Raw genomic sequence first — 72,089 nt, 5'->3', positions numbered from 1 at the left:
CTCCAGAGCATTCTGCTGTCGAGAATATCTCTGATGGGATATAGGTATAAGTGTCCCTTAGACTTGAGATCGCCTTAGTGACTTGCAAGCAACTCACTGTGCTTTGGTACTGGACTAACTGAATTTCTAATTCAGGGACGGAAGGCTTCTGGGCACAGTCAAGTACTTGTGAAGTCAGAGTGTGATCGAGATGGGATTGACCACTCCAAGAGTTGGAGAAGAATGAGTCGCTGTATTTCAATTTAGCAAAACCTTGGCCAGGGTAATCCATTAGATGGATTTGATATTTTGAAATACAATGTGGACAACCTGATCAGAGTTGACAATTGAACTCTGAGGTGTCCTATGATCATTTTGGTCAAGGGGATGAATTATATGAAAACTATATCCGCATGGGTTCTAAGGATGTTGTTCTATACATTCGACCTATCCGATCGTCGGGTACCATTGCTAGATGGTCACTTCGATTGGTATAGAAATTTATTTCTATACTACTGGCTTAGGTTTGGACCTATGAGGTCACACACATTAGAGTTCATGATCCGATCGGATGGTTGATCAACGATTAAGAATCGTTCTAGGGTTAAATGATCAATACGATTGACATTTAACCCAGTGCAAGTGTTGCAGGAGGATCGATTAGCAATTCGATTGCTAATTGACTTAATTTGATTAAGCCAATGGGCTGAGATTAAGTCTAATTGAATATGATTTAATTAAATTTGGTTTTGGCTTGATTGGATCAAGTCCAATTGGTTTATTCGATAAGCCAAGTGCAAGGAAAAACTAGTCCTAGTTCAACTAGGACTTGGGTCAATCTACTTCCTAATTTGATTAGAAAATTAAATCAGATTTAAATCTAATTTAATCTGATTAAATTAGATTCTTAATTGGGTTAAGACCTATTTTAATTGGGTTGATCTAATTTTGATTTTATTTGATTTGAGAAACCAAATTAAAACAAGTCATGAGATAGAATCCTAGTAAGACTAGGATTCCACCTTGCGCCACATAAGCCTTCCCCACGCCCTCTCTCTTATTCAATGCCAATCTCTACTTATTTTGTGTGACAAAAGCCCTCTTCTAGGTCTCTCCCACATTCACAAAAGGTCTCCTCTCTTTTTTCTTACATGGAAGGTGGTTTGGATCAATTCAAAAAGGAATAAGTTTGGATTTCGAATTCTATGAGATAGAGTTTTAGAAATCCAAAACTCTTTCAATTTTGCACCAAATTTATCCAATTTTTTTTTAAAATTTTTGTGGCTTTTAGGGTACATATTGTGCACCCTTTTTTGGTAATCCATGTATGAAAATAAGGAGGAGGTGCTCAAGAGTTGGGCGCCCCTTAACTTGCCATGTTTGGATAAGCCTTGACTAGGTATTTGACCTAGACAAGGACTCTATCATATCTTTCTATATAAAATGAGTTTCTTCATAAAATTTTTGAAGAAGATAGAAATTTGAGAGTCATTTGGGCCATCCAAAAATCAGAGGGAAACACCTTTGGGTCGTGGAGATATAAAAAACACAAGTTAGGGTGTCTAGAGAGAGAAACAAGAAGAAGAAGAAGAGGGTCTTCTTCTAGGGTTATTTGTTTTCATATCTTTCCTCCCTCCATCTTGAGTTTCCTAAGAGCATATCAGATCTAAAACTCCTCCTTCTACTTTTCAACTTTGGAAGAGTCCAAATCAAGAAGAAGGAGGCACCTGATCAACCATCAAAGAAGGATCAGCGCAGTACTAGCATACTGTGCTGATTTCCTGAAGCAGGACTTTTGATCGAGATTCGTGGGCTCGTGTGGATGAATCCTAGAGGCCGGACACATGTGCGGCTTGCAACATCATCCTTAAACTCGGATCAGTGAGGTTAGAATATCTAACTTGCAAGGTAATAGATCTGATCTATTGTTTAATACATACATTAGATGTAGTATAGAAACATGTTGATATGATCAACATGTAGTTCATGCTATATTTATATATTTTAATTTTTGATTTAATGATATGTAATAATCATGTAATAAGATCTTAGATCTAGGGATTCTCTAATTTTAAAAAATAAATTTTGATTTATTTTAGTCTTCCGCTGTATGATCTTGAAAAAATTTCAAGATCTAACCCTGAAACCCTAGATATGGTTCTTACAATTGGTATCAGAGCCTAGGTTCTTTATTACATGATTATTTATACATGCTTAGATTATTTCTTATATTAGATCTAATTTATAATCTGATTATTAAATCTGAAATTAAAATTTTAGATCAATCACAAACTGTAAGGTTGTCCTGCTGTAAGGTTTACCCCTTACAGTGCAAAGGTTGTCCTAGTTTGTGTAGATCTATCTTTAATCATAAATTTATTAGATATGATCTAGATTAAATTTATAATTTATTAGATTTAAAAGATATTTAAATCTGAAATAAAATCTCTTTGTTAATAATTTTTGTGCAAAGAAATTATTTAAAGTTAAAATTATTTCAATTACATGAACCTGTTTAGATTAGATCTAAAGTAGTTTCATGTTTATTTCACTTGTATCTTGATTATGAATCAAACATGCAATATGGTTGGTAGAATCATATTGTAAAATTATTTTACAAATATGAAAATTATTTTTTGAAAAGTCGAACCCAACCCTCAGCCCAAAACTTAATTAAGAATTAAGAAGTTGTTTGATTAGGTTCTAGGATTGTGAATTGAAGAACCTAAGACACAAACCATAACACATTGGGTTAATGAGTTAGTAGGAATTAGGTTCATTAATTGGGTTAGACCTATGGTTAGATTGAAGATGGACTTAATTAGAGAATTGACTAAATCTAATCAATTGTTGTCTTAGATTAGGTCAAGGATTCTCTAAATCAATTACAATAGTTGTAGTTGGTCAAGTCCATGTCTTTAACGAGAACCAAATGGACTTGATTCTTGGCTAAGCGATTTAGCACGAACTGTTAGGTTGATCTAATCGAAACTAATTAAACCAGTTGGTGTCTAAGATAAACCAGACCGGTGGTTTTTAACTGGAAGCCCACTTACCTGGTCATTTCTGATGGTGTCTAGGGCAAGCTTTGGCAGACCCTCCCACTGATCGAACTTACCTGACCTCTTGGTGAGATTATATTTTGATCGGATCACTTGACTATTCGAGTTGACCCATGTCAGCTAGGTAAATCAGTGTGACTGATTTAGGTGCTCCTAGACCAGCCCTTTTAATGATCTCCCTTAAGCTGACTTGGTGAAGCCAGTGGGAGGATCATGATAAGCTGGTTCATCTGACCTCATCCTCTATATTATTTAAATCCTCTAAAATTATTAGGTCCTTAAAATGATAAAGTTATAGAGATAACTGAGTCATAGCCTCCTATTAAGGTGTTTGATAATGAGTCCATTAACTCAATAATCATTGCAGACCCAAAGGCCTGGTGCTTGTTGACTAATAGAATTATCACTCATCATATGATGACTTGAAAGTGTCTCTCTAACGGTGGTTAAGTGAGCCAACCAAAGTTGGGCTTAATCATTCGTTGGTTAGATACACCAAGTATGATCATGTTAATGGTTGGACCTAATCGAATCCTTACAGTGGAGGCCAAAGCCTACTGATTAGGTTTCTGGGGCAAAATTAAAATTACTAGAAATTGTTTAGAGAAACAATTGGTTATGAACCTACCCATAGATGTACATGGGTTGGCCAACCAAAGTTGGGCTTGTGTGCAGTCTAAGTAGATTCTAGTACCCACTAAGGAATTAGGGTAATTCCACGAATTGGAGGTAGAGGCTACCAATTCGAATAAAATAGTGGGAGAAACCTTTTGGTTAAAATCCAAATCTTTAGGTTTAATGAATCAATTACTAATTAGGTTATGGTTCTCCTTTGTGCAAATATGGCCACTTCCCTATCGCTCCGATCATTGTTGGACAATGATAAGTTGGTGGGATCCAACTTCGATAGCTGGTACCGAAAGTTGAAGATAGTCCTGGAGCATGAACGGATCCTATATGTGATAATGGATCCTGCACCTGAGGAGCCAGCTGTCAATGCACGTGGAATAGTCATTGACACTCACCAGAAGTGGCTCAGTGACCGGACCACGGTGCGCTGTATCATGCTGGCTGCCATGAGCGACAAGTTCAGTCACAGATTCGAGACGGCTCAACCAAAAGACATGCTTCAAGTGTTGGAGGATGCCTTTGGCACACCCGATGACGTAGAGAGGCACAAGACTAGTTGTGCCATCTTTAACGCCAAAATGCGGGATGGTGCCTCTGTCACTGATCATGTATTGTACATGATCGAGCTGATGGAATGATTGAGCAAGCTCAGCTTTCCTTTGCATGAGCAGCTTGGGAAAGATGCAATACTGAACTCGCTGCCCAAGTCTTATCTCCCATTCCTCACTCATTATAGAATGACAAAGCCTAAAGTAAACTACCACGGATTACTGGGGTTGCTTCAGAACTTTGAGAAGGATCACCAACTCCTCAAGGAGTCGGTGAACTTAGTGGGAGGTTCGTCTTCTGGTTCTTGACCCTTTGAGAAAGGAAAGAAGAACAAGAAGAAGAAAGTGAAGAAGGTGCAAGTTCAGACTGGGACATCAGTGCAGAGCGAGACCAAAAAGATCAAGCCTGATAAGAGTCTATTCTACTGGCAAGCACCCTAGATTAGATAGTGTGTCAGATATCTACTTATGGCACTGTAGGCTAGGTCATATAAGCAAGAACAGAATAAACAGGTTGACTCAAGTGAGAATCCTCGAAGTCAGTGATTGTGAATCACTTCCAACCTGTGAGTTCTATCTTCTTGATAAAATGACCAAGTCACCTTTTACTGGAAAAGGTGAGAGAGCTACTGAGCTCTTGGGCCTAGTACATACTGATGTATGCGGGCCCATGAGCACCAGTGCTAGAGGTGGATATTTCTACTTCATAACTTTCACGGATGACCTATCCTGATATGGATATGTCTATCTGATGAAACATAAGTCGGATTCATTTGAAATGTTCAAACGATTCCAAAGTGAAGTAGAAAAATAAACTGGGAAGAGTATTAAAACTCTTCGATCTGATCGAGGAGGAGAATACCTTTCTAGTGAATTTCTCACATATCTAGGAGAGAATGGGATTCTCTCCCAATGGACTCCTTCAGGAACACCACAGCATAATGGTGTGTCTGAAAGGAGGAATCGGACTCTGTTAGACATGGTCCGATCCATGATGGGTTTTGCTAGCTTGCTGATATCCTTCTGGGGATATGCACTCGAATCAGCCTGTTATTTGTTAAATAGGGTTCCAAGTAAGTCTGTAATTAAGACTCCATATGAGATATGGACGGGACGTAAGCCAGCACTTTCACACCTTAGGGTCTGGGGGTGCCCGACCTATGTCAAACGATTAGTCACAGATAAACTTGGACCTAGGTCTGACAAATGCTCATTCATAGGGTACCCCAAAGAGATAAAAAGATATTTTTTCTACCATGCTGATGAACAAAAGGTGTTTGTCAGCCTTAAGACAATCTTTTTAGAAAAGGAGTTCCTTGGTGAAGGAACCGTTGCCTCTAAGATTGAACTTGATGAAGTTCAACAGGTAGAAGGACCGACACCAATAGCTGAACCTGAGTCTGATATAATTAGATCATATCCGGAGCCCAATGTACCTACACCATTAAGGCGATCCGATAGAGTACCGCATCAACTGGACAGATACTATGGTTTCTTGGTCTGGGATGGTGATCCCATTGAACTTGATGAGAATAATGAGGATCCGATCACCTATATGGATGCAATGCAGAGATCTGATTTCGAGAAATGGCTTGAAGCCATGAAATCCGAAATGGAGTCCATGAAGGTCAACGATGTATGGACATTGGTTGACCCACCTGAAGGGGTTAAACCCATTGGGTGTAAATGGGTCTTCAAAAGGAAGAGGGGTGCAGACGGAAAGGTGGAGACCTATAAAGCCCATCTGGTTGCCAAGGGGTATCGTCAACGTTATGGTATTGACTATGATGAGATATTTTCCCCTGTGGCAATGCTCAAATCCATTCGGATAATGCTTGCAATAGCTGCCCATCTGGATTATGAGATCTGACAGATGGATGTAAAGACAGCCTTCCTGAATGGAGAGCTGACCGAAGAGGTGTATATGACACAACCTGAGGGGTTTACATCCACAGATGAGTCCAAGGTGTGCAAGCTTCAGAGATCCATTTATGGACTGAAGCAAGCTTCTCGGAGTTGGAACATGCGTTTTGATAAGGTGATCAAAACGTATGGCTTCATTAAGAATGGAGAAGAGCCCTGCATCTATAAATGGGCAAATGGTCCAGTTGTGGTATTCCTTGTCTTGTATGTGGATGACATTCTCTTAATCGGAAATTGTAGGAACCAGATCTAGGGTTTCAGGGTTAGATCTTGAAACTTTTTCAAGATCATACAGCGGAAGACTATAATAAATCAAAATTTATTTTCTAAAACTAGAGAATTCCTAGATCTAAGATCCTATTACATGATTATTACATAGCATTAAATCAAAAATTAAAATATATAAATATAGTATGAACTACATGTTGATCATATCAACATGTTTCTATACTAGCTACATCTAATGTATGTATTAAACAATAGATCAGATCTATTACCTTGCAAGTTAGACGCTCTAACCTCGCTGATCCGGGCTTAAGGATGATGTTGCAAGCCGCACATGCATCCGGCCTCTAGGAGTCATCCACACGAGCCCACGAATCTCGATCAGAAGTCCTGCTTCAGGAAATCAGCACAGTATGCTAGCACTGCGCTGATCCTTCTTTGATGGTTGATCAGGTGCCTCCTTCTTCTTGATTTGGACTCTTCCAAAGATAGAAAGTAAAAGGAGGAGTTTCAGATCTGAGACGCTCTCAGAAAACTCAAGATGGAGGGAGGAAAGATATGAAAACAAAAACCCTAGAAGAAAATCCTCTTCTTCTTCACATTTTTCTCTCTAGACACCCAAACTTGCATCTTTTATATCTCCACGACCCAAAGATATTTCTCTTTTATTTTTGGGTGGCACAAAGTTCTCTCAAATCTCTATCTTTTCCTAAAATTTCACGAAGAAACTCATCTTATATAGAGAGATATGATAGAGTCCTTGTCTAGGTCAAACACCTAGTCAAGGCTTATCCAAACATGGCAAGTTAAGGGACGCCCAACTCTTGAGCACCTTCTCCATATTTTTGTGCATGGATTACTAGAAAAGGGTGTATAATATAAACCCTAAAAGCCATGAAAATTCCAAAAAAAATTTGGATAAATTTGGTGCAAAATTGAAAGAGTTTTGGATTTCTAAAACTCTATCTCATAGAATTCGAAATCCAAACTTATTCCTTTTAGATTTGATCCAAACCACCTTCCATGTAAGAAAGAAGAGAAGAGACCTTTTGTGAACATGGGAGAGATCTGGGAGAGGGCTTTTGTCGCACAAAATAAGTGGAGATTGGTGTTGAATAAGAGAGAGGGCGTGGAGAAGGCTTATGTGGCGCAAGGTGGAATCCTAGTCTTACTAGGATTCTGTCTTATGACTTGTTTTAATTTGGTTTCCCAAATCAAATCAAATCAAAATTAGATCAACTCAATTAAAATAGGTCTTAATCCAATTAATAACCTAATTTAATCAGATTACATTAGATTTAAATCTGATTTAATTTTCTAATCAAATTAGAAATTAGATTGACCCAAGTCCTAGTTGAACTAGGACTAGTTTTTCCTTGCACTTGGCTTATCCAATAAACCAATTGGACTTGATCCAATCAAGCCCAAACTAAATCTAATTAAATTATATTTAATTAGACTTAATCTCATCCCATTGGCTTAATCAAATTAAGCCAATTAGCAATCGAATTGCCAATCGATCCTCCTGCAACACTGGCACTGGGTTAAATGTCAATCGTATTGATCATTTAACCCTAGAACGATTCTTAATCGTTGATCAACCATCTGATCGGATCATGAACTCTAATGTGTGTGACCTCATAGGTCCGAACCTAAGCGGGTAGCATAGGAATAAATTTCTATACCAATCGAAGTGACCATCTCGCAATGGTACCCGACGACCGGATAGGTCGAATGTGTAGAACAACATCCTTAGAATCCATGCGGATATAGTTTTCATATAATTCATCCCCTTGACCAAAATGATCATAGGATACCCCAGAGCTCAACTATCAACTCTGATCAGGTTGTCCACATTGTATTTCAAAATATCAAATCCATCTGATGGATTACCCTGGCCAAAGTTTTGTTAAATTGAAATATAGCGACTCATTCTTCTCCAACTCTTGGAGTGGTCAATCCCATCTCGATCACACTCTGACTTCGCAAGTACTTGACTGTGCCCAGAAGCCTTCCGTCTCTGAATTAGAAATTCAGTTAGTCCAGTACCAAAGCACAGTGAGTTGCTTGCAAGTCACTGAGGCGATCTCAGGTCTAAGGGATACTTATACCTATATCCCATCAGAGACATTCTCGACAGCAGAATACTCTGGAGTTGGTCACGTTCAATGATGATGTACCCTTACATCTCACCTGTATGCTATACCAGTGTCTCCACACTCCTTGGTTAAGAGGACAACCAACCCATATGGCCTACAGCGACCTATGCTCGATAGAAGCTGTTGTCCTTATTAACAGCCTATCATTTGGTCGCGAACTGTTTTAAGGACTAATCGATAAATCCTCTCTTTATCGAATCTAAATAGTCCTAAGGACTTCATCATAACAACGGAGTTCATTAGAAGATGAAAGCTTATGATGAAAATGCCAAATATATTTTATTTATTAACAAATCAATTATAATACTTGGTTGCTCAACCGTCAACAGCTTGACGATTGGCTTTTTGGGACACATTTTCCAACAACTCCCACTTGTCCTAAAGCCACTCGGCACAGTATCTAATACCCATCTTCGACTTGTGGTTGTCGAACTCCTTTATTGCTAGGGCTTTAGTGAAGGGGTCGGCTAGGTTCTCCTTTTCGTCGATCTTCTGAAGGTCGACATCACCTCGATCCACGATCTCTCGGACTAGGTGGAAGCGGTGCAAGATGTGCTTCGTCCGTTGATGTGCTTTGGGTTCCTTCACCTGAGCTATGGCACCAGTGCTGTCGCAGTAGAGCAAGACTGGACCATTGAGGGAGGGTGCTACTCCGAGCTCGTTGATGAATTTCCTCAGCCACACAGCTTCCTTCGCGGCATCTGATGCTGCGATATACTCCGCTTCACAAACAGAGTCTGCCACAGTATGTTGCTTGGAACTCTTCCAGCAGATGGCTCCACCATTCAGAGTAAAGATATAACCCGACACACTCCTGCTGTTATCATGGTCAGATTGGAAGCCGGAGTCTGTGAACCCCACAAGTTTCAGATCTGACTCGCCATAAACCAACCTTTGGTCCTTAGTATTTCTCAAATACTTAAGGATGGCTTTAACCACCTTTCAGTAATTTTCTCCAGGATCAGATTGGTATCTACTCACTACTCCTAGTGAGTATGCCACATCTGGTCTTGTACATGTCATGGCGTACATGATAGATCCCATGGCTGAAGCATATGGGACTCTACTCATACGCTCTCTCTCTTCAGGAGTTGTCGGACAATCCTTCTTAGAGAGAGAAATTCCTTAGCCTATCGGTAGATAGCCCTTCTTGGAATTCTCCATGCTGAACCTCTTCAGCACAGTGTCTATGTACATGGACTGGGATAACCTAAGTATCCTTTTAGATCTATCCCTATAGATCTTCATCCCTAGGATGTAGGATGCTTCACCCAAGTCCTTCATGGAGAACTGTGATGACAACCAAACTTTTATTCCCTGTAGTGCGGGGATATCATTCTCGATTAAGAGAATGTCATCCACGTACAAGACAAGAAATACCACAACTGGACCATTTGCCCATTTATAGATGCAGGGCTCTTCTCCATTCTTAATGAAGCCATACGTTTTGATCACCTTATCAAAATGCATATTCCAACTCCGAGAAGCTTGCTTCAATCCATAAATAGATCTCTGAAGCTTGCACACCTTGGACTCATCTGTGGATGTAAATCCCTCAGGTTGTATCATATACACCTCTTCGGTCAGCTCTCCATTTAGGAAGGCTATCTTTACATCCATCTATCAGATCTCATAATCCAGATGGACAGCTATTGCAAGCATTATCCGAATGGATTTGAGCATTGCCACAGGGGAAAACGTCTCGTCATAGTCAATACCATAACGTTGACGATACCCCTTGGCGACCAGACGGGCTTTATAGATCTCCACCTTTCCGTCTGCGCCCCTCTTCCTTTTGAAGACCCATTTACACCCAATGGGTTTAACCCCTTCAGGTGGGTCAACCAATGTCCATACATCATTGACCTTCATGGACTCCATTTCGGATTTCATGGCTTCAAGCCATTTCTCGAAATCAGGTCTCTGCATAGCATCCATATAGGTGATCGGATCCTCATTATTCTCATCAAGTTTGATGGGATCACCGTCCCGGACCAAGAAATCGTAGTATCTATCTGGCTGACGCGGTACTCTACCGGATCGCCTTAATGGTGCAAGGTACATTGGGCTCTGGATCTGATCTAATCATATCCGACTCAGGTTCAGCTATTGGTGTCGGTCCTTCTACCTGTTGAACTTCATCAAGTTCAACCTTAGAGGCAACGGTTCCTTCACCAAGGAACTCCTTTTCTAAAAAGATTGCCTTAAGGCTGACGAACACCTTTTGTTCATCAGCCTGATAGAAAAAATATCTTTTTGTCTCTTTGGGGTACCCTATGGATGAGCATTTGTCAGACCTAGGTCCAAGTTTGTCTGTGACTAATCGTTTGACATAGGCCGGGCACCCCCAGACCCTAAGGTGTGAAAGTGCTGGCTTACGTCCCGTCCATATCTCATATGGAGTTTTAATTACAGACTTACTTGGAACCCTATTTAACAGATAACAGGTCGATTCGAGTGCATATCCCCAGAAGGATATCGGCAAGCTAGCAAAACCCATCATGGATCGGACCATGTCTAACAGAGTCTGATTCCTCCTTTCAGACACACCATTATGCTGTGGTGTTCCTGGAGGAGTCCATTGGGAGAGAATCCCATTCTCTCCTAGATATGTGAGAAATTCACTAGAAAGGTATTCTCCTCCTCGATCAAATCGAAGAGTTTTAATACTCTTCCCAGTTTGTTTTTCTACTTCACTTCGGAATCATTTGAACATTTCAAATGAATCCGATTTATGTTTCATCAGATAGACATATCCATATCGGGATAGGTCATCCGTGAAAGTTATGAAGTAGAAATATCCACCTCTAGCACTGGTGCTCATGGGCCCGCATACATCAGTATGTACAAGAGCTCAGTAGCTCTCTCTCACCTTTTCCAGTAAAAGGTGACTTGGTCATTTTATCAAGAAGACAGGACTCACAGGTTGGAAGTGATTCACAATCACTGACTTCGAGGATTCCCTCTTGAGTCAACCTGTTTATTCTGTTCTTGTTTATATGACCTAGCCTACAGTGCCATAAGTAGATATCTGACACACTATCTAATCTAGGGTGCTTGCCAGTAGAATAGACTCTTATCAGGCTTGATCTTTTTGGTCTGGCTCTACACTGATGTCCCAGTCTGAACTTGCACCTTCTTCACTTTCTTCTTCTTGTTCTTCTTCCCTTTTTTAAAAGGTCGAGAACCAGAAGATGAACCTCCCACTAAGTTCACTGACTCCTTGTGAAGTTGGTGATCCTTCTCAAAGTTCTGAAGCAACCCCAGTAACCCATGGTAGTTTACTTCAGGCTTTGTCATTCTATAATGAGTGAGGAATGGGAGATAAGACATGGGCAGCAAGTTCAGTATTGCATCTTTCTCAAGCTGCTCATGCAAGGAAAAGCCGAGCTTGCTCAATCATTCCATCAGCTCGATCATGTACAATACATGATCAGTGACAGAGGCACCATCCCGCATTTTAGTGTTGAAGATAGCACAACTAGTCTTGTGCCTCTCCATGTCATCGGGTGTGCCAAAGGCATCCTCCAACACTTGAAGCATGTCCTTTGGCTGAACCATCTCGAATCTGTGACTGAACTCGTCGCTCATGGCAGCCAGCATGATATAGCGCACTATGGTCCGGTCACTGAGCCACTTCTGGTAAGTGTCTCTGACTGTTCCACGTGCATTGACAGCTGGCTCCTCAGGTGCAGGATCCATTATCACATATAGGATCCGTTCATACTCCAGGACTCTTCAACTTTCGATACCAGCTACCGAAGTTGGGTCCCACCAACTTATCATTGTCCAACAATGATTGAAGCGATAGGGAAGTGGCCATATTTGCATAAAGGAGAACCATAACCTAATTAGTAATTGATTCATTAAACCTAAAGATTTGGACTTTAATCAAAAGGTTTCTCCCACTATTTTATTCGAATTGGTAGCCTCTACCTCCAATTCGAGGAATTACCCTAATTCCTTAGTGGGTACTAGAATCCACTTAGACTGCACACAAGCCCAACTTTGGTTGGCCAACCCATGTACATCTAAGGGTAGGTTCATAACCAATTATTTTTCTAAATAATTTTTAGTAATTTTAATTTTGCCCCAGAAACCTAATCAGTAGACTTTGGCCTCCACTGTAAGGATCCAGTTAGGTCCAACCATTAACATGATCATACATGGTGTATCTAACCAACGAATGATTAAGCCCAACTTTGGTTGGCTCACCTAACCACCATTAGAGAGACACTTCCAAGTCGTCATATGATGAGTGATAATTTCATTAGTCAACAAGCACCAGGCCTTTGGGTCTGCAATGATTATTGAGTTAATGGACTCATTATCAAACACCTTAATGGGAGGCTATGACTCAGTTATCTCCATAACTTTATCATTTTAAGGACCTAATAATTTTAGAGGATTTAAATAATATAGAGGATGAGGTCAGATGAACCAGCTTATCATGATCCTCCCACTGGCTTCACCAAGTCAGCTTAAGGGAGACCATTAAAAGGGCTGGTCTAGGAGCACCTAAATCAGTCACACTGATTTACCTAGTTGACATGGGTCAGCTCGAATAGTCAAGTGATCCGATCAAAACATAATTTCACCAAGAGGCCAGGTAAGTTCGATCAGTGGGAGGGTCTGCCAAAGCTTGCCTTAGGCACCATCATGAATGGCCAGGTAAGCGGGCTCCCAATTAAAAACCACCGGTCTGGTTTACCTTAGACACCAACTAGTTTAATTAGTTTCGATTAGATCAACTTAACAGTTCGTGCTAGACCGCTTAGCCAAAAATCAAGTCCCTTTGGTTCTCGTTAAAGACATGGACTTGACCAACTACAACTATTGTAATTGATCTAGAGAATCCTTGACCTAATCTAAGACAATAATTGATTAGATTTAGTCAATTCTCTAATTAAGTCCATCTTTAATCTAACCATAGGTCTAACCCAATTAATGGACCTAATTCCCACTAACCCATTAACCCAATGTGTTATGATTTGTGTCTTAGGTTCTTCAATTCACAATCCTAGAACCTAATCAAACAACTTCTTAATTCTTAATTAAGTTTTGGGCTGAAGGTTGGGTTTGGCTTTTCAAAAAATAATTTTTATATTTGTAAAATAATTTTACAATATGATTCTACCAATCATATTGCATGTTTGATTCATAATCAAGATGCAAGTGAAATAAACATGAAACTACTTTAGATCTAATCTAAACAGGTTCATGTAATTGAAATAATTTCAACTTTAAATAATTTCTTTGCATAAAAATTATTAACAAAAAGATTTTATTTTAGATTTAAACATCTTTTAAATCTAATAAATCATAAATTTAATCTAGATCATATCTAACAAATTTATGATTAAAGATAGATCTACACAAACTAGGACAACCTTTGCACTGTAAGGGGTAAACCTTACAGCAGGACAACCTTGCAGTTTGTGATTGATCTAAAATTTTAATTTTAGATTTAATAATTAGATTATAAATTAGATCTAATCTAAAAAATAATCTAAGCATGTATAAATAATCATGTAATAAAGAACCTGGGCTCTGATACCAATTGTAGGAACCAGATCTAGGGTTTCAGGGTTAGATCTTGAAACTTTTTCAAGATCATACAGCGGAAGACTATAATAAATCAAAATTTATTTTTTAAAACCAGAGAATCTCTAGATCTAAGATCCTATTACATGATTATTATATAGCATTAAATCAGAAATTAAAATATATATATATAGTATGAACTACATGTTGATCATATCAACATGTTTCTATACTAGCTACATCTAATGTATGTATTAAACAATAGATTAGATCTATTACCTTGCAAGTTAGATGCTCTAACCTCACTGATTCGGGCTTAAGGATGATGTTGCAATTCGCACACGCATCCGACCTCTAGGAGTCATCCACACGAGCCCACGAATCTCGATCAGAAGTCCTGCTTCAGGAAATCAGCACAGTATGCTAGTACTGCGCTGATCCTTCTTTGATGGTTGATCAGGTACCTTCTTCTTCTTGATTTGGACTCTTCCAAAGATAGAAAGTAAAAGGAGGAGTTTCAGATCTGAGACGCTCTCAGAAAACTCAAGAAGAAGACCCTCTTCTTCTTCACGTTTTTCTCTCTAGACACCCAAACTTGCATCTTTTATATCTCCACAACCCAAAGGTATTTCTCTTATATTTTTGGATGGCACAAAGGTCTCTCAAATCTCTATCTTTTCCTAAAATTTCACAAAGCAACTCATCCTATATAGAGAGATATGATAGAGTCCTTGTCTAGGTCAAACACCTAGTCAAGGCTTATCCAAACATGGCAAGTTAAGGGACGCCCAACTCTTGAGCACCTTCTCCATATTTTCGTGCATGGATCACCAGCAAAGGGTGTACAATGTAAACCCTAAAATACATAAAAATTCTAAAAAAAAATTAGATAAATTTGATGCAAAATTGAAAGAGTTTTGGATTTTTAAAACTCTATCTCATAGAATTCGAAATCCAAACTTATTCCTTTTAGATTTGATCCAAACCACCTTCCATGTAAGAAAGAAGAGAAGAGACCTTTTGTAAATATGGGAGAGATCTGGGAGAGGGCTTTTATTGCACAAAATAAGTAGAGATTGGCGTTGAATAAGAGAGAGGGCATGGAGAAGGCTTATGTGGCGCAAGGTGGAATCCTAGTCTTACTAGGATTCTGTCTTATGACTTGTTTTAATTTGGTTTCCCAAACCAAATCAAATCAAAATTAGATCAACCCAATTAAAATAGATTTTAATATAATTAATAACCTAATTTAATCATATTAAATTAGATTTAAATCTGATTTAATTTTCTAATCAAATTAGAAATTAGATTGACCCAAGTCCTAGTTGAACTAGGACTAGTTTTTCCTTGCACTTGGCTTATCCAATAAACCAATTGGACTTGATCCAATCAAGCCCAAACTAAATTTAATTAAATTATATTTAATTAGACTTAATCTCAGTCCATTGGCTTAATCAAATTAAGCCAATTAGCAATTGAATTGCTAATCGATCCTCCTGCAACACTTGCACTGGGTTAAATGTCAATCGTATTGATCATTTAACCCTAGAACGATTCTTAATCGTTGATCAACCATCTGATCGGATCATGAACTCTAATGTGTGTGACCTCATAGGTCCGAACCTAAGCGGGTAGTATAGGAACAAATTTCTATACCAATCGAAGTGACCATCTCGCAATGGTACCCGACGATCGGATAGGTCGAATGTGTAGAACAACATCCTTAGAATCCATGCGGATATAATTTTCATATAATTCATCCCCTTGACCAAAATGATCATAGGACACCCCAGAGCTCAACTGTCAACTCTGATCAGGTTGTCCACATTGTATTTCAAAATATCAAATCCATCTGATGGATTACCCTGGCCAAAGTTTTGTTAAATTGAAATACAGCGACTAATTCTTCTCCAACTCTTGGAGTGGTCAATCCCATCTCGATCACACTCTGACTTTGCAAGTACTTGACTGTGCCCAGAAGCCTTCCGTCCCTGAATTAGAAATTCAGTTAGTCCAGTACCAAAGCACAGTGAGTTGCTTGCAAGTCACTGAGGCGATCTCAGGTCTAAGGGACACTTATACCTATATCCCATCAGAGACATTCTCGACAGCAGAATACTCTGGAGTTGGTCACATTCAATGATGATGTACCCTTACATCTCACCTGTATGCCATACCAGTGTCTCCACACTCCTTGGTTAAGAGGACAACCAACCCATATGGCCTACAGCGACCTATGCTCGATAGAAGCTGTTGTCCTTATTAACAGCCTATCATTTGGTCGCGAACTGTTTTAAGGACTAATCGATAAATCCTCTCTTTATCGAATCTAAATAGTCCTAAGGACTTCATCATAACAACGGAGTTCATTAGAAGATGAAAGCTTATGATGAAAATGCCAAATATATTTTATTTATTAACAAATCAATTACAATACTTGGTTGCTCAACCGTCAACAGCTTGACGATTGGATTTTTGGGATACATTTCCCAACAGGAATGACATCCCCGCACTACAGGGAATAAAAGTTTGGTTGTCATCATAGTTCTCCATGAAGGACTTGGGTGAAGCATCCTACATCCTAGGGATGAAGATCTATAGGGATAGATCTAAAAGGATGCTTGGGTTATCCTAGTCCATGTACATAGACACTGTGCTGAAGAGGTTCAGCATGAAGAATTCCAAGAAGGGCTATCTACCGATAGGCCAAGGAATTTCTCTATCTAAGAAGGATTGTTCGACAACTCCTGAAGAGAGAAAGCATATAAGTAGAGTCCCATATGCTTCAGCTGTGGGATCTATCATGTACACCATGACATATACAAGACCAGATGTGGCATACTCACTAGGAGTAGTGAGTAGATACCAATCTGATCCTGGAGAAAATCACTGGAAAGTGGTTAAAGCCATCCTTAAGTATTTGAGAAATATTAAGGACCAATGGTTGGTTTATGGCGAGTCAGATCTGAAACTTATGGGGTTCACAGACTCTAGATTTCAATCTGACCATGATGACAGCAGGAGCTTATCGGGTTATATCTTCTCTGAATGGTGGAGCCATCTGCTGGAAGAGTTCCAAGTAGCATACTGTGGCAGACTCTGTTTGTGAAGCGGACTACATCGCAGCATTGGATGCCGCGAAGAAAGCTGTGTGGCTAAGGAAATTCATCACCGAGCTCGAAGTAGCACCCTCCCTCGATGGTCCAGTCCTGCTCTACTGCGACAGCACTGGTGCCACAGCTCAGGCAAAGGAATCCAAAGCACACCAGCGGATGAAGCACATTTTACACTGCTTCCACCTGGTCTGAGAGATCGTGGATTGAGGTGACGTCGACCTTCAAAAGATCGACAGAAAGGAGAATCTGACCGACCCCTTCACTAAAGCCCTGGCGATAAAGGAGTTCGACAACCACAAGTCGAAGATGGGTATTAAATACTATGCCGAGTGGCTTTAGGACAAGTGGGAGTTGTTGGAAAATATGTCCCAAAAAGTCAATCGTCAAGCTGTTGACGGTTGAGCAACCAAGTATTATAATTGATTTGTTAATAAATAAAATATATTTGGTATTTTCATCATAAGCTTTCATCTTCTAATGAACTCTGTTGTTATGATGAAGTCCTTAGGACTATTTAAGTTCGATAAAGAGAAGATTTATCGATTAGTCTTTAAAACTGTTCATGACCAAATGATAAGCTGTTAATAAGGACGACAGCTTCTATCGAGCATAGGTCACTGTAGGCCATATGGGTTGGTTGTCCTCTTAACCAAGAAGTGTGGAGACACTGGTATGGCATACAGGTGAGATGTAAGGGTACATCATCATTGAACGTGACCAACTCCAAAGCATTCTGCTGTAAAGAATGTCTCTGATGGGATATAGGTATAAGTGTCCCTTAGACTTGAGATCGCCTCAGTGACTTGCAAGCAACTCACTGTGCTTTGGTACTGGACTAGCTGAATTTCTAATTCAGGGATAGAAAGCTTCTGGGCACAGTCAAGTACTTGCGAAGTCAGAGTGTGATCGAGATGGGATTGACCACTCTAAGAGTTGGAGAAGAATGAGTCGCTGTATTTCAATTTAGCAAAACCTTGGCCAGGGTAATCCATTAGATGGATTTGATATTTTGAAATACAATATGGACAACCTAATCAGAGTTGACAGTTGAACTCTGGGGTGTCCTATGATCATTTTGGTCAAGGGGATGAATTATATGTAAACTATATCCGCATGGGTTCTAAGGATGTTGTTCTATACATTCGACCTATCCGTTCGTCGGGTACCATTGCTAGATGGTCACTTTGATTGGTACAAAAATTTATTCCTGTACTATCGACTTAGGTTTGGATCTATGAGGTCACACACATTAGAGTTTGTGATCCGATCGGATGGTTGATCAACGATTAAGAATCATTCTAGGGTTAAATGATCAATACGATTGACATTTAACCCAGTGCAAGTGTTGCAGAAAGATCGATTAGCAATTCGATTGCTAATTGGCTTAATTTGATTAAGCCAATGGGCTGAGATTAAGTCTAATTAAATATGATTTAATTAGATTTAGTTTGAGCTTGATTGGATCAAGTCCAATTAGTTTATTGGATAAGCCAAGTGCAAGGAAAAACTAGTCCTAGTTCAACTAGGACTTGGGTCAATCTAATTTCTAATTTGATTAGAAAATTAAATCAGATTTAAATCTAATTTAATCTGATTAAATTAGGTTTTTAATTGGGTTAAGACCTATTTTAATTAGGTTGATCTAATTTTGATTTGATTTGGTTTGAGAAACCAAATTAAAACAAGTCATGAGATAGAATCCTAGTAAGACTAAGATTCCACCTTGCGCCACATGAGCCTTCCCCATGCCCTCTCTCTTATTCAACGCCAATCTTCACTTATTTTATGCAAAAAAAGCCCTCTTCTAGGTCTCTCCCACGTTCACAAAAGGTCTCCTCTCTTCTTTCTTACATGGAAGGTGGTTTGGATCAAATCAAAAAGGAATAAGTTTGGATTTCGAATTCTATGAGATAGAGTTTTAGAAATCCAAATCTCTTTCAATTTTGCACCGAATTTATCCAAATTTTTTTTGAAATTTTTGTGGCTTTTAGGGTACATATTGTGCACCCTTTTCTAATAATCCGTGCATGAAAATAAGGAGGAGGTGCTCAAGAGTTGGGCGCCCCTTAACTTGCCATGTTTGGATAAGCCTTGACTAGGTATTTGACCTAGACAAGGACTCTATCATATCTCTCTATATAAAATGAGTTTCTTCATGAAAGTTTTGGAGAAGATATAAATTTGAGAGTCCTTTGGGCCATCAAAAAATCAGAGGGAAACACCTTTGGGTCGTGAAGATATAAAAGACACAAGTTAGGGTATCTAGAGAGAGAAATGAGAAGAAGAAGAGGGTCTTCTTCTAGGGTTATTTGTTTTCATATCTTTCCTCCCTCCATCTTGAGTTTCCTGAGAGTGTCTCAGATCTGAAACTCCTCCTTCTACTTTTCATCTTTGAAAGAGTCTAAATCAAGAAGAAGGAGGCACCTGATCAACCATCAAAGAAGGATCAGTGCAGTACTAGCATACTGTACTGATTTCCTAAAGCAGGACTTCTGATCGAGATTCGTGGACTCATGTGGATGACTCCTAGAGGCCGAACACGTGTGCAGCTTGCAACATCATCCTTAAGCCCGGATCAGTGAGGTTAGAATATCTAACTTGCAAGGTAATAGATCTGATCTATTGTTTAATACATACATTAGATGTAGTATAGAAACATGTTGATATGATCAACATGTAGTTCATGCTATATTTATATATTTTAATTTTTGATTTAATGCTATGTAATAATCATGTAATAGGATCTTAGATCTAGGGATTCTCTGATTTTAGAAAATAAATTTTGATTTATTTTAGTCTTCCGCTGTATGATCTTGAAAAAGTTTCAAGATCTAATCCTGAAACCCTAGATCTGGTTCCTACAAGGTTCTCCTCCTGTCCCTAACAAGGCTGTGCATGTGGGTGCTGTTTGGCCTTTCCTCCCATCCGATCTAAGAGGAATCGGACCTTCGACTTTGCTCACATTAGGGCGAGGTCCTCCTCCTGTCCCTAACGCGGCTGTGGGGGCGCATAAGGGCGTTGTAGGGCCTCTCCCCCCATCTGGTCTAAAAGAATCGGGCCTTTGACTTTGCTCATGTTAGGGCGAGGTTCTCCTCCTGTCCCTAACATAACTGTGAGGGTGCGTAAGGGCGTTGTAGGGCCTCTCCCCCCATCCGATCTAAAAGAATCGGGCCTTTGACTCTGCTCATGTTAGGATGAGGTTCTCCTCCTGTCCCTAACATGGTTGTAGAGGCATCCAAGGGCCGTTATATGGGCCTCTCCCCCGATTCGATCTTAAAATAATCGAACTTTCATTTTGCTCATGTTAGGATGAGGTTCTCCTCCTGTTCCTAACATGACCATGGGGGCACTCAAGGGCCGTTATATGGACCTCTCCCCCGATCCGATCTTAAAATAATCAGACTTTCATTTTGCTAATGTTAGGACGAGGTTCTCCTCCTGTTCCTAACATGACCATGGGGGCACTCAAGGGCCGTTATATGGGCCTCTCCCCCGATCCGATCTTAAAATAATCGAACTTTCATTTTGCTCATGTTAGGACGAGGTTCTCCTCCTGTTCCTAACATGACCATGGGGGCACTCAAGGGCCGTTATATGGGCCTCTCCCCCGATCCGATCTTAAAATAATCAGACTTTCATTTTGCTCATGTTAGGACGAGGTTCTCCTCCTGTTCCTAACATAACTTTGTTTTAATTATTTGAAGGGGTTGTCCCCAATCATAACAAATCCATGCTAAAAGGGAAAGACATGCAAAGTCGAAAGGAATTTTGATTTAAAGCAAAGTCATGAGCAGTACATTTACAGGTTTCTCGAGTTCCATGATCATGGAAGGTCTACTCCTCCTTGAGGCCCTCCGGTGATAGAATCGATGGTCCCGATTGGAGGCCAATCTCCGGGCTGCTCCTCCCTCCTTGGCGGTTCAGGTTGCGGCAGGGCCCTTGGCCGATCTTCTCTACCCTCAGGCCGGCGTCGAATGAACCTATCGAGTCGACCTCACCGGATGAGCTCCTCGATCTCATCTCGGAGCTGGATGCATTCCTCCGTGTCATGGCCGTGGTCGCGATGGTAGAGATAGAACTTGTTGGGATTGCACTTCCCAGGGTGTGTGTGCATCCTCTCTGGCCTAGGGAGCTGCTCCCTGACCTCCATCAGCACTTGGGTCTTCGAGGCATTAAGGGGGGCGTAGTTGCGGAATCTTTTCGGTGGAGAACCCCGTCGAACCCCACGGTCCGAACTTCTCTGTCTACGTACCCGGGGAGGAGTATGGACACGCTTGTGCCCAGGAGGGGTTCGAGAACGTGGCCGAGCTTCTCTTGGCCCTTTTTCGACTGCGGGCTTACTCGAGTCTCCCGCCTACCACTCTCTCGCAGTCTCCTCATCCTTCATTTTGAAGGCTTCTTCCGCTCGGGCGTACCCTTCAGCCCGAGCCAATAAATCAGCAAAATCCCTGGGGTACTTCTTCTTCAGGGAGAATAAAAGGTCATTCTTTTGAAGGCCGCCCTTCAGAGTGGCCATTGCTATCGATTGGTCCAAATTTCGGACCTCCAATGCTGCGACATTGAAATGGTTGATGTAGGCCCGAATGGACTCCCCCTCCCTCTGCTTGATATTGATGAGGGACTCCGAACCCTTCCGAGGGCGCCGGCTACTGACAAAATGGGCCACAAATTGGTGGCTCATCTGGTCGAAGGAAAAGATGGTACCCTGCTTCAGTGCCGAGTACCAGTTTCTCGCCGCTCCCTTCAAGGTGGATGGGAAGGCTCAGCATAGAATGGCGTCAGGTGCGCCATGAAGCAGCATCATCATCCGGAAGGCCTCCAGATGATCAATCGGGTCCGAAGTCCTATCGTAGCTTTCGAACTGGGGGAGTTTGAAGTTTGGCAGGATCGGTTCCTGCATGATCATTTGAGAAAAGGGAGGGTCAGTGCAAATATCCTCACCATAAGCGGGAGGAGCATGGCGGAGTTCTTCAATCCGTCGGTTCATCTCCTGGAGTCTCCGATCTAGAAAATCCTCTCGACTTCGGGTCTCGAGGGTCCTCTGGCAGAATGGGGGTAGAGATCTTCCAGGGGTGGAGTCATGATCCGATTGAGGGCTCTCCACCCTCGGGTTCGTCTTCCCAGGAAAGATGGGGTGGCTGGCCCAAGTGGCCCACCCTACCACCAGATTCTGGGGTTCCGGTGACGCTCTTTCCAGGCGCACTGATGCCTGCGGCTGCTGCTGCTGCTGCATGGCCTGCACAGCTTCAGTGAGGCCTCTGACCAGCTGTGCCAGCAGATCAAATTGCTCCGCACCGACCGCCATTGCCGGAGGAGGAGAAGGAGGCTGGGAAACTGGAGGTGAGGTTGGAGCCTGAGATCTGGCCGCGGAGGTCGTGGATCGCCGTGTGGATGCCTTGCAGGGAGGCATCGGGCAAAGACCAAGTGGAAGAAGAAGGAGAGGGCACCAGAAAAGATGCCCGGAGGCAGTCCCATTGAGCGCTCCTTCAAGAACAAGGGTACTGCGAAGGCACACCCCTTCCTCTAGCGCCAATCCTGTTGGTGCAAAAATTCGCCTGCACCGGAGAAGCTGGAGTTGTGGGGGTCGCGGTCGCCATCGGGACCTGCAAAAGAAGTCTAAACCGGAGGTGGGGTTGCTCCGACAAGACCCTCCGATGCTCAAGTCAGTTCTCTGCCTCAACAAGAATGGAGTGCTCGAACGAAAATTTTAGCAGAGTTTCTAGGTAAAAATGAGAGCTTAGAGAATAACGTATCTGGGGTCCCCCTTTTATAGGCGGAGGGAGCAACAGACTGATAGCGATGTTTGTAACCATCTGGCAGTGTGCTACCCATGGTCAGAAGGAGTTTGTTGCGAAGAGTAGTCGAGTGGACCCGTGGCTATCACCAGGGCGTGCCACGTGGAGTCTGCCGTGGGGAGTGGAGCGGCGTCCGTTGTCGCGACTTGCCAGAGGATGGAAGAATCACGCGGTATCCATCGCAAAAAGTGGAGCAGGATCGTGGCCATTATTGTGGCCTGCCAGGGAGCGATGGAGCCACGTGGAATCCATTGCAGGAGGTGGAGCAGTGCTGTGGCCGTTACCGCGGCCTGCCAGGGAGTGATGGAGCCGCACGGAATCTGTTGCAGGAGGTGGAGCAGAGTCGTGGCTGTTGCTGCGGCCTGCCAGGGGGTCCAGGCCTGTTGATCGAAGTTCGGCTGGAGTGTCTGGTGGAGAGAGATGGCTAGCCACCCATCTGAGAGGAGCTCAGAGTCTGGCTCTCGTAGGAGTCCGGTTGGGGTCTTCCTTCAGTCAAGGTCGGGGTTGAAGCCCAGCTCCCGTAGCAGTCCGGACGGAGCCTTCTTGCGGTTGAAGTCGGGGGTGAAGTCCGGCTCCCGTAGGAGTCCGGATGAAGTTTACCATCAGTCGAGGTCAGGGATGAAGCCCAGCTCCCATAGGAGTCTGGGCAAAGCCTTCTTGTGGTTGAAGTCGGGGGCGAAGTCCAGCTCACGTAGGAGTCCGGATGAAGTCCACCTGCAATTAAAGTCAGGGGCGAAGTCCGGCTCCCGTAGGAGTCCGGATGAAGTTTACCATCAGTCGAGGTCGGGGATGAAGCCCAACTCCTGTAGGAGTCCAGGCGGAGCCTTCTTGCGGTTGATGTCGGGGGTGAAGCCCGGCTCCCGTAGGAGTCCGGCTGAAGTCCACCTGCAATTAAAGTCAGGGGCGAAGTCTGGCTCCCGTAGGAGTTCGGATGAAGTTTACCATCAGTCGAGGTCGGGGATGAAGCCCAGCTCCCGTAGGAGTCCGGGCGGAGCCTTCTTGCGGTTGAAGTCGGGGGCGAAGCCCGGCTCCCGTAGGAGTCCGGCTGAAGTCCACCTGCAATTAAAGTCAGGGGCAAAGTCCAGCTCCCGTAGGAGTCCGGATGAAGTTTACTATCAGTCAAGGTCGGGGATGAAGCCCAGCTCCCGTAGGAGTCCGGGCGGAGCCTTCTTGCGGTTGATGTCGGGGGTGAAGCCCGGCTCCCGTAGGAGTCCGACTGAAGTCCACCTACAATTAAAGTCAGGGGCAAAGTCTGGCTCCCGTAGGAGTCCGGATGAAGTTTACCATCAGTTGAGGTCGGGGATGAAGCGCAGCTCCCGTAGGAGTCCGGGCGAAGCCTTCTTGCGGTTGAAGTCAGGGGCGAAGCCCGGCTCCCGTAGGAGTCCGACTGAAGTCCACCTGCAATTAAAGTCAGGGGCGAAGTCTGGCTCCCGTAGGAGTCCGGATGAAGTTTACCATCAGTCGAGGTCGGGGATGAAGCCCAGCTCCCGTAGGAGTCCGAGCGGAGCCTTCTTGCGGTTGATGTCGGGGGCAAAGCCCGGCTCCCGTAGGAGTCCGGCTGAAGTCCACCTGCAATTAAAGTCAAATGCGAAGTCCGGCTCCCGTAGGTGTCCGGATGAAGTTTACCATCAGTCGAGGTCGGGGATGAAGCCCATCTCCCGTAGGAGTCTGGGTGGAGCCTTCTTGCGGTTGAAGTCGGGGGTGAAGTCCGGCTCCCATAGGAGTCCAGATGAAGTCCACCTGCAATTAAAGTCAGCGGCGATGTCCGGCTCCCTTAGGAGTCCGGACGAAGTTTGCCAGCAATCGGGGTCGAAGACGGAGCCCGGCTCTCGTAGGAGTCCGGGCGAAGCCTTTCCACAGTCGAGGTCAGGGACGAGATCCGGCTCCCGTAGGAGTCCGGGCTGAAATCTGGTAGTTGTAGGAATCTACCTTTGGAGAAGTTCAGCCGTTGGCGAAGTCCGGGGTAGTTTGGATTGGAGTTGAACCTAGCTGGAAGAAGTTCGAAAGGGATTCGGGGAGCAGCTGATAGTCGTAGAAAGTCGGCTGGCGGCGGAGCTTAGTGAGCGCTTAGGGCGGTTTAATAGATAACTGGGGGAACTCATGTTGAAGGAGCTTGGGTGGTGTAGTGGGAGTTCGTCTGTCGGGGGAATCAGTCAGCACTGTGGGAATCCGACTGTTGGAGAAGTCCGGGGAGATACCGTCTGCGGTCGAAAGCCGGAGGAGTCTTGGGAGGATCAATCCTGTTAAGAACTTCAGCTGAGGGTATTTTATACCCAACACTCTTAATATCTAAATTTGCCCCAAAATGAACATATAATATCCATGGAGACATCTTTTACCTTCTTATTTTTGTAAATATTTTTGTTGATCGATCCAGGGTCAGAAATATCCAGAACATCAGAGTTCTTCTTCGGTATGAACCTATTTTGCAAGTTCCTCAACCAATCCATATAGTTTGGATTGGTTAACAGATTTTTATTTATGATTTCATGTAGTGAAAATAAAGAAGTTATAATGTAGATTTAAATCTATATAAATAAAAAATAATAGTATAAGCAGACCACTCATGTTTGACATGCGTAACTAGATGAGATCTTTTAACCAGTTATGTCTCCCACTATTTTGTCAGATACCATAGCCCTCTCCTATAGTAAATGAGAAATTCTAATCTGATTTCTTAATGGGATTGAGACCCTAATCACTCAATGAAGCCTTGTGGATATCACAACAAACCTCAATGAGTTTAAAAGTAAGAAAATCTATCCAATTACATCTTACATAATTCTCAATATAATCCTTGCCTCTAAAAATACTCATAGCCTTATGGATATCACAACAAGCTATAATAATTTTTAGTTAAGTTAGATCCTTCATTTTCATATAGCCATATCTAAAAAATACTGTCCTTGTGGATATCACAATAAAGTAATATATCCAAATATGCCATAAAGCATATAAATGCACCAAGACAACTTCACATCAATTTCCATAGCAAGTCTTGTGGATATCACAACAAACCTACTATGATCTTTAATAGGATATTGACTAGGCATGAAGGAAGGCATATGTAGTGTTCAAAATACTAAGCAATATTTATTCAAGATTTGAACTAATCCAATTGGCTATGAAAGTGTTAAAATTGATGGGGCCCTCCCCATTATTTTTCTTAGACATCAATAAATTGGCTAGGCCAGCAAACGGAACCAATTAAAGAACCACCGCACTTGAAATATTCCTTAGATATCAGTTGATTAATCGATTCAAAAAAATAGGTCAGCTACTAGTCCACAACACTATGACTTAATATGATTTTTATGAGGACTTTAATGGTCTCATGCACATCCTAATTCCACCAATTATAATGATGCACTATTATAGTTGTATCTTTATAAACATAACAACTAATCATGGTATCTAATCATATCTCCAAGATATGAAATCATAATCATATAACATGATTATAACATAGCAACTTAAGCATATCATATGCATGAAGTACTAATAACATGCATCAATATAAAATACTTTTTTCGTAGTTCTTCTTCTTAGGACATCATAATAGCACCCCCATATGCCATAAGAGTACCCATGGAATGGGAAGAGAGGATCTTTGAACCCTACTTGCTCTTATGATCGGATGGCCTAGTGATAAACTCTAATTCGAGTACTAGACTACTAAAAAAAATTTTATACATACATCATGCATTTAATATTATGTATGTAAAACATATTTCTAAGACATGCTAGGGTTTGGATGTTCAATTGGGTTCAACCATTAACCCGACTTGAACCAAACCAAAAACCCATACTTGATCATAATCAAGATAATATTCTAACATTTGATTATATAAATCAAGATAGGCTTTGATACCATTGTTGGGTTTCGATGGCACAGTGGAAGGGCTAGTTATTTAAAATTTTTATTCAAAACACCTGATGCATCAAAAAATCTTAATGCCCAAAAACCCTTGACTATAACAATCAAAGTATAATTAATATAAACTTAGATAAGAAAAATACCTATAGTGCTAATATCAATTTTCACAAGATATCTGTTGGGTATAAAATACCCCCTGTCGAAGTTCGTAAAAGGCCGACCCTCCCTGGGCTCTTCCGGCTTCCGACCTTGCGCGATGTCTTTCTGAACTCCCCCGACCGTCTGAGCTTCCACAATGCCATCCGGACTTCTCCGATAATGAGCTCCTCCATTCATCTACCAGACTGCTCCAAACGCTCTCTAAGCTTCACTATCAGTCAATTTTCTACAGTGATCGACTATTCTCTGAATCTCTTTCAGACTTCCTCCTGCCATGAGCGACTTTACTCTAAACTTCTCCCAGACTTCATCAATGTTTGAGCTTCTCTAACAGCAGGACTTTTACAGTAACCAGACTCCATCCAAGTTTCTACGATGGTCGACCACCTTTCGAATTTCATCCGAGCTCCTACAAGAGCCGGATCCCAGTCGAACTTCTATAGGGATGGATCCCGAACAAATTTCTACAACGGACGGGCTCCACTAGTCGGATCTCTACTCTGAACTTCTATTGCAAGTGGGCTTCATCCGAACTTCTACAATAAGAAGTCTCCATCCGAGCTTCCACGACAACTGGTCTTTGTCCGAGCTTCTACAATAAGCGAACTTCATCCAGACTCCAACAAAAGTCGGACTCCATCCAAACTTCTACAGCAGAATTGAATCCCGGACTCCTCCAACGTTCGACCTTCCACAGTGTCCTCAAGACTCCTCCAGCGGACAAACCTCCACTATGCCATCTGAGATCCACTGTCGGACGACCCCCTGTCGGATTTTTCATGAAACTGGACCTCTCCGATGGACAATCTTCAGATGAGCTTCTACATTAGGCAAATCCCAGACGGACTTCTCTGGCAATCAGACTTCTACCAGACTTCACCAACAGAAAGTCTCCATCTGAGCTTCTACAGCAGATGACTCCCACCTATAGCATTAGCGCCCAAGGCATCCGACAATAGTAGACTCGTCAGCAACCTTGGAAACATCCGAGCTTCTCTTGGATTACTGAGCCAGAGAGCCATTTCGCTCAATCATATGTCCCAGCTGAGCTTCAGCCGTCGGGCCCAAACTCTCTGGCAAGTCACGATAATGGCCACTACCCTACTCCACTTCCTGTAATGAATTCCACGTGGCCCCACCACTCTCTGGCAAGTCATGACAATGGACACCACTCCACTCTCCATAACAAACTCCACATGGCCTTAAACGTCCCCCTGACGCCACTACTCTCCGTAACAAACTTCGCATGGCCCCGAACGGCCCATTACCAGGCAGTCACAGACATCGCTGTCAATCAGTTATGCTCTCCGTCTATAAAAAGGGACCCCCAGATACGTTCTTCTCTAAGCTCTAAACTCTATCTCAAAACTCTGCTAAAATCCTATTCGAGTGTTCCATTTCTGTTGAGGTAGAGTACTGACTTGAGCGTCGGAGGGTCTTGCCGGAGAACCCCCAACTCCGGTTTAGACTTTCCTTGCAAGTCCCGATGGCGGATGCGATCTCCTCGACTCCAGTTTCTCTGGCGTCGATAGAATTCTGCACCAACAAAATTGGTGCTAGAAGGAGGGCTGTGTCTTCGCAAGACTCTTGTTCTTAAAGGAGTACTCAATGGAACTGTCTCCGGTCATCTTCTTCAACATCTTCTTCTTCTTCTCCTGCCAGATCTCCACCTGATGCCTCCCTGAAAGGCATCCACCAGGCGATCAACGGCCTCCACAGCCAGATCTCAGTGAGATCCGCAAGCTCCGGCCTCGTCTCCAATTTTTCAGGCTCCTCCTCCTCCGACAACAGCAGTCGGCATGGAGCAGTTTGACTTACTGGTTCAGCAGGTCAGGGGCCTCACCGAAGCAGTGCAGGCCATGCAGCAGTAGCCGCAGCTTTCGCATGCATCAGTGCGACTGGAAAGTGCATCGTCGAAGTTCCAAAATCCGGCGATCGAGCAGGCCACTTGGGCCAGTCACCCTGTCTTCCCCGAAAAAGGGAAGCAGAGGGCAAAGAGCCCTCTGTCTGATCACGATTCCACCCCTGGAGGGTCCCTACCTCCGTTCTACCAGAAGATCCTCGAGACTCGCAGTCGAGAGGATCTCCTAGGTCAAAGGTTCCAAGAGATGAACCGGTGGATCGAAGAGCTCCACCATGCTCCCCCTGCTTACGGTGAAGATATTTGCACTGACCCTCCTTTCTCTCAAATGATTATGCAGGAACCAATCCCGCCAAACTTCAAGTTCCCCCAATTCGAGAGCTACGACAGGACCTCGGATCTGATTGACCACCTGGAGGCCTTCCGGATAATGATGCTGCTCCATGGCATGCCAGACGCCATCCTGTGTCGAGCTTTCCCATCTACCTTGAAGGGAGCAGCAAGAAATTGATACTCAACACTGAAATCAGGTACTATCTTCTCTTTTGATCAAATGAGCCATCAATTTGTGGCTCATTTCGTCAGCAGTCGGTGCCCCCAAAGAGGTTCGAAGTTTCTCATCAACATCAAGTATAAGGAGGGAGAATCCATCCGAACTTACATCAACCATTTTAACGCCGCCGCGTTAGAGGTCCGAAACTTGGACCAGTCAATTGCAATGGCCGCCCTGAAGGGCGGTCTTCAAAAGAACGGTCTTTTGTTTTCCCTGGAAAAGAAGTATCCTAGGGACTTCGCTGATCTACTGGCTCGGGCTGAAGGATATGCCCAAGCAGAGGAAGCCTTCAAGCTGAAGGATGAGGAGGCCACGAAGGAGCGGCAGGCGAGTGACTCCAGCAAGCCCGCAGTTAGAAAAGGGCCGAGTGAAGCTCGGGCACATTCTCGAACTCCCCCCAGACACAAGCGTGTCCGAACTCCTCCCTAGGCTCGTAGGCAGAGAATCCCAGACCACAGAGGTCGGCGGAGCTCTCCCCCAGGAAGGTTCCACAGCTACGCCCCTCTCAATGCTCCAAAAGCCCAAGTGTTGATGGAGGTCAGGGAGTAGCTGCAAAGGTCAGAAAGGATGCGCACACACCTCGAAAAGCGCAACCCTAACTAGTTCTGCCACTATCATCGTGACCATGGCCATGACACGGAGGAGTGCATTTAGCTCTGAGACAAGATCGAGGAGCTCATCAGACGAGGTCAGCTCGACAGATTCATCCGATGTCAACCTGAGGGTAGGGAAGATCGGCCGAGGGCCCTACCACAACCAGAGCCACCAAGGAGGGAAGAACAGCCTGAAGATTGACCTCCAATCAGGATCATCAACACCATCTCTGGAGGACCCCAACAGGGAGCAGACCTTCTGCGACCATGGGACTCAAAAAATCTACGAGTGTATTACCAATAACTTTGCCTTAAATAAAAGTTTCATATTTACATATCTTTTTTTTTGGCATGAGCTTGTAACGATAGGGAGTAGCTCTTTTAGACAATCAAAATTAAGCGTGACAGGAATAAGAGGAGGACCTCATCCCGACACAAATGAAGGCCCAATTATTTAGAGATCGGATGGGGGGAGAGGCCCTCACAACGGCCCTTATGCGCCCCCACAGCCTTATTAGGAACAGGAGGAGAACCTCGTCCTAACATGAGCAAAGTCGAAGGCCTGATTATTTAGAGACCGGATTGGAGGAGAGGCCCTTGCAATAGCCCTTATGTGCCCCCACAGTCATATTAGGAACAGGAGAACCTCATCCTAACATGAGCAAAGTCGAAGGCCCGATTATTTAGAGACCGGATGGGGGGAGAGGCCCTTGCAACGGCCCTTATGTGCCCCCACAGCCATGTTAGGAACAGGAGGAGAACCTCATCCTAACATGAGCAAAGTCGAAGGCCCAATTATTTAGAGACCGGATGGGGAGAGAGGCCCTTGGAATGGCCCTTATGCACCCCCACAGCCCTGTTAGGAACAGGAGAAAAACCTCATCCTAACATGAGCTGAAATTGACTGTATCGGGAATAGGAGGAGGATCTCATCCTGATACAAACGAAGATATGATTGTTTAAGACTGGATGAGGGGAAGAGCCCCCTCAACGACTCTTCTACACCCCTACAATCCAGTTAGGAGCAGAGGAAAAATCGCCCAAATATAAAAAAAAAAAAGAAGAGAAAAAGGGAAAGCGACGAGCCATGCCAGAGATAAGAAAAAAATGAACTACACCAATGATGCAAGGGACCTCGTCTCAACGAGGAAGGAGACTCTTGTCAAAAACCCTCAATCTCTAAGGGGGAACCCAACACTAGTCGGAGAAAACAGACTTCCTTAAGGTAACGAGAAGTTCGAGCCCCCAAGCTCGAGCACTGAAAAGAAGCATCAAACTCAAATGGCCTCGAAAAGACCTTCGATCATGAACAAAAAGGATAAATCAATGTGACGATGATCAGGAACCTTCAAGCAACATCGACATCGAATAAGGCAAAAGACAAAAGAAGCTCGGTAAACAATAACTCGAAGTAAGAATAGATAAGGTAATAAAAAAATTCCTTTTCATTTCATTAGTAAAGTGTGCATTACAAAGCCTTTGAAGGCAACAAAAAAAAACAACGAGAAAAGAAAAGAATACATGGAAGAACGAAAGGTAAAAGAGGCTCTAGAGAAGCTCAGCTTCTTCCGACTTCGAACTCTCGGTTCCAGCCATCATCAGGGATTGTTTTAAGTTCCCAACTTTTTCTTCTAGTTCTTTCTTTCTTAACAGCATCTCCCGACACATTTGGTGGAACCGCCGACTCTCGCCCTCCGACTCCCGAAGCTTTTTCCTCAGAACTTCAGACTCCGTCTCGGCATCCTTGACCGCTTGCTGCTCATAGGCCAGCTGAATCTTCAGCCGCTGCAGTTCAGCCTTCTCCTGTCCAAGGGCCATGGATAGTTCTTCCATGGTCGCCTTCAAGGGAGCTGATCTTGGAAGCCTAAGTCCAAGATCGATCGCTGGTGTATTTTTTGAGTTCCTCAAGCTCCTTCATGAAGTCAGCCTTCCTCCGGGTGTAGTCCATGAAGCCCTTTTTGTGGAGGTCCCGAAAGCAAGTAGCCTCCGCAGTGACTTCCGAATGGCTCTTCCTCAGCCAGTGAAGTTCGCCATCCAACTTCTTTGATTTCTTCGTCAAGTGACAAACTTTCCTTCTGAGGTCCCAGATCATCGACTTCAGAAGAATCCCCTGTGGTAGGGGAAGAGCTTCGGCAGGGCACTGTCACTGGGAGACAAGAGCGCCACAACACAAATCAGTGCAAGAAAATAAAAGAGAAGAAAAAGAATGCAGAGTAAAAAAGAGGAGCTTTCTGTAAAGAAGAATTTAATTTCATTGATTGGATAGTTCTAAGTACAAGAGAATGAGGAAAAGTCACAACAAAGAAAAAAATATAAAATTAGAGGTTTCAGATCTCTGGGATAGAAGTAGAGGAGCTCGATGCTCCCGGAAGGTCGGTCGCGACAGCCACGGCAGTCAAAGAAGTTTCGACTGGAGGAAGATCGATAGTGGCTTCAGAAGGTCTGGCTTCATCATTGGACGCCTCATCCAGGAAGTCGAGGTCCAGTTCGGGAAACTTCCTGACCACCTTCTCCTGACAGAGCTCGAAGCCCTTGATGTAGGCGGCCTGGCCGAACTGGACCTTCAGATCCCTCATCTCGGAGGAGGTTTTGAGCTCCTCCACTACCCAGACCATTGCAGTCATTATTGCACCATACCTAAAGCAACTATCCAGCGAGAATTTTGAAAAAATCTTTTCAGATCGCCTCGATTTGAAAAGACTCCAGCACCAGCGTATCAAACGCTAAAATATCTGGAAACAATCGAGTACGAAAATCGAGGAAGGCAACTTCATTTGTGAAAGTTTTTCTGTACTTCCTTCATTCGGAACCCAAACTCGAAAGTGGGAGGACTGGTGTTGGGTATAAAATACCTCCAGCTGAAGTTCATAAAAGGCCAACCCTCCCTGGGCTCTTCCGACTTCGGACCTTGTGCGATGTCTTTCTGAACTCCCTCGACCGTCTGAGCTTCCATAATGCCATCCGGACTTCTTCGATAATGAGCTCCTCCATTCATCTACCGGACTGCTCCAAATGCTCTCTGAGCTTCACTATCAGCCAATTTTCTACGATGATCGACTATTCTCCGAATCTCTTTCAGACTTTCTCCTACCATGAGCGACTTTACTCTGAACTTCTTTCGAACTTCGTCAATATTCGAACTTCTCCAACAGAAGGACTTCTACAGTAACCAGACTCTATCCAAGTTTCTACGATGATCGACCACCTTCCAGATTTCATCCGAGCTCCTACAAGAGCTGGATCCCAGCCAGACTTCTATAGCGGATGGATCCCGGATGAATTTCTACAATGGATGGGCTCCACCAGCCGGATCTCTACTCCAAACTTCTATTGCAAGCGGACTTCATCTAAACTTTTACAATAAGAAGTCTCCATCTGAGCTTCCATGACAACTGATCTTCATCTGAGCTTCTAAAATAAGCGGACTTCATCCAGACACCAACAAAAGCCGGACTCCATCCGAACTTCTATAGCAGAATTAAATCCCAAACTCCTCCAACATTTGACCTTCCACAGTGTCCTTAAGACTCCTCTAGCAGACAAACCTCCACTACACCATCCGAACTCCACTGTCGGATGACCCCCTGCCGGATTTCTCATGAAACTAGACCTCTCCGACGGACAATCTTCAGACGAGCTTCCACATCAGGCAAATTCCAGACAGACTTCTCTGGCAATCGGACTTCTATCGGACTTCACCAACAGAAAGTCTCCATCCTAGTTTGTACAACAGATGACTCCCGCCTGTAGCATCAGCGCCCAAGGCATCTGACAACAGTAGACTCATCAGCAACCTTGGAAACATCCGAGCTTCTCTTGGATTGCTAAGTCAAAGAGCCATTCTGCTCCATCAAACATCCCAGCCGAGCTTCAGCCATCAGACCCGAACTCTCTAGCAAATCATGATAATGGCCACTACCCTACTTCACTCTCTGTAATAGATTTTATGTGGCCCCAACACTCTCTGGCAAGTCGCGACAACGGACACCACTCCACTCTCCATAACAAACTCCACGTGGCCCTGAACGGCTCCCTAACGCCACTACTCTCCGTAACAAACTCCGCATGGCCCCGAACGGCCCACTACCAAGCAGTCACAGATGTCGCTTTCAATTAGTTACGCTCTTCGTCTATAAAAAGAGACCCCCAGATACGTTCTTCTCTAAGCTCTAAACTCTATCTCGAAACTCTGCTAAAATTCTATTTGAGTGCTCCATTTCTGTTGAGGCAGAGTACTGACTTGAGCATCGGAGGATCTTGCCGGAGCACCCCCAACTCCGGTTTAGACTTTCCTTGCAGGTCCCGATGGTGGATGCGATCTCCTCGACTCCAGCTTCTCCAACATCGGTGAAATTCTGCACCAACAACATCCAAGTGTTTACTCTCCAATGGTGATCCACACAGAAATTTGATCAAAGACAGTGTTCTTTCTTCACCTTGCTTTAAGAGTTCTAGCCCCAGAAATCGACTAGCCTCATATCGTTCAGATTTCTTCAAGAATCTGATTCGACCCTCTTAGAACCTCCTTTGAACTTTTGAATCCTCTTCTTTAGGATCTTTCCAACCCTTATCTAGATCTGATTAGGCTTTGTCTTAAATCCCAAAGTCTTGTCCTAAAACTAAGATGGGTTGTAAGAAAGAAGGGAAAGCAATAGAGACAAAATTGGAAAGCAGATTGAATTGCACTGAACACTCGATGTGCTACCCAATTTGTAGCCATTAGAGGGATGTCCAAATGTAAGGACATGCCCCATCTAAAAGGCCTATCTAATTTGAATATCAAAGATAAGAGATCCTTCAAGTAGAAGGACTTTATTTGAAGGATCTCTTATTAATGATACATTGATCAGCACATCCACCCGCACTATGACCAGGGAAGGGATGTTTTCACATCCCTTCTAAAATCAAAAAAATCTAGAACTTGCCACATGGTAAGAGGATTCAATTCTAATTTTAGATCGCTTAATAAGGAGTCAAAAATCCCATGAAAGGATGTGTTCCTCATGTCTCTTCATGCGAATGCTTATCACCACGCGCGCGCACGTGAGGAGGCGCTTCTGGTGTCCATTTTTCTTTTGATAAATCTAAAAAAAATTCAGATAAATCTCCATAAAAGAACTGATTAAAAGATGAACATTATTTGATAGGTGGCATTCTTTTTAAACTCATTTGATCTATAGAAGGACTCTTCAAAATGTGAAGAGTTGTGAGACTTCACCATGCACGTGCGAGAGCCCTTCTTCTTTCTAATTTTTCTCTACCCTATAAAATCTAGAAAAAATACATCTCATGCTTTGAGATGTATATTAGAGGATGGAGGGTGATATGGGCTATCACATGCATCTGAATCCCAAGCCAGAAACACTCTTCCTTCTGATCACGCCAACACGCACACGAGTCCCTTGTCTTTGCACCAAGAGTCCTCATCCAAGAGGACTCTTCATTTTTGGCATTAACTTGAGATGTCTCACCTTTTTTTGTGTTGCTTCTAGGTGGCACAACCTGACCCAATTGTTCACCAAATTGGGTTAGCAAATTAGCAAGGTATGAGACTAAGTTAATCTCCCAAGTAGCTAGGGTTTCCACACGTGCTAGCATGCTTATCGAAAATCTTGATTGGATCTAAAATTAGAGACGATAGATGAAAAGAATTAGTTGTGCTTAAGTATTAATTGCAATCAAGTTAGCAAGCAATTTAAACCTAGGACACTTACGGATTTTTTAGACCTAACAGTTCGATGTAGAGTGGCTTAGCCTAGATGCAAGTTGGGTCTATTCACACTTCTCTCAACTAGCTAAGTAAGATGTGGGGTCGTGGAGGTCTCCCCATTGCTTGCCTTAGACCCTAATTGAATTGGCCAAGTAAGCTAACAGAATCAATTAAATAATCATGAGTCTACTTAGGCTTAGCCTTTGTAACCTCTTACCTTAGACACTAATTTCAGGGTGAGTCCAAACATATATTGTACTTGACTTCACCATAATACTCAAACTAAACTCAATTGGTCCTAAGAGATAATGCCTACTTAATTTTAATTTGGCATGGGTTTATGCGGGATGCTGGTTGGTTATTTTTGGGTTAAGAAAGGATGATGAAATCTTTACCTTATCTTATTAATGAATGTTGCCCTTAAGTTGATTTGAGATGAATATGCACAACTAGTTTCAAATAAGGGGTTCTATGTAACTAAAGTAGACATGAAACTGATTAAACTTGAGAGGCTTATCTTGTCTTGATAGAGATCATAATATATCTCACTACCAAATAGAATAAAACCTAAGGGGTTACACATAAAAGAAGCTTTTGACTGATCAGATGGTTCAATTACAATTATGAATCATAACAGGATTTGATTATCAATTTGATTGATAATTGATCCAATGTAAATATTGCACTATGTAACTTACTAAAGAGTTAGTAAGTTATAAAAGAATTAATTAGCAATAGAATTGCTAATTAGCTCAATTTGATTGAGTAATGGGACTTGTATTAAGTCTAATTTGATTGAATTTAATTTAACTTATTTTGGGATTGATTTGATCAACCCTATAGGGTTATAGGATAACCCCAAAAAGATTGGATGATTAGTCTCAGTTGAATTAAGATTTGGATTTGACCCAATTTCTAATTAGATTAGGATGTATGTATTCTTAATTAAACTAGAAATCTTTATTTTTATGCTGCACCAAATTTTAATTGGATTAGGATTAAAATTGAGCACCAAGAAAGAATCAAATAGAACTAGGATTTCTCCTCCAATTAGGAGACATCCAATCTAAATTAATTGAGCTCCAAATTTGTCTAATTAAGTCTTAATATGATTAAGATTTATTGGTGTTTTATTGAGATTAAAATAGTAATTTAATCAAGAGTCCCATGTCCTTAAACTTCCTTGATTCCATGCGCCCACGCCACCTTGTATTTGTGCGCCAAAAGCCCGCACCCCCTACCAAGTTTTAATGCCCACTTTTTCCTCCCTTTATCATGTAAGAAAGAAGGTTTTCCTACTTTAATCTCGTAAGAAAGTGGGTGTGGATCTGGGTATGGCCGGCATCCAAAAAATTGCAAGAGTCCATGAATTCTTGGACTCTATTTCTTAACCAAACTCTAACTCATCCTATGCTTATAAATTCACCATCTCTTAAGATGTTGAAGTAGAAATTTTAGATCAGGTTGTTGATGCCCAAAAGAGAGTATTTGGCATGGAGAAAAATAAAGAAAAAGGGACGGTGTGATGAGTCCAAGGTGTGAGGTTTGTTATGGCTTTTATCCCTTCTTTCTTGCAACAACCAAAGGTTGCTTGTTTAGACATCTCTATCTCCTCCCTCTTATCCATGTTTAGACATGGATGTCTCCTCCTCCTTTTATTCAAAAGTTGGATAAAATTTTTACATCTCTATTATAGAGATTTGATGCATGGATTTTAGGAAGAAAAGAGAAGAGAGGGTTCTTCTTATGATCTCTAGCGTAGAGATCAAGATCCTCCTATATCTTATTTTCTAAGAGTGTCTTAGGAGAAAAGAAGATTTTCAACCATTAAGATACAATCTCTACAAGGGAGCTAGCACCCCGATGAGATCAAAAAGCTTCTAATCAGATCAGAATCTCATATGGATACCCATAGAGGTCGGACGCTTGTGCGGCTAGAAGGGACCTTCGAAGGACATCCATGATCATCTGTTCACGTTGAAGATTGATCCATATCTAGATATTTTTTTATTTTTTTATTTTTATTTAATTTTTATATCTAAATCTTATCTCACATATGATGATTCTAATTATGGTTTGAAGATATGATCTTATGCATGCTTAGATTAAATTAGATTTAATCTAAAAAAATTTTAAATTTTGCTACGTACTCTTTTTGTAAAATCATGCATGCATAAAATCATAAAACTCCAACAGTGATATCAGAGCCACATCATATGCATGAGATTTAGATTTAGATTTAAAATCTATAGAGAAAAATTTTAGATCTGAAAGGTTTTGATGTCGTTCTGAAATAAGGTTGCCATGTCATAACTTGTTATGCTGTATAGTTGTCCTAGAATGATGTTAAAATTTTTAATTAGATTAGATTTTTAGATCTAATTTTTTTAACATATATGTGATATATGTTTTGTTATTTAGATCTGAAAAGAGTTTCAAGATCTATTTTGATTCATATATATGATATATGAAAGTATGTTTAGGGCTAAAATTTGTTTATATGACCTGAACTTATTTATGTATATGATACATATTTGTATGCATGATCTAAAATTATTTTGAGATTAAAATTTACTCTTCATGTAAATAATTTAGATCTAAAAATTTTATTTTAAGATCTGAAATTAATGTTTGTGCATGAGAGATTGGTCATGGACAGATCAAATAAGGTCATGTAATTGGATGATATCAAAAGATTTTTGATTCGATCATATTGGGCTTAAATCAATTTAGTAGTTGATCTTGAGTCAAGTGTTGATTAGGATGAGGTTAATAGAGCCGTAGATCATACAATTATCATTGATCGAATCGATTGACACCCATATATAGAATCAATTAACCGAAGAACCTAATTTGACTCTGTGGCTCGAGTCTGATTCACCTAAGCTAACCTATTTAGATCAATTTATTGATTGGTGTCTAAGGCAAGTAAGTAAAAGGTGGTTATTTAATTGGTTCTGCTCGCTTACCTGATTAATTTATTGGTGTCTAAGAAAAGCAAGGGGGGACCCCCACCAATTTCCACTTATTTGGCCAATTTGGAAGATTGATTATCAATTTGGTTGCTTGGTGGTTTGATTAAGCCCATGCCAATTATATCAGTCATGTGATGACTGATTAGATAAGGCCTAAACCAAAATCTCTCCATAAAATATTAAGTTCAAGGTCTTCCACCATTGTAGATGTGCGGGCATGCTACAAACGTTGATTATTCTCGACTGGTTACAGTAGTTCAGTTGCATCAGAAACACGTAACCACTCTATTAGCAAAGAGTTACTATAGGATAAAGATGGGGTTTGGTTTCAATAACTGTTAGGTGAGGGATTCAATGATGACTTTACATCGGCTTGTGAATGGTAGGTCTGGCTTAACTAAGGAGTGTGGGTAATAACTGTTAGGTGAGTTCATATGACTTAGAGATCAAGTGGCTGCAACATGTTTAGAGAAATATCTGGACAAAGAGTTATCCATGCATTGGTGTTTATTCGTGTTACCAATAATTGTTAGGTGAGGTGCACGACATTGGTGGGACCGCAACACTCACTAGAAATCTAATTATCACATTAAGATTTTTATTTCTCCACCTGGAGAGTGTGGGAGATCTAATAAAATAGTGAGAGTCTCTTATTACATCTAAAAATCTCTAGAGCAAATCATAAAATAAGTACAAATATCCAATTAAAATCTTTGCTCTCTACTGTTCATTGTGTCAGCTTTCAATCCTCTAGCTTGAATCCTAGATATCAACCGATTCATCGAAATCAATTACATAGACTGGCTTATAAACTTAAGAATTATTTTTAATATTAAAAAATTAAGCAATGCACTCTACCAAGTTATCAACCCGTCCAACCCATAGCCAACCCATAGTCAATGAGTTATACTTGATGAGTGGTGGACAACGATAATTAAGATAGGTGCTATGTATGAGCACATATTCACTGCTAGCGATATGTTGATTCATCTACAAGTATTGTGAGATGATCAGAGTCACACAACGCATATGATGTATGATGGGCAGTCAGTCTATGATCATTATTTGATAATGATCAAGGACATTAAGGAGCTCAAATGGTTTAATATGATCATGCACAAAGAATTGCTTATGGATTTGATCCTGCGATCCCTGATTAGTTTATATGGATAATTTGTGATAAGCTACCATATAAAAGATCATCATGGCACCATATCTGAATTGATCAAAGTATTGATAATAAAGAAATCTTGAAAGAGTTCAGAGGTAAATATCTGGAGAGCCTAAAGAAACAAAAACACACCTAGAGTAGGCATGTCAAGATTACTCAATGTTATCCTTACGATTTTTTCTTCTTCCAATTGATCTATGGACTATAGTGTAGAGTCCATGGCTAAGAAAGTAACCTTTGAATTGGCTATAGGGCAACAGTTGCTGTTGTGGCCATGGATAACTATTCATTGTGATCATCGTTTGGATTAAGTTCTAAGAGATAGTTTTTATCATTTGCATGATGATGCATATGTGAACTTAATTGAGTAATCAGTGAATGTCATTGGATCTAAGAGATCCAGAATTGAGATAAGCTTAAAGTATATATAGACCCTTAAGCTAGATCGTATTGGAGAAGAAATGATTAACAAACTGGAGAAATATGAGTTTGGGCTCATTGATTGTTAAGTCAAATCTAGCTTGTGTATCATCTCTTTGATGAAATATGATCAAGCTACTCTTATAGGACAAGAAAAAAAGGACCACTGAGATACTTATCTTTGTACACATTTGATGTATGTAGCCTATGTGATGTGCTAACCAAGGAGTTGTCTCTACTTTGCATATAAGATATGGCATGTTTTCATATTGGACTGCTCTTAGTACATCTCAGCTCAACGAGATAAGAAGAGTCATGACACTATATGAGATATAGTCTGGTCCATAATAGACTTTACTGATTTTTATTTCTTTAGGGATATATTTTATTTCTATGAAATTGGGTTCTCTCTAAACCTGTTCCTACCACACCATATGAGATATGATATAGTGAGAATTGAATCTTGATTATTTTGAGATTCAAGGATATCCAGCCTGTATCTAGGACAGCAGGTGGATATGTTAGAGAATAGGTCTATAAAGCTCATCCTAAAAAAGTTTGAGATATTATTTTCTGAAAATATTGCAATATGATTATGATCTGACATGCTATCTTCTTGAAAAATTGTTTAACCAAGATAAAGCAGTGGGAAGAAAGTTAAGCTCAAAGAGTGTCTCTGAAGTGCAATGAGTCTTGAGACCTTAAGAACCTATTCATCATGAGCTAGTAGACATATATTCCTCTTCCACCTCATACACATAGTAGGATCTCTAATTCTCTCGAAAGGTATTCAAGTATGCTTAACAGAGGATGTAGAGAAAGTCATTTCTCATGGGAGATGAAAAACATAGAATGATCCTAAAGCCTATAATGAGGTGATGTATAACATCAACTCTAAGAAAGGGATATGAAATAGCTTTCCTGAGAAGAGATCTTTTGAAGATTTCTATATGGGATAGCCTATGAATTTCACTTCTTGTGATAAGTAATCACAAAGACCAAAATAATCTTGGAGTTGGAATAAGTTATTTTGATGATATGATCAAATTGTTTGATAAAAAAAAATTTATGGATTTCAAAAGGGTCAGTGGGAGTGTCCAAATCTGACTTCGATTAAAATATGGTTGAATATAGATTTCTCTATGAAAGATATAATGTGAGCATCCTAAAGATCTATAGAGATAGATATAATTGGATGCTTATGTTTTCACAAATAAAGTGTAGAGACTGGATACTGAAAGTGTTCAGCATAAAAATCTCAGAGAGAGGTCTGCTACCCTCTCAGGCATAGTCATATACCATAATGTACTTGAACTGATATAAATAATATCATGAATATCATGAGTAGATATCAGTTGTATCCAGGCTGTCAGTGCTGGATTGCTGTAAAAATGACCTGAATCTCTTAAGAAGAACTGAGGATATGTTCTTAATTTGGAGAAGGATCAAAGCTAGGAGTGGGAGGATATACCAATTCAGATTTTATATTTGATATTGATCATAGAATGTCTACATTATGGGTGTGTTCCTATGTCGATATTTTTGAAAGGGTTTTGTTGGTGCGAAAATCCACTTGCGCCGGAGAAGCTGGAGTCGGGGAAGCCGCGGTCGCCGCCGGGACCTGCAAGGGAAGTCTAAACCGGAGGTGGGGTTGCTCCGGCAAGAACCTCCGATGCTCAAGTTAGTTCTCTGCCTCAACAAGAATGGAGTGCTCGAATGGAGAATTTAGCAGAGTTTTGAGAGAAGGAAAATGAGCTTAAAGAATAACGTATCTGGATCCCCCTTTTATAGACGGAGGAGGCAACAGTTTGATGGCGACGTTTGTAACCGCCTGGTAGTGGGCCGCCCATGGTCAGGGGAATTGATTGCGAAAGATAATGGACCAGACACGTGGCCATCACCTCGGCCCGCCGCGTGGGATTTGTTATGAGGGGTGGAGCAGCGTCCGTTGTCAGCGGATAGGAGAATCGCATGGTATCCATCGCAGGAGGTGGAGCAGGTTCGTGGCCGTTACTGTGGCCTGCCAGGGGATAGTGGAACTGTGCGGAGTCCGCCACAGGAAGTGGAGCAGGGTGGCTATGGTTACTGTGGCCTGTCAGGGAATGATGGTATTGCGCGGAGTCCGCCACAGGAAGTGGAGCAGGGTCGTGGCCGTTTTGAGGGCCTGTCAGGAAGCGTGGATCTGTCGATTGAAGCTCGGCAACGATCGGAGCCCGGTTTCCGTTGAGGTCCGAGAGAGGTCCTCCTGGCGGTAGGGGTCGTGAGCGGAGCCCAGCTCCCGTAGGAGTCCGGGTGGAGCTGTTCTGATGTTGGCGGTGGAGCCCGGCTCCCGTAGGAGCCCGGGCGGAGCTGTTCTGATGTTGGCGGCGGAGCCCGGCTCCCGTAGGAGTCCGGGTGGAGCTGCACCGCAATCAAAGTTAAGGGTGAAGTCCGGCTCTGGTAGGAGTCCGGATGGAGCTTACCAGCAGTTGATACTGAGAGCGGAGCCCGGCTCCCGTAGGAGTCCGGGCGGAGCTGTTCTGATGTTGGCGGCGGAGCCCGACTCCCGTAGGAGTCCGGGGGGAGCTGCACTTGCTGTCGGCGGTGGAGCCCGGCTCCCGTAGGAGTCCGGGCGGAGCTGCACTACAATCAAAGTTAAGGGTGAAGTCCAGCTCTGGTAGGAGTCCGGATGGAGCTTACCAGCAGTTGATACTGGCGGTGGAGCCCGGCTCCCGTAGGAGTCCGGGCGGAGCTATTCTGATGTTGGCGGCGGAGCCTGACTCCCGTAGGAGTCCGGGCGGAGCTGCACTTGCTGTCGGCGGTGGAGCCCGGCTCCTGTAGGAGTCCGGGTGGAGCTGCACTACAATCAAAGTTAAGGATGAAGTCCGGCTCTGGTAGGAGTCCGGATGGAGCTTACCAGCAGTTGATACTGGCGGTGGAGCCCAGCTCCCGTAGGAGTCCGGGCGGAGCTGTTCTGATGTTGGCGGCGGGGCCCGGCTCCCGTAGGAGTCCGGGCGGAGCTGCACTTGCTGTCGGCGGTGGAGCCCGGCTCCCGTAGGAGTCCGGGCGGAGCTGTTCTGATGTTGGCGGCGGAGCCCGGCTCCCGTAGGAGTCCGGGCGGAGCTGCACTTGCTGTCGGCGGTGGAGCCCGACTCCCGTAGGAGTCTGGGCGGAGCTGTTCTGATGTTGGCGGCGGGGCCCGGCTCCCGTAGGAGTCCGGGTGGAGTTGCACTTGCTGTCGGCGGTGAAGCCCGGCTCCCGTAGGAGTCCGGGCGGAGCTGTACTGATGCCGATTCCGTTGAGGGTTTCGGCTGTGGGTATTTTATACCCAACACCAGTCCCCCTACATCCGAGTTTGAATTTCAAACGAAGGAAGTACACAGAGGTACAGCCGAAACCGTCCCTTCAAATTCGGCGCCCTGCCGCTCCCAGATATTTTGGCATTAAATGAGCGCGTGCCGGAGTCTTTTCGAATTGGGGCGGTATGAGGGGACGCTTCGAAAACCCCACAGGTACGCTGGCCTAGGTACGGTGCAATTATGACCCTGCCAACCGCCAGCCGCCTCTAGCCGTCTGCAACGGGGAGTGGGACACGCGTTGGATGCGGACTGGCCTGGGGGGATTCGCGATCATTATGGCGCCGGATCCCAGGGTCTATTTAAACCCGTTCTCCCCCCTTCAGGCGTCCTACTCCATTTCTGATTTCTTGCTGGCATCTGTCTTCTCTCCGAGAGCCTGCTCTAGTGAACGCCCTCTTGAGCCGTAGGCGCCTCCCGTTTCTCGCTCCCCAGGTCCTCAGAGCAAGATAGGTTAGTGCCAACCTTCTTCTTCTTACCGCCTAGGGGCTTCTCCTCTTTTCATTTCTTTTGTGTCTTCTTCTGAGTTGACCTTCGGCGTCTCATTCCCTTCTCGGTTTGCCTTTCTAGGATCCTTTAGGTTCTCCCCCCGAAAAATGTCTTCCGACTCTTCTGCCCCCGTCAGTTCTGGGAGTTCTTCTGCTTCGAACCCCCAGGCCCCTGTCTCCACGGACGAACCCACGTCCGGGGCAGGGGCTCGCCCGATTTTCGCACCGGGCATCATTCCATGTTCGTCGACTCCGGACGAACTCCTCCTGATAAGGGCTCGGTACGGGGTTCCTTCGGAGTACGACCTGGAGCTTCCTGGCCCCTCCGACCGGGCCAGCGCTCCCCCTCCTGGTCGCTTTTGTTTGTACCAGAAGGCATTTCGTGCTGGACTCCGGCTTTCGCTTCCTGTCTTTGTTGCCGCCTTTTTTCGCTTCTTAGACATTTCTCTCGCCTCTGTGGCCCCGAATTCCTTTAGGTTTTTGATAGGGTTTCTCTCTCTCTGTCATATAGCTGAGGTCCAGCCATCCCTCTCCTTGTTCAGGCACTTCTACACCTTCAAACGTCATCCTTCAGCGAAGGACTGGTGGTACTTCTCTCCCCAGTTCGGTAAGAAGGGGTTGCTGAAGGGTGCCCCTTCTTCGATTCACAACTGGAAGGGAAAATTTATCTTTGTCTACTGCCCGACCCTAGAACTAGGTCTGCCCCCTTGGGGGTCTCTGAGGGATTCCGTCCGCCGGGCTCCCAGCCTGGGAGAGGATGACCTCCAGGCTGCCCAAAAGCTTCTGAGTTATCCCGCTCCTTCCCTTCCTAACCTTCTGAGGGAGCAGCTTCTTTTCAACATCGGCCTGAGCCCTCAGGATCCAGCAAGTATTTATCTTTTCTTCTCTCTCTCTTTTCTCTTTTTCTTTTTTTTTTTTCGCTCTTTTCTTCCTCTTTCTTTCTCTCTTCTTTTTTCTCTTTTTCTTTTTTTTTTTTTTTTTAACTCTGGACTAATCGGTGCCGCTTCTTCTTTCTTCTTTTCTTTTCCTATTTTTCTTTTATTTTTTTTATTTTTTTTTTTTAGCAATGGACGCCGAAGCCACGCGGATGCTTGCCAAGGCTATGAGAGCTCAGAAGAGGAAGGGCGCGACGACCTCTGGTTCGGCGAAGAGGGCCAGGGTGGAGGAGACGAGCTTGGCCGCGCCCGTCCAGGCGACTCCGGCCATCGACATTCCTTCGGACGCCGAGCCAGCGGCCCCCCGGGCCTTCTCAAGGAGCCCACCGACTGGGGTCCCCATTCCGGGGGTTCACCCCAAGGAGGCGCCCGCCGCGGGGAGGAGGAGGAAATTGGTGGCCCGCAGGGTGAGCAGCCACCGAGCCGCTGTAGACAAGTCCGTCTGCTCCGAGGGGGGATCGGAGAACCCCTTCAACGACAAGGCTCTGATCAGGCGGCTGCTCGATGGCTGCATTCTGTCCGATGTCGTGGAGAGGATCGACCGCGCTGATCCCGAGCAGCGGGCCTGGGACACTTTGGGGTCCTTTCTTGAGGTAAGCGAATGTTTATTTGCATGGTCGCTCGGTCTTTGTTATAATTCTCTATCCGTCCCTGCAGATCGGGCACTAGCTCTTCGCCTATGTCGAGGCATCGAGCCGCATGAGAAGGGACCTCCTTCAGGCAGAGGAGCACTGCCAGGACGAGATTGCTCGTCTTCAAGCGAAGACGGCCGAGGTGGCCGCCCTCCGGGAGGCCCTGGAGAGAGAGAGGCAAGATCGGGAAGAGGAAAGACAAGCCCGGGAGGAGGAGAGACGAAGCTTGGAGGAGTCGGCGAGGAAGGTGAAGGCCGAGGTCGCCCATTTGGCCGAGCAGACTCCGGTTCTAGTTTCGGAGGCCAGGACCCTTGCGGTGGAGGAGTTCAAGGCCTCCGCGGAGATGAGGGAACTGAACATCCAGTTCGGCCTGGAGGCATTCACCAAGGGGTTCGAGCTCTGCCGAGAGAGGGTGGCCAGTAGATACCCCGACCTTGATCTCGGCTTTCTGGAGGAGTCTGAAGACGAGGCCGGCCCTTCATCCGCCGCTACCGCAGTCGCACCCCCCGCGCCGAGCTCTCCACCCCCTGCCCCCGAGGTTTGAGACCTCCGATCTTGTATCTTTCTTTTGCCGCCATACTTTCTTTCTGTTTGTCTTCAAAATTAATCAATAAAGTCGAATTTCTTGTTGTGGATGGCCTTTCCTTCCCCCTGCTCCTCCTTTTCTGCCTTTCTTCTTGTAATGAGTCGGTCTTTGACATTTGCATCTTCCGATGGCAGTGCCCTGCCGAAGCACTCCCCTTGCCCCTGGGGGTCCTGCTGAAGTCAACTATCCAACGGCTGAAAAAGGAGGTCCTCCACCTGACGAAAAAGTTAAAGAAGTCGGAGGGCGAGCTCCGCCAGTCGAAGAAATGCTATTCCGAGGCCGCCGCTGAGGCTGCCCACTTCAGGAGTCTCCAAGTGAAGGCAATCATGGACTATAGCCGGAGGAAGGCGAATTTCACAAAGGAGCTCGAGGAATGTACGAAGAGCGCCAGCGACCGAACTTGGGCTCAAGAAGCCAGGATCAGCGCCCTTAAGGTGGAGCTGTCAGCTGCGAAGAGGAGGATCGGCCAGCTGGAAGGGAACTCATCCCGGCTCACAGTGCAGGATGAGCAGAAATGGTCGCAGAAGGTCTCCGACCTCCAGAAGCAGCTTCAAGATGCTGAGATGAGCCACGATGTGCAGCGGGCCAGCTGGCGCCGGCAGGTAGAAGAGTACAAAGGGAGATTCCGTCAAGCGGCGGACGAGGTCATTCGTCTCCAGAGGCAGTTGGTTACTAGGGCGCAGCTTGCTAACGCCCAAGATACCGAAGAGCTCCTAGCCCTGAGGGGCACTGTCGAGGGGATTTTCGTCTCCCTTGGGGAGAAGACAGCCGAACTTCAGCAAGTGAAAATCCAACTGGCGCTCGAGCGGAAGGCCATCGCGGACGCAGAAGCGGAGTCTGAAGTTCTGCGGAAGCGACGTCGAGAAGCAGAGGTGGAGAGCCGACATCTTCATCAGACGCTCCAGGATACGCTGCAGAAGAAGGAAGAACTAGAAGAAGTAGTGGAGAACCTGAGGCAGTCCTGGTTGAGGGATGGAGGTGATAACCCTAGGTCGGAGGGAGCAGGACCTCCTTAGAGTTCTTTTGTAGTCATCTCTTTTTTGTAGCTGCTTTCTTCTTATCGTTTTGTCCCTCTTTCCCTGGCCGTCCTGGCCCTGTAGTACGTATATCGGGAATGAAGAAAAAGTGCTTTGTGTTACCTTGTCCACGCGTAGCATCGATATTGTCGTCCGTTGACCCTTTCTCGTCGTTTGGCTTGTTTGGCTTAGATGTCGTCGTGGGAAGGAGCTCTTCCCTTCCCTCCGATCTCATCATGTGGCCAAGTCTTGCCACCATTTTTAACCCTTGCTGGCGAAGTAGCGGATGGAGCCCGGCTTCCTTAGGAGTCCGGGCGAAGTCTTTCTTGGCGGCGGAACCCGACTCTCGTAGGAGTCTGGGTGAAGCTTTCCTGGGCGGCGGAACCCGGCTCCCGTAGGAGTCCGGGTGAAGCTTTCCTTGGCGGCGGAACCCGGCTCCCGTAGGAGTCCGGGTGAAGCTTTCCTGGGCGGCGGAACTCGGCTCCCGTAGGAGTCCGGGTGAAGCTTTCCTTGGCGGTGGAACCCGGCTCCCGTAGGAGTCTGGGTGAAGCTTTCCTTGGCGGCGGAACCCGGCTCCCGTAGGAGTCCGGGCGAAGCTTTCCTTGGCGGCAGAACCTGGCTCCCGTAGGAGTCCGGGTGAAGCTTTCTTGGGCGACGGAACCCGGCTCCCGTAGGAGTTTGGGTGAAGCTTTCCTTGGCGGCGGAACCCGGCTCCCGTAGGAGTCTGGGTGAAGCTTTCCTTGGCAGTGGAACCCGGCTCCCGTAGGAGTCCGGGCGAAGCTTTCCTTGGCGGCGGAACCCGGCTCCCGTAGGAGTCCGGGTGAAGCTTTCCTGGACGGCGGAACCTGGCTCCCGTAGGAGTCCGAGTGAAGCTTTCCTTGGCGGTGGAACCCGGCTCCCGTAGGAGTCCGGGTGAAGCTTTCCTTGGCGGCGGAACCCGGCTCCCGTAGGAGTCCGGGTGAAGCTTTCCTTGGCGGCGGAACCCGGCTCCCGCAGGAGTCCGGGTCTTCCATTTTGCTTGAGCCGGCGCGAGGTTCTCGTTATCAGCCTGGCTTGTGGGGGCACGTTAGGGCGCTGTAAGGCCTCTCCCCCCTTCGATCTAAAAGAACCGGGCCTTCAACTTTGCTCATGTCAGGATGAGGTTCTCCTCCTGTTCCTGACATGGCTGTTGGGGCACATTAGGGCGTTGCAAGGCCTCTCCCCCCATCCGGTCTAAAAGAACCGGGCCTTTGACTTTGCTCAAGTTAGGGCAAGGTTTTCCTCCTGTCCCTAACAGGGCTGTGGGGGCACATTAGGGCGTTGTAAGGCCTCTCCCCCCATCCGGTCTAAAAGAATCGGGCCTTTGACTTTGCTCAAGTTAGGGTGAGGTTTTTCTCCTGTCCCTAATAGGGCTGTGGGGGCACATTAGGGCGTTGTAAGGCCTCTCCCCCCATCCGGTCTAAAAGAACCGGGCCTTTGACTTTGCTCATGTTAGGGCGAGGTTTACCTCCTGTCCCTAACAAGGCTGTGGGGGCACATTAGGACGTTGTGAGGCCTCTCCCCCCATCCGGTCTAAAAGAACCGGGCCTTTGACCTTGCTCATGTCAGGACGAGGTCCTCCTCCTGTTCCTGATGTGGCCGTGTTCTTGGAGGGATCATATACAGTCATAATACATCCACGCTAGGTGGGAGGAACATGTTAGCTAAAAAGAAAAGTAGATTCAAAGCGAAATAATAAGCGATACATTTACAGTATTCCCGCTCCTCTTTGAAGCCCTCCGGTGATGGAGTCGATGGTCCCGATGGGCGATCGGTCCCCGGGCTGCTCCTCCCTTTTCTGCGGTTCAGGCGGCGGGAGGGCTCTTGGCCGGTCTCTTCTATCCTCAGGCCTGCGGCGAATGAATCTGTCAAGTCGACCTCGCCGAATGAGCTCCTCTATCTCGTCCTGGAGCTGGATGCATTCCTCCGTGTCGTGGCCGTGGTCACGGTGGTAGAGGCAGAACTTGTTGGGGTTGCGCTTCCCGGGGTGCGTGCGCATCCTCTCCGGCCTAGGGAGCTGCTCCCTGACCTCCATCAGCACCTGGACCTTCGAGGCGTTGAGGGGGGCGTAGTTGCGGAATTTCCCTGGCGGGGAACCCCGCCGAAACTTGTTGTCCAGGCTTCTCTGCCTGCATGCCCGGGGGGGAGTATGGGCGCGCTTATGTCCAGGAGGGGATCGGGAGCGAGGCCGGGCTTCCTTTGTCCTCTTCTCAACTATGGGCTTACCAGAATCTCCCGCCTGACGCTCCCTCGCAGTCTCTTCGTCCTTCATTTTGAAGGCCTCTTCCGCTCGGGTGTATCCTTCAGCCCGAGCCAGCAGATCAGCAAAATCCCTGGGGTACTTCTTCTCCAGGGAGTATAGGAGATCATTCTTCTGAAGGCCGCCTTTCAGGGCGGCCATGGCAACTGACTGGTCCAAGTTCCGGACCTCCAACGCCGCGAGGTTGAAGTGGTTGACGTAGGCCCGTATGGACTCCCCTTCTCTCTGCTTGATGTTGATGAGGGACTCCGAACCTTTTCGGGGACGTCGGCTGCTGACAAAATGGGCCACGAATTGGTGGCTCATTTGATCGAAGGAGAATATGGTACCCAACTTCAGAGCCGAGTACCAGTTCCTTGTTGGTCCCTTCAAAGTAGACGGAAAAGCCCGGCACAAGATGGCGTCGGGGGCACCGTGAAGCAGCATCATCGTTCGGAAGGCCTCCAGATGATCAATCGGATCCGACGTCCCGTCGTAGCTTTCGAATTGGGGAAGCTTGAAATTCGGCGGGATCGGTTCCTGCATAATCATTTGGGAGAAGGGAGGGTCAGTCCAAATATCCTCACCATAAGCGGGAGGCACGTGGCGGAGTTCTTCGATCCGCCGGTTCATCTCCTGGAGCCTCCGGTCCAGGAAGTCCTCTCGACTTCGCGTCTCGAGGGTCCTTTGGCAGAATGGGGGTAGGGATCTTCCAGGGGTGGAGTTGTGGTCCGATTGAGGGCTCTCTACCCTCGGATTCACCTTCCCAGGAAGGACGGGGTGGCTGGCCCAGGTGGCCCGCCCCACCGTCGGGTTCTGGCATTCCGGAGATGCCCCCTCCGGAAGCGCCGACGCCTGTGGCTGCTGCTGCTGCATTGCTTGTACGGCTTCGACGAGGCCTTTGACCTGCTGCGCCAGCAAGTCAAACTGCTCCGCGCCGACGGCCACCGCCGGAGGGGGAGGAGGAGGAGGCTGAGAAACGGGAGGGGAGGCTGGAGCCTGGGATCTGGCTGCGAAGGCCGTGGACCGCCGGGTGGACGCCTTGCACGGAGGCATCGAGTGTCGACCTCGCAGGGGAGGATTAGGAGTGGATGACGGAGAGATGGTCGGAGGTGGCTCCGTTGAACACTCCTTTTAGAACAAGGGTACTGCGAAGACACAGGCTCCTCCTTCTAGCGCCAATCCTGTTGGTGCGAAAATCCGCTTGCACCGGAGAAGCTGGAGTCAGGGAAGCCGTGGTCGCCGCCGGGACCTGCAAGGGAAGTCTAAACCGGAGGTGGGGTTGCTCCGGCAAGACCCTCCGACGCTCAAGTCAGTTCTCTGCCTCAACAAGAATGGAGTGCTCGAACGGAGAATTTAGCAGAGTTTTGAGAGAAGGAAAATGAGCTTAAAGAATAACGTATCTGGATCCCCCTTTTATAGACGGAGGAGGCAACAGTTTGATGGCGACGTTTGTAACCGCCTGGTAGTGGGCCGCCCATGGTCAGGGGAATTGATTGCGAAAGATAATGGACCAGACACGTGGCCATCACCTCGGCCCGCCGCATGGGATCTGTTATGAGGGGTGGAGCAGCGTCCGTTGTCAGCGGATAGGAGAATCGCATGGTATCCGTCGTAGGAGGTGGAGCAGGTTCGTGGCCATTACTGTGGCCTGCCAGGGGATAGTGGAACTGTGCGGAGTCCGCCATAGGAAGTGGAGCAGGGTGGCTATGGTTACTGCGGCCTGTCAGGGAATGATGGTACTGTGCGGAGTCCGCCACAGGAAGTGGAGCAGGGTCGTGGCCGTTTTGAGGGCCTGTCAGAAAGCGTGGATCTGTCGATTGAAGCTTGGCAACGGCCGGAGCCCAATTTCCGTTGAGGTCTGGGAGAGGTCCTCCTAGCGGTAGGGGTCGTGAGTGGAGCCCGGCTCCCGTAGGAGTCCGGGCGGAGCTGTTCTGATGTTGGCGGTGGAGCCCGGCTCCCGTAGGAGCCCGGGCGGAGCTGTTCTGATGTTGGCGGCGGAGCCCGACTCCCGTAGGAGTCTGAGTGGAGCTGCACCGCAATCAAAGTTAAGGGTGAAGTGCGGCTCTGGTAGGAGTCCGGATGGAGCTTACCAGTAGTTGATACTGAGAGCGGAGCCCGGCTCCCGTAGGAGTCCGGGCGGAGCTGTTCTGATGTTGGCGGCGGAGCCCGGCTCCCGTAGGAGTCCGGGCAGAGCTGCACTTGCTGTCGGCGGTGGAGCCCGGCTCCCGTAGGAGTCCGGGCGGAGCTGCACTACAATCAAAGTTAAGGGTGAAGTCCGACTTTGGTAGGAGTCCGGATGGAGCTTACCAGCAGTTGATACTGGCGGTGGAGCCCGGCTCCCGTAGGAGTCCGGGCGGAGCTGTTCTGATGTTGGCGGTGGAGCCCGACTCCCGCAGGAGTCCGGGTGGAGCTGTACTTGCTGTCGGTGGTGGAGCCCGGCTCCCGTAGGAGTCCGGGCGGAGCTGCACTACAATCAAAGTTAAGGGTGAAGTCTGGCTCTGGTAGGAGTCCGGATGGAGCTTACCAGCAGTTGATACTGGCGGTGGAGCCCGGCTCCCGTAGGAGTCCGGGCGGAGCTGTTCTGATGTTGGCGGCGGGGCCCGGCTCTCGTAGGAGTCCGGGCGGAGCTGCACTTGCTGTCGGCGGTGGAGCCCGACTCCCGTAGGAGTCCGGGCGGAGCTATTCTGATGTTGGTGGTGGAGCCCAGCTCCAGTAGGAGTCCGGGCGGAGCTGCACTTGCTGTCGGCGGTGGAGCCCGGCTCCCGTAGGAGTCTGGGCGGAGCTGTTCTGATATTGGCGGCGGGGCCCGGCTCCCGTAGGAGTCCGGGTGGAGTTGCACTTGCTGTCGGCGGTGGAGCCCGGCTCCCGTAGGAGTCCGGGCGGAGCTGTACTGATGCCGATTCCGTTGAGGGTTTCGGCTGTGGGTATTTTATACCCAACAGGTTTCAAATTATCGATCGATAGAAGTTGAGTACGCTGTAGATATGTAGGATATATTTTGATTTTAATATTAGTTACAGAATTGATTGTTATGCCATCAGATATCATGACATTACACTGCAAAGATAATGACACCATAGTCTTTACTAAGGAGCCTTGGTCTCTCCAGATATCCAAGTCTATAGAGTAGCAGAACACGCGACTGCCTCAAGTAAAGATGCATAGAGATGCAGAGAGCAAGCTCCACATGTGATGTAGATGACCCACTGATAAGTCACTTAGTTAGCCTAAGACTAAAGCCTGTCTTGTGAAGATGGGGCTTGGTACATGGCAGATTGATTTTAGTGCAAGTGGGAGATTGTTGGATGTATGCCCTAAAAGCCAATCATGGCTGACACATTTCATATTTTTAGAATATGATTTTATACGTATTAGGTAGTTATATTACCATTCATATTTAGGTGTCCATGAATTATCCAAAGGATTAATAAGATGATGACACATATTCTCAAAGAGTTGAGAATTTGAGGCATGTGTTATTGATGCTTAATTCCTAAATTACTCCTGATCATAGGATCATCATAGGGATGGTGATTGATCCAGATAGACCAATGCATGGATCACTTCTTTCAAACAGATGGATCTCGAGTCTGCAGTGTAGAGACACTGGAGCGAGAGTACAGGTGGTTGTTAGAGAACAACTAGCACTGAGTGTGACCAACATGAGAAGTCACATAGATGTCTGCTCACTCATTAGTGACCTTCTCGATGCTGTAGTTGTATGACCGATCTTTTAATCTGAGATGACATTACTGCTCACAGTGAGACTATTGGAGTTTGACTGACACATCAACATGGATCTCAAGGAGCCCTTGTAGTGGATGTTGGCGACAATTGGTCCACTGTAGGAGTGGGGTGTGCATCAAGATGGGATCTATTGATCCAAGCAGAAGAGAGTAGTCCTATGAGATTTAAGAGATTGAGTCCTTAAGTTTATGGCCATAGCAGTGTGATTGATGAAAAAAAGTTTTCATAGAATCACATATGAACTCGAGCTGATTGAATCTATCATATGATCGATGTTGGGGTTTGACGATTTATCCATGACCTGCTATCTGGTTGGGACTCATGATAGAGGGGCTGTATCATGCGCTAACTACACCTAGAGATTCAAATTTTATTCTACTAAATTTTTACTACATACTGCTAGGTGTCACTAGTGGATTGTGAGACTCACAAGGATCATCTTGATGATCAATGATCCTTGGTGGGCAGAGTTAGAATTATTCCAATCTATTAAAAAGTATTTCAATGATATTGTGATAGGGATCATAATATATCTCACTACTAGATAGAATAAAATCTATGAGGTCACACACAAAAGAAACTTTTGACTGATCAGATGGTTGAATTATGATTATGAATCGTAATAGGTTTTGATTATCAATTTGATTGATAATTGATCCGATGCAAATATTGCACTATGTAACTTACCAAAAATATTAGTAAATTATAGGAGGATTAATTAGCAATAGGATTGCTAATTAGCTCAATTTGATTAAGCAATGGGGCTTGTATCAAGTCCAATTTGATTGGATATAATTTCACTCATTTTGGGATTGATTTGATCAACCCTATAGGGTTATAGGATAATCCCGAAAGGATTGGATGATTAGTCCTAGTTGAATTAGAATTTAGATTTGATCCAATTTTTAATTGGATTAAGATGTATGTATTTCTAATTGGACTAGAAATCTTTATTTTCATGCTGTACCAAATCTTAAATGGATTAAGATTAAAATTCAGCATCAAGAAAGAATCCAATAGAACTAGGATTCCTCCTCCAATTAAGAGATATCCAATCTAAATTAATTGGGCTCCAAATCAGTTTTGGATTCCGATCTATTTGAGTCTAATTAAGTCCTAATATGATTAGAATTTATTGGTGTTTTATTGAGATTAAAACAGTAATTTAATCAAGAGTCCCATGTCCTTAAACTTCCTTGATTCCATGCACCTACACCACCTTGTATTTGTGTGCCAAAAGCCCACACCCCCTACCAGGTTTTAATGCCCACTATTTTCTCCTTTTTACCATGTAAGAAAGAAGGTTTTCCTCTTTTAATGCTATGAGAAAGTGGGCATGGATCTGGGTATGGGCGGCATCCAAAAAATTGCAAGAGTCCTTGAATTCTTGGACTCTATTTCCTAACCAAACTCTAACTCATCCTAGGCCTATAAATTCACCACCTCTTGGGATGTTGAAGTGGGGATTTTAGATCAGGTTGTTGATGCCCAAAAGAAAGTATTTGGCATGGAGAAAAATAAAGAAAAAAGGGCAGCGTGATGAGTCCAAGGCGTGAGGTTTGTTATGGCTTTTATCCCTTCTTTCTTGCAACAACCAAAGGTCGGTTGTTTAGATATCTCTATCTCCTCCCTCTTGTCCATGTTTAGACATGGATGTCTTCTCTTCTTTTTATCCAAAAGTTGGACAAAATTCTTACATCTCTATTGTAGAGATTTGGTGTATGGATTTTAGGAAGAAAAGAGAAGAAAGGGTTCTTTTCATGATCTCTAGTGTAGAGATCAAGATTCTCCTACATCTTCTTGTTCTCTAAGAGTATCTTAAGAGAAAAAAAGATTTTCAACAATTAAGATGTGATCTCTGCAAGGGAGCTAGCACTCCGGTGAGATCAAAAGGCTTGTGATCAGATCAGAGTCTCGTGTGGATACCTGTAGAGGTCGGGTGCTTGTGCGGCTAGAAGAGACCTTTAAAGGACATCCATGATCATCTGTTCGTGTTGAAGATTGATCCATGTCTAGGTATGTTTTTATTTATTTTTTTCTATTTGATTTTTATATCTGAATTTTATCTCGCTTATGATGATTCTGATTATGATTTGAAGATATGATCTTATGCATGTTTAGATTAAATTATATTTAATCTGAAAAATTTTTATATTCCACTGCATACTCTTTTTGTAAAATCATGAATACATGAAACCATAAAACTCCAACAACACATACCTCTGGTAACAACCAAGATGGTCAATCCACAATGGTGAGTGTCTGATAACATGATGGTCGGTGCTTGGATCTTAGGTGAATGCATCATATGCAAAAATCTTAAGTCTTGACAATGTACATTTATGTGTATCATTCCAAGACCCCTGCACATAACATGCATTGAATTTCAATTCCATCGAAAATTAGATCATGGGATCTAATCCAAAACTTGTCTCACAAGTCTAAAAATATGGAATTTACATATCCAAAGTTTGAACATGGAATGATAACACTTCATCATAAACAAAAATGCATCAAGAATATTAATTAAACATCAATTAGAAAATCTGATTTTGATATAGTTTGAACTGGATCTAATCCATATCACAAAAATAATAAAAAATTTGTTTGAGTCAGACAAGGGTGGCTCTGATACCACTGTTGAGTTTCAAAGACATAGCGGAATATAAATTTCAAAAATTTTAACATGCATTCACTAATTGAAAATAAAGTTTAATATTTTAACTAGTCTATCGGAATACAAAAGCCTTAGGAACCACTTGATGGTTATAATCAAACATCAAAAAGCAAACATACCAAGAAGAAACTAGAAGTCATTTACCAATGAGAAGATCATAATCTGATAACTTTGAGACCTCCACAAGACTCCAAAATAGAATCCCTCCAACGGTGATCCACATGGGACTGATCAGGGCCTTTCCTAACTCATCATGGTGCTGCAGCCACCTTTGCAAGCTTGCTGTCAATCATCTTTTGTAAGAACTGGTTGCACCATTGCTTGTACGCCTTCATGTCCTCCACTTGGACTTCTCTAGGAACCTTTTTCTAAAAGGTCATACCACATAAAAATTAAATCAGATGTTCAACATGAAAGAATTATACCCTACAAGCCAATCATATATGAGATGCGATAGGGTATATTTTATAATTTATCTTCCAAACTCATATAATTGATATTTATTTTAATAAAATAGATATTTTTGATTCATTATATATAATATCTTATTGTTCTTAAGATTATAATGAACTTCATAGGTTCGGACAATGATTTTATGACTGTGATGAGATCACGCCAATGAGACCTAAATCTTTAATAGCCCTAACCTAAAATATTTTTAGTCATTGGTATATTGAGTGAGGGATCAATGATACTTGTTGGTGCAAAAATCCGCTTGCGTCAGAGAAGCTAGAGTTGAGGGAGTCGCGGTCACCACCGGGACCTGCAAAAGAAGTCTAAACCGGAGGTGGGGTTGCTCCGACAAGACCCTCCGACGCTCAAGTCAGTTCTCTGCCTCAACACGAATGGAGTGCTCGAATAAAAATTTTAGCAGAGTTTTGGGATGGGATTTTGAGCTTAGAGAATAACATATCTGGGGTTCCCCTTTTATAGATGGAGAGAGCAACCGACTGATAGCGATGTTTGTAACCGTCTGGTAGTGGGTTGCCCATAGTCAGGAGGAGTTTGTTGCAAAGAGTAGTGGAGTGGAACCGTGGCTATCACCGGGACGTGCCAGGTGGAGTCTACCATGGGGAGTGGAGCGGCATCCGTTGTCGCGACTTGTCGGAGGATGGAGGAATCGTGCGGTATCTATCGCAGGAAGTGGAGCAAGATCGTGGCCATTATTGTGGCCTGCCAGGGAGTGATAGAGCCGCACAGAATCCATCGCAGGAAGTGGAGCAGTGTCGTGGCCGTTACTGCGGCCTGCCAGGGAGTGATGGAGCCGCACGAAATCTGTTGCAGGAGGTGGAGCAAAGTCGTAGCTGTTGCTGCGGCCTACCAGTGGGTCCAGGCCTGTCGACCGAAGTTCGGCTGGAGTGTCTGGTGGAGAGAGGTGGCTAGCCACCCGTCTAAGAGGAGCTCAGAGTCTGGCTCCCTTAGGAGTCCGGATGAAGTCTTCCTTCAGTCAAAGTCGGAGACGAGGTTCGACTCCTGTGGGAGTCCGGACGGAGTCTTCCCGCAGACAGAGTTGGAGACGAGATCTGGCTCCCGTAGGAGTTCGGATGGAGTCCACCAGCAATTAAAGTCAGGGGCGAAGTTCGGCTCCCGTAGGAGTCCGGATGAAGTTTACTAGCAGTCGAAGTCGGGGATGAAGCCCGGCTCCCGTAGGAGTCCGGGCGGAGTCCACCTGCAATTAGCACCGGGGGTGAAGTCTGGCTCCCGTAGGAGTCCGGATGAAATCTGCTTGCAGTAGAAGCCGGGGATGAAGTCCGGCTCCTGTAGGAGTCCAGACGCAGTTCACTTGCAATTGGCATCGGGGGTGAAGTCCAGCTTCCGTAGGAGTCTTGGTGAAGTCCACCTGCAATTAAAGTCAGGGGCGAAGTCTGGCTCCTGTGGGAGTCCGGATGAAGTTTACCAGCAGTCGAAGTCGGGGATGAAGCCCGGATCCCATAGGAGTCTGGGCGGAGTCCACCTGCAATTGGCGTCGGGGGCGAAGTTCGGCTTCCGTAGGAGTCTAGGCGAAGCCCACCTGCAATTAAAGTCAGGGGCGAAGTCCGGCTCCCGTAGGAGTCCGGATGAAGTTTACCAGTAGTCGAAGTCGGGGATGAAGCCCGGCTCCCGTATGAGTCTGGGCAGAGTCCACCTGCAATTAAAGTCAGGGGCGAAGTCCGACTCCCGTAGGAGTCCGGATGAAGTCTACCTGCAATTGGAGTTGTGGGTGAAGTCCGGCTCCCATAGGAGTCCGGACGAAGTTTACCTATAAGTGAAGTCGTGGGCGGAGCCCAGCTCCCGTAGGAGTCCGGGCGAAGCCTGCAGGTGAAGTCATGGGCGGAGTCCAGCTCCCGTAGGAGTCCGGACGAAGTCTGCCTGCAATTGGAGTCGTGGGTGGAGTCTGACTCCCGTAGGAGTCCGGACGAAGTCTGCTTGCAGCAGAAGCCGGGGATGAAGTCTAGCTCCCGTAGGAGTCCGGATGTAATCCACTTGCAATTGGCGTCGAGGGCGAAGTCTGGCTCCCGTAGGAGCCCAGACGAAGTCTACCTGCAATTGGAGTTGTGGGTGAAGTCTGGCTCCCGTAGGAGTCTGGACAAAGTTTACCTGTAAGTGAAGTTGTGGGTGGAGCTCGGCTCCCGTAGGAGTCTGGGCGAAGCCTGCAGGTGAAGTCATGGGTGGAGTCTGGCTCCCGTAGGAGTCCGGACGAAGTCTGCCTGCAATTGGAGTCGTGGGCGGAGTCCAGCTCCCTTAGGAGTCTGGATGAAGTCTGGTAGTTGTAGGAATCTGCCGTTGGTGAAGTTCAGCCATTGACGAAGTCAGGGGTAGTTCGGATTGGAGTTGAACCTGATTGGAAGAAGTCTGGAAGGGATTCGGGGAACAGCTGATAGTCGTAGAAGGTCGGCTGATGGTGGAGCTCAGTGAGCACTTGGGGCGGCTTGATAGATGATTGGGGGAACTCATGTCGAAGGAGCTCGGGTGGTGCAGTGGGAGTTCGTCCATCGGGGGAATTCAGTCAGTACTGTGGAAATCCGGCTGTTTGGAGAAGTCCGGAGAGATACCATCTATAGTCAAAAGCCGGAGGAGTCCTGGGAGGGTCAATCCTGTCAAGAACTTCAGCTGAGGGTATTTTATACCCAACAATACCGATAAGACTGGCATGTCCTATGTATGCTCAGAAATGAAGGTGGTTGATCTCACAATCACTTATGTGGTGACACTAATACAAGGATATGGGTGCTCATTAGAGAATGAGTTCACTGAATTGACCTATGAGAGAATATTAGATGGAGTCTTATTTACATGTCAACTGATGATTCTCTAGTGAGAGTTGTGTAAGTGATCTTTAGATTTGAGGTCATCATGGTACCTTATGTATATGGATCCATGTTTTGGTTTACTACCTAGCTTGATTCTTTGATCCTTGTGTGGGGTATTTTGGATATGGTGAAGTATGCATGAAGGTTGTGAGTGATAAATAAAAGATCAGTCACTTCTAATAAGGAGAGCGAACATCCTATGTGATCTTATAGGATGATGATTTTGAAAGTCTTTGGCCAAAGCAGGGTGATAATTAGAAAAAAATTTTTAATATATCATCAACTGAATCATCACCTTCAAATTGAGATATATAAAGATAAATGATTGGGTTTGACATATTTTCATGCCCAAGCTCATTTGGGATGTTGTTTGACTGAAGGATTGAATTACATGGGAACTTACCACTGAAGGATATTTTGATATTTTTTTATCAAAATTTTAAATCTTTTGGATAGTCATAACATATTGCTAGACATCAATCTTGACTTGTGGATTCATTAGAATTAAAAGAGTTTAATTCTAGAGTCAATTTGGAAGAGTTCAAGTTGATTGAGACTCTTCGGGTGATCTAATCTCATCGGATTAGGATTACATCAAAAGGTTTGATCCACTGCTGGCTAGATTTGGAATCCAATGGGTCACACACTTTGAGATTGGGCCTTGGTCTGATTTAATTATAGTTTAATATAAATTTTATGGGTTAATTTGATATGCTAGTATGTTGTATTAACCCAAGTTCCCAAATTGGTTTAGATCAAAGTGTTTGAGCTAACCTAGACTAGTTGGCTTTGACCTAATGGGATTAGGTCAATTTGGATTGGATCCTTATCCAACTTGAAAGAGTTTTTAGTGGAGAAAAAATCTTATACACCCATAAGAACCCACAGCAAAAATAAATGCCAGCCCATTTATTTTAGGTGTGTGAAAGGAAGAGTCCTTAATGAGGACTCTTAATTTTCTATGCATTACCTTAAATTCCTGACCAAAAATCCTATGTTTTGATGCCAAAATTCATTGAATTTTTTATGACACATAGAAGACTAAGAATACTTCTACTCCAAGTAATTTATTCACCAAAAATTCACTTGGTGAATTTATTTGATGCATGGGAAGTTGGAGTGCCAACGGTTGGCGCCCCTTCATCCCATGTGACGTCCCATGGTCCCCTATTTATAGGAGATGCCCCACATGGCTTCTAGTAGTAATTTTTGGCTGAAACAAAAAAGAGGGATTGGTAAATATAAATAAAATTTTAAAAAAAATTTAAGAAAAAGAAGAGGGAATTTTGAGTGGCAAAACTTGCTACAAGGGTGGTGAGATTTTTAGCAAGTGTTGCTTGAGTGTCTTAGGATTTGATTTTGCGATATGTTAGAGTCAAAAAATAAATCCTAAATTATTAACATCTAAAGAGTAGCTTCTTGGTGTCATTCTGATGGTGATATAAAAAATAACTGAGCTTTGGTGCGATTGTGACGTAAGTTTGAAGCCGACAGTATTCTTGAGAAGATAAGGCTGTGGCAGTGCACCGGTTGGGAAGGACTTTATCCAACTTCTGTGTGGATTACTGTTGGAGGACTTCTATCTTGGGATCTTATAGAAAATACCAATATGTTATTTTTTTATATTGATTAACATATAATTTTCTATCTCTTTGCATGTTTGAATTTGCTTTGATCGTGATCGACAAAGTGATTCTAAGATTTTGGATTCGGCTCGATAGTTTTATTTGATAAAGCTATTGATTTGCTTGTTTTAATTTTTTTTAAAATTATTTTTTACTATGTGGTTGAAATCCAATAGTGGTATCAGAGCCATCTTTGTCTGATTCGATCAAACAAGTACAATAGTTATGCATAGAATCATTCTTGTACATATCTTGCTAAAAAAATTTATATTGATTTATAGCATCAATCTTTTAAACTCAAAAATTATTTTTAACTTTATATATGTCATGATATTTAATTTTAGTTATTAAATTTTTAATTTATGATAATTTTAAAATTTATATTATCATGGTTGTATGATGCTCAAATTGATGCATTGTTAAGGGTGTAAAGCATGCCTAATGTGATTAGAGTTTGCTATTTTTTTTTCGATATGCTTGATATATGTTTTGATATCCATTGCACCCATATATGATTTTAACATATCATATGATTGCTATTTAGAATAGTAAAAGAATGTCAAGTTGCATAATTTGTAGTGTATATTTTATGTGATTGTAGTTAGGATGTGTCAAGATTAGTTTTAAGTCCCTTGTCAAATTATATTAAGTTGTAATGTCGGGATTCACTTTTTAATCAAAAGTCAAATTCTTAAGATTAATTAGTGTCAAAAAAAGTGTGATAGGTGGTTTTCTAATTAGGTCCGTATATTGGCCTGGCTAACTCTATTGGTGTCTAGAAAAGCTACGGAGAGCCTCCCACCTACTTACCTGGCCAATTTGGTCTTGTAGATTTTCAGACTTAGCTTGATTAGTGATGTAGACATTACAAGGACCTTCCTTCAAACTTGGTCGATAGAGTATGTCAAGATCTTAGCGAGCTTATTGTGCTATCCATAAGGCTTACTATAAAAATTAACATGATGTTGATCAAGTGCATATTGATGCTTATGGCATATTTGAATAGTGTTACTTTATTGTGCTATCCACAAGGGCAGCTTTGTTTAAGTATGACCATATAGGATTAAAGGGTCAACTTAACTAGAACATTATAGTTTGTTGTGATATCTACAAGACTATATGTGATCTAGAGGTCAGAATGAAAGATGTTGAGAATTATAAAGGTACAATTGATAAAGAGTTACCTACTCTTGAACTCATGAATGCTTGTCGTGCTATCCATAAGGTGTTTATGAGGAATAGGAATCTTAATCCTGCTAAGAAATATTAGAATGTTTTTTAATTTTCATATTTGAGAGCTATGAAGTTTGATAAAATAGTAGCAGACACTATTAGATAAAAGTCCTAGTTTAGTTATACATGTCATCATGAGTTGTCTGCTTATATTATGCTCTTATTATTGTAGATTAACTTTGCTTATGGCATCCTCACTTTCACTTTGAGGTATCCTAGATGCAAACAAGTTGACTAGACCTAACTATGTCGATTGGTTAAGAAACTTAAGAATTATTCTCACTCAAGAGAAAGTCTCCGATATTCTAGATACACCTGCTCCAGATTTTCTTGGGGAAGATGCTTCTGAGGAGGATAGGGCTGCATATAAGATGTGAAAAGATGACAGTGTGACTATCAAATGTATCATGCTTGCTTCTATGAGCAATGAGCTCCAAAGACAGCATGAGGACATGGACGTTCCTTCTATTCTCCTTAATCTTAAGGAGCTATATAGGGGACAAAGTCGAACTGCTCAATATGAGACATCGAAGCAGTTGTTCTGTGCCCGTATGACTAAAGATTCTTTAATGCAAACGTATGTCCTAAACATGATTGATTTGATCACTTGTCTAGGACAATTGGGTTTTGCCCTGGATGGTGAACTAAGTCAAGATTTGATCCTGCAGTCTCTCCCTAACTCCTTTTCTCAGTTTGTCATTAATTATCACATGAACAAACTAAACATCAGCTTATCAGAACTGCTAAATATGTTGAAAATAGTAGAGAGCCATTTCAAAGGTGAAAAAGCTCAGATCCTTCTTGTTGATAAGATCAGCAAGAAGAAGGCAAAGAAGGTTCTAAGAAAAAGATGAATCCTAAGGCTAGTATCTCCAAGAAAAAGATGAAGAAGGTCTCTGCCAAAGGTACTTGTTATCACTGTGGCAAAGAAGGCCACTGAAAGAGAAATTGCAAGGAGTATCTTACAACCGTGAAATCGGCAAGTATTGCTAAAGGTTTGTATATGATACAAACTAATTTATCATTAAGTACTTCATTTTTCAGATTCTTGAGTATTGGATACCACCTGTGGCTCATACCTTTACAAATCATTGCAGGGTCTATAGAAAATAAGAAATCTGAATAAAGGTGACTTCGAGCTGTTCGACACTAGTGGAGAGTCCATCAGACTGAAGCCATAAGAATCAGGATTTTGAAGTTGCCTTCAGGCAGAATTTTAGAATTGAAGACCTGTATTATATTTCAAATTTTGTTAAAAATATTATTTTTGTATCATTGTATTGGAACAAGATTTTGCAATAATTACAAAGAACAATAGCTGTTCTATATATTTTTCTAATGAATATTATGGAAGTACTTTTATTGATAATGATCTTATATTTCTTTCACTTAATGATAATGTGCATCATGTTGATAATATGAAGAAAAGAAAGAGAGAGGATGTGAATGTCACATACCTCTGGCACTGTTGACTTAACCATATAAATAAGTCAAGGATTAACAAGTTATATAAAGATGATTTCTTTGATCCTTATGATTATGAGTCATATAAAACTTGTGAATCTTATCTCATGAAAAAAATGACCAAGACTCCATTTACTAGATATGGAGATAGGATGAGTGATATTTTGGACCTTGTACATACTGAAGTATGTGGTCTAATATTGATTCAAGTCAGAGGTAGATACTCTTACTTCATCACGTTTACTAATAATAGGTCAAAGTTTGGATGTGTATTTAATGAAATATAAATCTGAAGTCTTTAATAAATTTAAAGAGTATCAAAAAATAATCGAGAAATAAATTGGTAAAAGTATTAAAACTCTTCAATCGGATCGAGGAGGAGAATACTTATCCAGTGAGTTCTTCGATTATTTGAAATAAAATAGAATACTCTCTCAATGGACACCTCCTTATACTCTATAAATAAATGAAATTGCGAAAAGGAGAAACCACACATTATTAGATATGGTGCGATCCATGATGTGTTTCATGAATCTTTCATTATTCTTTTGGGGATACGCCCTAGAAGTTGCAGCATATATTTTAAATAAAGTGCCTTCGAAATCTATTTCTAGCACTCCATATAAAATATGGAAAGGTAAAAAAGCCAATCTTAAGCATCTTAAGATTTGAGGTTGCTCGACTTATGTAAAAAATATTGATGGACATAAGCTGGATGCTAGATCAGAAAAATATAGATTTGTAGATTATCCCAAGGAGAGTGTAGGATACTACTTCCATAATATTACTCAATAAAAAGTGTTTGTTGGTAGGTATGCCATTTTCTTGAAGAAAAAATTTATCCAAGAAGGAGGTAGTGGGAGGTCTGTTGAACTTGAGGAAGTTCAAAACCTACAACCTATCTAGGATTCACCAAATAGTTCTCAACCAGATGTGCCCATTATTGAGGCACAACCACTACACATACCTTCTCTCCAAAGGTCAAGTAGAGTATGTAGTGTACCATTCTGATATGAGTTTATCATTGAGAATGACAACACAACCTACATCATTGAGAATGATGATTCTACAACCTATTCGAAAGCTATCATGAGTAGTGACTCTGACAACTGACTAAATGCCATGAAATCTGAAATAGACTCCATATATGCCAACCAAGTATGGACTTTGGTTGAGCGCCTAAGGGTATGACCCCAACAGACTGCAAATGGATCTTCAAAAAAAAGATTGGAGTAGATAGCTAGGTATAGACCTATAAGGCCAGGCTTGTGGCAAAAGATTTCAGATAGAAACAAGATGTTGATTATAAAGAAACTTTTTTGTCGGTAGCCATATTCAAGTCTATTCGGATAATGCTTGCTATTGTAGCATACCATGACTATGAGATCTGGCAGATGGATGTGAAGACTGCCTTCCTCAATGGAAATCTTGAGGAAGAAGTCTATATGACTCAGCTAGAGAGATTTGTCTCAAGTGGGAGAGCAAATCAGGTATGCAAGCTGAATAGATCCATATATGATTTGAAACAAGCATCGAGGAGTTGGAACATCTATTTTGATGAGATAGTCAAATCATTTTACTTTATCAAAAATATGGATGAACCTTGTGTATACAAAATGACTAGTGGGAGTGCTATTGTCTTCTTGGTCTTGTATGTGAACGACATATTGCTCATTGGGAATGATATCCTGATATTGCAATCAGTCAAAACTTGGATATCATAAAAGTTTTCTATGAAAGACTTAGGTGAGGTGTCCTATATACTTGGTATTAAGATCTATAGGGATAGATTGAATAAGATACTAGCTTGTCCTAGTCTAGGTACATTGATCTTGTGTTGAAGAGGTTGAACATGGAGGGAAGTAAAAGAGGTTACTTACCCATAGGTCATGGCATACAACTCTCTAAGAAGATGTCTCCTAAGACATCTGAAGAGAGAAATAGAATGAGTTCTATTTCTTATGCTTCGACTGTAGGATCAATAATGTATGCTATGTTATATACCAGACCTGATGTTGCTTATGCCTTGAGCATTGTAAGCAGATTTCAAGCTGATCTTGGGGAGGATCATTGAAAAGCTGTGAAAAATATACTCAAGTACTTGAGGACCAGAGATATTTTTTTGATATATGGTGGATCTGATTTAAAACTGAAAAGTTATAACAATTCTAGTTTCTAATTTGATCCAGATGATAGCAAATTAATATATGGATATGTGTTCACTCTGTATGGTGGTGCAGTAAGTTTAAAAATTTTCAAACAGTAAACTATTATTGACTCGATCGTTGAGGTTGAGTATATTGCTACAAGTGAGGCTACTAAGGAGGCCATCTAGATGAAAAAATTTATCATAGAGTTTGGTGTTGTTCTAGGGATTGAACAACCAGTGCCTCTTTATTGTGACGATATTGAGGCAGTTGCTCAAGCTAAAGAACTAAGGTCTCATCATAAATTCAAGCACATCCTAAGATGGTTCCATCTCACTCGAAAGATTATCAAAAAGATGTGATGTGATCATGGAGGAGTTGACATCAAGAATAATATAGCAGACCTATTTACTAAGACCTTGTCAATGCAGCTGTTTGACCACCATCTTGATAGTATGGGCATCAAATATAGGAGCCATTGGCTTTAGTGTAAGTGGGAGATTGAAAGAATTATGTCCTACAAGCCAATTGCAAATGGGATGTGATAGGGTGTATTTTATAATTTATCTTTTAAAGTCATGTAATTGATATTTATTTTAATAAAATAGATATTTTTGATTCATTATATGCTGCATCTTGTTGTTCTTAAGATTATAATGAACCCCATAGGTCCGGACAATGATTTTAGGGCTATGATGAGATCACGCCAGTGAGACCTAAATTCTTGATAGTCCTAACCTAAAATATTTCTAGTCATTAGTACATTGAATTGGGGATCAATGATACCGATAAGACTAGCATGTCTTATGTACGCTCAGAAATGAGGGTGGTTGATCTCATAACCACTTATGTGGTGACACTAATACAAGGATATGGATACTTATTAGAGAATAAGTTCACTGAATTGACCTATAAGAGAATATTAGATGGAGCTTTATTTACATATCAACTGATGATTCTTTAGTGGGAGTTGTGTAAGTGATCCTTAGATCTGAGGTCACTATGGTACCATATGTACATGGATCCATATTTTGGTTCACTACCTAGCTTGATTTTTTGATCCTTATGTGGGGTGTTCTGGATATGGTGAAGTATGCATGGAGGTTGTGAGTGATCAATAAAAAATCAGTGACTCTTAATAAGGGGAGCGAACATCCTATGTGATCTCATAGGACGATAATTCTGAAAGTCTTTGGCCAAAGCAGGGTGATAATTAGAAAAAAATTTCTAATGTATCATCAACTAAATCATCACCTTCAGATCAAAATACATAAAGATAAGTAATTGGGTTTGACATATTTTCATGCCCAGAGCTCATCTGGGATGTTGCTTGATTGAAGGATTGAATTGCACAGGAACTTACCACTGAAGGGTATTTTGATAATTTTTCATCAAAATTTTAAATCTTTCGGATAGTTATGATACGTTGCTAGAAGTCAATCTTGACTTGTAGATTCATTAGAACTAAAAGAGTTTATTTCTGTAGTCAATTTGGAAAAATCCAAGTTGATTGGGACTCTTCGAGATACCTAATCTCATCAGATTATGGTTACATCGAAAGTCTTGGTCCACTGCTGGCTAGATTTGGAACTCAATGGGTCACACACTTTAGGATTTACCCTTGGTCCAATCTAATTAAAATTTAATATAAATTTTATGGGTTAATTTGATATGCTAGCACATTGTACTAACCTAAGTTTTCAAATTAGTTTAGATCAAAGTGTTTGAGCTAACCTAGACCAGTTGGCCTTGACCTAATGGGATTGGATCAATTTGGATTGGATCCTTATCCAACTTGAAAGAGTTTCAAGTAGAGAAGGAGTCTTCTATGCCCACATGAACCTCCCACAAAAATAAATTCCACCCCCTTTATTTAGGCATGTGAAAGGAAGAGTCCTTCTTAATGAGGACTCTTAATTTTCTACATGTTACCTTAAATTCTTGACCAGAAATCCTATGTTTTGATGCCAAAATTTATTAATTTTTTTATGGCACATAGAAGACTAAGATTCCTTCTATTCCAAGTAACTGGATCACCAAAATTTACTCGATAAATTTATTTGGCATGTGGAAAGTTGGAGCGCCAAAGGTTGGTGCCCCTTCATCCCGTGTGACATCCTCTGGTCCCCTATTTATAGGGGATGCCCCACATCACTTATGATAGTAATTTTTGGCTGAAACCAAGAAGAGGGATGTGTTAAACATAAAAAAAATTCTAAAAAAATTTTAAAGAAAAGAAGAGGTAATTTTGGGTGGCAAAAGTTGCCACAAGGGTGGTGAGATTTTTAGCAAGTGTTGCTTGAGTGCCCTAAGATTTGATTTTTTTATATGTTGGAACCAAAAATTAAATTTTAGATTGTGTGATATCTGAAGAGTATCTTCTTGGTGTCATTTTGATGGTAAGATTGAAAGCAACTGGGCTTTGGTGCGATCGTGACACAAGTTCAAAGATGGTAGTGTTCTTAAGAAGATAAGGCTGCGATAGCGCACTGGTTGGGAATGACCTTGGTCAACTTTTGTATGGATCACCATTGGAGGACTTCTACCTTGGGATCTTATGAAAAATACCAACGTGCCACTTTTTCATATTGATTAAAGTATAATTTTCTATCTCTTTGCATGCTTGAATTTGCTTTGATCGTGGTCGGCAAAGTGATTCTAGGGTTTTGGGTTCGACTTGATAGTTTTATTTGATAAAGCCATTGATTTGCTTGTTTTAAATTTTTTTAAAATTATTTTTCACTGTGTGGCTAGAACCCAACACAACACTAAATAATCTGATTTTAGGACAAACATCTCATGGTTTCCTTTTCCTCTCTCCTTTTCCTTTCATTTTTTTCTCTCTTTTTCCTTGTCTTTTTCTAGACTTTTTCCCACTTTTTCCTCCTCATTTTCACACCAACTCTCATCCAAAAATAGGTGTGGAACCAAGGTGTAGCACCCCCTTTAAATAGGTAACAAAGGGGTGCCACAAAATCTCTAAGGGATGCCAAATCTTGGCATCCCAACTTCTCTACACGGTAAAAATAAATTACTACAAATTTATGGCATATGAGGAAGTCAAGGAGTAGAAGGACTCTTCCTTCTTTAGTCCCATAAAAATTGGCATGTAATAATTAAGAGGCTTAAGGGAGAAAAATAAATGTTTTGGCGCAAACACATCCAATGTGCCATCCCTTAATTTCTACAAGGAATTAAATTCCTTATATAGAAGCTCAAGGTGTGGAAGAGTCTTCAAGTAGAAAGACTCCTCCACTTCTACATCAACATAATCCAAAAACCATCAAATGGTGCATGGAATAAAAGGGAGGGCGAGAGAAACCAAGATTCCATGATATTATGGACTCTTCCATATCAACACATGCATATGGCATCCCATTAAATTTTGTGGCATTCAAATTTATTCCAAGAGAAGGACTTCTCCTTCTTATCTACACCCATAATCCCAAGGGTCATCCCATGACATGAGGAATTAAAAGGAATGCATAAACTTGGTAAGAAACTTAAGATACCATGTTAAGAAGGACTCTTCCTTCTTAACACCAAAATAAATGGGGCGTGCCAAATAAATTGGTGTGTGGCTTGGCATGGAGAAAGGTGATTTCACATGAAACTCTTCTATTAAAAATCAGATAAACCAACTAATAAATAGATGGTTCAAACCCAATCACATTAGGTCAAGGCAACAAGTAAAGGGTTAGCACAAACACATTTGCACTAAACCCAATTGAAAACTTGGGTTAACTCATGTGCTAGCAATTTAACTAACCCATTAAATTTATAATAAATTCAAATAGATTAGATCAAGACTAAATTTATATTGTGTGTGACTCATTGGGTTTCAAATCTAGCCAGCAGTGGACCAAGACTCTCAACGTAACCCTAATTCGATTGGATTAGGTTAGCTCAAGAGTCCCAATCAACTAGGACTCTTTCTAATTAATTCTAAAATTAAATTTTTTTAATTTTAATGAGTTTACAAGTCAAGATTAATATTTAGCAATATGTCATAACAATTCAAAAAATTTAAAATTTGATAAAAATATCAAAATTATCCTTTCATGATGAGTTACCGTACAATTCAATCCTTCGATCACACAACATCCCCAAAAGGCCATAGGTATGAAAATATGTTAAATTCAAATATCTATCCATATATATCTCGATTTGATAATGATGACTCAATTGATGAATCAATAAAAATTTTTTCTACTGTTCATCCCTATTTTGGGCAGAGACTCTCAGAGTCATCATCGTATGAGATCACATAGGATGTTCTCTCCACCTACAATGAGTGATCAATTCTTTATTGACCACTCACAACTTTCATGCATACTTCACCATACCCAAAATATCCCACACATATCTCAAAGTGATGTGTTAGAGAATAAACCTAAGTAAGCGTCCATGTACACAAGGTACCATGGTGATCTCAGGTCAAAGGACCACATGCACCACTCCTACTGAAGAACCATCTGCTGACATGATGTAAGGCTCCATCAGATATTCTTTTGTAGGTCAATTCAGTGAACTCATTCTCTAATGAGCACCTATATCCTTATATTAGTGTCACTACAGAGTGGTTGTGAGATCAACCATCCTCTCCATCGAGCATACATAGGATGTATCAATCTTTTCGAAATCATCGATCTCCGACTCGATGATCCAATGATTGAGAATATTTTAGATTGAGGCTATCAAGATTTTAGATTTTACTGGTATGATCTCATCATGGCCCTAAAATTATTACCATAATCTATGGGGTTTATCATAATCATAAAAATATGATGCAACAAATGATAAAACATAATACCTCATAAATAAAAAATAACTAATGTCATGTAAAAGAGTAGGAAGAAAATAAAGAAAAATTTCTTCGCATCCCCATGCGATTGGTTTGTAGGACACTATTCTTTTACTAGCACATTATGTTAATCCAAGTTCCTAATTAGGTTCAGTTCAAAATATTTGAGCTAAACTAGACTAGTTGCCTTTGACCTAATGGGATTGGAACTATTTTAATTTGATTCTTATCCAACTTGAAAGTGTTTTAAGTGTGGAAGGAGTCTTTTGCACCCAATAGGTCTCAAGCCCAAAAATCAATGCCGCCCCCTCCTTAATTGTACTGAGAAGTGGAAGAGTCTTTCTTCATGAAGACTGTTATCCAACTCAGTTTCCTTCAGATTCTTAATTATTACATGCCAAATTAATGTGGTGGATTTATGAAGCATAGAAGAGGAAGAGTCCTTCTATGTGAAGGCTCTTCTATGCTAAATAAAGATACAAAGAATTTATTCTCCATGTGAAGATTTCGAGCACAAGAGTTGGTGCCCCTTGGTCCATCTTCACATCCCCTCTTAGCCTATTTATATGGGGCATCCCGTATGGGCTAAGGGCTAGATTTTTGGATGAAAATAAAAGATAATTAGCATGTGATAAGGGACAAAAATTCTGAAAAAAATTTGAGAAAAAGACAAAAAAAAATTGAGAGGAAAAGTTGTAAGAAGGGTGGTGAGAAAATTAGTAAGTATTGCTAGTTTGTCCTAAGATTCAATTTTTTCATGCATTGGAGTACAAAATCAAATCTTAGATTGTGAGACTTCTGAAGGGAGTTCTCTTGGCATAATTTTGATGGTAAAATCGAAGGCAACTGAGCATTGGCACGATCGTTCTTTAAGTTTGAAGTTGGTAGTGTTCTTGTGAAGAAAAGGCTGCGGCAGCGCACCGGTTAGGAAGGACCTTGGTCAACTTCCTTGTGGATCACCATTGGAGGGCTTCTACTTTAGAGTCTCATGGAGATCACCTACTTATCATACTACTCATTGGAGGAAGTATAAAATTCTATCTCTTTACATGCTTGTTTTTATTTTGTTCGATATCTACAAGATGATTCTAGGGTTTGGATTTCGATTCGATAGTTTTAATTGTTAAAGCTTTTGATATGCATGTTTTAAAATTTTAAAATTTATTTTTCACTATGTGATAGGAACCTAACAGTGGTATCAGAGCCACTTTTGTTAGATTTGATCAAACAAGTGTAAAGTTGTAATATAGAATTGTTCTAGTTCATATTTTGCCAAAAATATTACATCAATTTTTTGTATCGATCTTAAAATCAAAAATTATTTTTGACTTTATTTAAATCATAGATTTAAATTTTAGTTATTAAAATTTTAAATTTATGATAATATAAAATTTATTGATTCATGATTGATTGATGCTTAAATCGATTTTTAATTAAGGGTGTAATGCATGCCTAATTCGATTAGGGTTTGTTTTCAATTTGGCTAAACTTGTTATATATTAAGTCATTTGTGCAATCTTATATGATTATCGTAATCATTTTTGGTATAT

Source organism: Elaeis guineensis, chromosome 5, assembly GCF_000442705.2.
Source record: "Elaeis guineensis isolate ETL-2024a chromosome 5, EG11, whole genome shotgun sequence".
Taxonomy (NCBI): domain Eukaryota; kingdom Viridiplantae; phylum Streptophyta; class Magnoliopsida; order Arecales; family Arecaceae; genus Elaeis; species Elaeis guineensis.
The sequence above is the reverse complement of the archived record's forward strand: the minus strand, read 5'-3'. Positions refer to the sequence as shown.